A 72,089-nucleotide genomic window follows, 5' to 3' on the forward strand; every position below is an offset into this window, starting at 1 on the left:
CTAAAGACAAATTCATCCCTGTCACATGCCTATCAGCATAACCATCCCTACCTTATCAATGTTATGGCAACTACATCCTACCAACAAATAACCCGTGAATTAACCATGGTCAATGATAAACTGTAGTTAGTGATCATCAAAACGGTCAAATTGTCCCCCTTCTGTAATTTTTCTGAAGACTTCCCATGACCATCTCTCTCTCTCTCTTGCATTAAACAGAGACGTGCGTGGCACTGCCCATGAGAAAAGTGCAAGGGAGGGCACACGAATGGAGCAATCAAAGGTGAGTTATGACAAAGGGACACGTACAACCTTCTAGAGAGAGAGAGAGAGAGAGAGAGAGAGAGTCATTGAAGCTCGAGTGAAGATTGTATGGACTGGTTTTGAATGGGAATATAAATCATCAAGTTGTTTGAGGCTTTCTATTCATGAGAAGAAGGTTATTGAAGATGCATGGTCATCAGTCGGAAGGCTCCTGTTTTTTTTTTTATATATTAACAGGAAGAAACCGCCCCCATGATTAGAGATCTAGTCGCTTACGTTCACTGTCCTAGCAGCGTAACACTCTGTGGGTTCCTTTCCTTTTTTTTTTATTGTAAAATTATGATTACTTAATAAATTATGACAAAGCCATCCTAGTAACTTTTAAAACCAAAAAAATTCAGATTAATGGAATATCAAAACTTTGCTTCAATCAAAGTTTTCCTAATCTATCACAAACAAGGAGCCCTCGCGGGGTAAATTGATCATTTAACTGAAGGATGGAAGTTTCCGTCACATGCATTGACGTTTCTTAATCTTTTTGGTATGTTATTAAAAGGATGGGGATGATTATAGAAATGGAGGTAAGGCAGGGATGGAACTATCCTTGGCTAATAAGTCAGGAATCAATACGGGTTTTCTTTGGATAAAAAAAAAAAAAAAACAAGCTTTGACTGAAAATTTTACTATAATATGACATGAGTTTTTAGTTAATGTGAGATGCATACAAGCCGGATTCAAGCCCAGCTTGGGCTGACTCAACTCGTGAAGAAAATCTGGTTGTTCAAGCTTGACTAAACAACCTTTTTCCTGGATCAGCTCGTTTGAGCTGAACAGTTTTAATTTTATAAATATTTTTAAACTTTGTGAAATTTGTGTAAAATGTTCTCGACTCGAGCTGAACACTTTTAATTTAAAAACGTTTTTAAACTTTGTGTAAAATATTCTTTTGAAAGAGAGGGAAACTGTGGAATTTTCACTTTTAAAGATGACCAATAACTTACCTGTTAAGGTAAGACCTCTTTTTATAACCATGAAAAAAACACATACATATATAAAATCTATTTTTTATATAACTATGTGAACCGAGCTTAATTGGGCTTACTGAGCTTATCCGAGCTGGATTGCTTGTTTAAGCTCGGCTCATTTATTTTTTTGAACGAGTTCGAAACGAGCTTAAACGGGTCAACCTGAGCTAGTCATTGCACATCCCTAAATGTAGGTCAGGTCATTATCCCTCTTTTGTGGTTTACATTTTCGGCTTGGTTGATATCACAAATATATATCTACCCTATTTTGAAAATATCACAATTTATCATGATCTTCTCAACATTGATATGATCCCAAAAGAACGTGTCTTTGTTGACGCACCATCCACTTGTAGTGTTCACCATTTGGCCCCATTATTTGTTAAGATGTGGTTAAGTATATATCTAGGCCCTCTAGGACCAATTGTCAACAACTATGCCCTTCCCTTGTTGGGGTTAGAGTTGCACGCTTCTCCACAAGCTTCCATCAATGATATTTTCAAAATAATTCTGAAAATATTATAATACTGACATGATATTTATCTGATAAAAACTGATTTTTTTTTTTAATTTTAAGAGCTTTTAAATTAGCTTCACATCATTATATATATATAAGGTAATTGAAATATGTAAACCAGCAAAATATGCAATTTGGTATGCACTGAGATTTTCATATTTTTGTTTTGTATCTTTTTTAAACTTTCACCTTACAGATGCGATCTAGATGCTTGGTTTTATAGAAACAGACTCTTGAATCATCCGATGTAAAAGAAGGTTTTTTTAAGGTTTGAAAATCTACAGTCTAGGAATTTTGTAAATATTCAAGCATAAAAATTTATACTTCTTAATCCGATTATGGTGATTTAATAGTCAATTTCAAGCAAATGAACCACACCAAATGCACCTGCAGGGTCAGATTATGGACCACGCCAAATGCACCTGCAGGTTAAAATTGAAAAAAAAAAACTATGAAATCTCGGTTCATACAAGTTTACATATTTTGCTGATTTACATATTCCAGTTTATATATATATATATATATATATTACATGTTATATTTGTTTATATTCTCCCACATTTTTCATGAAAACATAAATTTTTTTATTTTTTGCAAGTTTTTTTTCTCACTGAGAAAAATCAGAAACTGAGATTTGTGACGTTTGATCGCATTATTGCCAGAAAAGTAGCTGTTTCAAATAATGTGGTTCAGATTCTAAGCGCTTACTGCACTGTTTCTGCTTCCCAGTTTTGGTCAAACATTTTCTAACATTTGAGGTGGTTTTAATTAGGTTATTGTTATTACTAGATATTTTACTGCGCGTCCATATGGCCAGGCCTAAGTAAATTCATGTTCACATTAATCCTTTTATGACAAATAAATAAATAAAAGACATACAAACTGTCACTAGCATAGAATTTAGTAGAGCTCCGCACTGCACATGCACCATTCTGAAGGCTGGGTCGGAGACACAAACATATATATGTTTAAAATACATTATAACTTATTTTTAGTACATATAAGTAAACAACTAAAAGAACATTGTTTTGCCACCGAGGTGGTATCCCATGTGGTAAACGGGGTTCTGTGCCATGCTGAACACCCAGATTCGGTAGGGGTCTTCCTTAACCCCAGCTTGCCTGTAACAAACAAAGTAAACAACTAAAAGAAATGAATACCCTTTTATATGGCTTAATATATTATTTAAATGAAAACATAATGGAGAGAGGTGGTAACTAAAGAGATTTTGAAAAATTACAAAATGCCATGTAAGTAAGACTTTTTTTTTAAAAACTACATAAAAAAAAGGGCAAACAAACTTTTAATAACAATAGAAAACATGACAAGGATGTCAATTTAGAAAAAAGTAACAAATCATCTAATTTTTGTCCTCTATTATCCTTCTTTTATAACATTTAGAATTATTATTATTATATTGGGTCCTGCTAGTGACCCATAAATGAGTGCAATCAACATTAATTTAGTATGGAAAACACAAGGATGGAAGGGGAGGTTTTGCCGCCTAGAGGATCAATAGTGTGGAAGCTACACATGTATATATATCTATTTAAAATCAATTTAAAAATATAAAAGGTGAAATAAAAAGCTTCTTTATAATTTGTCATGAGTTGGTGTTAGGATTTTCATGTTTTGCGAACTTATCATGATAAGATCACGATAATTCAAATTCTCAACAATGTTTGTGATTATAATCTTAGCTGGGGGCCTCATATCCTAATCCATATAGGGCTATTACTTCTTTTTCCAATCAAAAGTATACACAAAAAGAAAAAAGAAAAAAAAACTATATATGTTCATACTCGACAGGTACATAGGAAGTTTCATTTTCTGTATTTTTTTTTATGACGAGAAACCCTTGCCGAAGCAAGGTAAAATCTCGGGTGAGGCACAAGACCACCCTGCCTTGTGACCCATTTTTGAAAGCTACGGACACACCTGTGCGCCTGTGGGGTTTGATCCAGGGTCTTCAACTCAACACCTTCACAACCTGCTGGCCATGGACGACCCCGCGGTGGTTTAAACAATGCCAAACGCGGGAAAGTACGCATGTAGCAAAGGTGATGGCTCTGCTAATTTCCAGGCCTCTTCAAAACAGCAAAAACTAGCAGGATCCACCCTCGTTGCTGTGTTGCCTGTAAATGGTATTCTAGAATTAAGGAGGTTGGAAAGTACCATCTGGCTTGGATGTTGACACCGGAATGATTTTAAAGTTGCCTTGATTGTCAGGCGTCCAAACCCTACCCGCCTCCCACACTGTTGAAGCACACTGACTAAATCGTAGCATGTCTATACATATTCAATTATGCACAGGACCCATCTTAAAGAGAGAGAGAGAGAGAGAGAGAGAGAGAGAGAGATTTTCGTAAGGAGAGAAACTATCAATTTTTTAGGTCACCGAGAGGTGCAAAATATACTGTTGTGGTTGGGTACCCTTGGTGTAAAACGAGAGGGTTGTGTATGTTCGCCCCCGATGATTCACTGAATCCCACGTCTGTGTTCGGGGCTTTGAATATGCACCACGTATACAAGCACATGGGGCTCGTATTCCCGTGTATGTTGACATAACTTTGCATCGGACTCTGGTGTTGTTGCAAAGACTTAAGTACCCTTTATTGCTATTCTTCTCATAAAGTGATGGTTTGAGAAAATGACAAAAATGCCTTTCATTCAAAAAAGAAAAAACAAATAGTTCAAAAAAAGGACAAACATGTCCTCCATCCAGAAAGTCGAGGATGATGTTGACTCTTCAAAGTCTTCTTCTTTTTCTGTTCAAAAAAAGGACAAACATGTTTTCTTCTTCTTTCTCCGTAAAACACTGTAAAACCCTTTCTCTCTCTAGAGAAGAAATCAAGGGAAACAAAGAGTTCTTCCTGGAGAAGGCCATGAACATCAACCCTCTCACTCTCTCTCCCTTCTCTCTCTACTTCTGTGCACATCCAACAGACGATCCTACATTGCTGCATCGTCATCTTCTTCTTCTTCCTTCTTCGTAAAACACTGTAAAACCCTCTCTCTCTGTAGAGAAGAAATCAAGAGAGGTAAAGGGTTTCTCCTGGAGAAGGCCATGAACACCAACCCTCTCACTCTCTCTCACTCTCTCTCTACTTGTGTGCCTTATTTAGAGTTTTTGCCCTTACAGGAGGGGGGTCCGGGGGCTCCCCCCCGGCGCGGATCCCGCTGCGCGGTCAGCGGGCGGGGGTCCAGGGGGGGCCGCCCCTGGCGGGGGGCAGCGCCCTCCGGACCAAAATTTTTTTGGGCCTTCCAATAACGATTTGTAGTGTTATCGGGCTTTCCTACAACGATTTGTAGCATTTGTAGTATTATCGGGCTTTCCTAATTTGCGGAAGACACTACAAATCGCTATAGCGATTTGCGGAAGACACTACAAATCGCTATAGCGTTTCGCGATTTACGGAAGACACTACAAATACTACAAATTGCTGTAGGAAAGCCCGATAATACTACAAATCATTGTTGGAAGGCCCAAAAAAAAATTGGTCCGGAGGGCGCTGCCCCCCGAGCCCCCCGCCAGGGGCGGCCCCCCCTGGACCCCCCGCCCGCTGACCGCGCAGCGGGATCCGCGTCGGGGGGGAGCCCCCGGACCCCCCTCCTGTAAGGGCAAAAACTCTAAATCAGGCACACAAGTAGAGAGAGAAGGGAGAGAGAGTGAGAGGGTTGGTGTTCATGGCCTTCTCCAGGAGGAACCCTTTACCTCTCTTGATTTCTTCTCTACAGAGAGAGAGGGTTTTACAGTGTTTTACGAAGAAAGAAGAAGAAGAAGATGACGATGCAGCAATGTAGGATCGTCTGTTGGATGTGCACAGAAGTAGAGAGAGAAGGGAGAGAGAGTGAGAGGGTTGATGTTCATGGCCTTCTCCAGGAAGAACTCTTTGTTTCCCTTGATTTCTTCTCTAGAGAGAGAAAGGGTTTTACAGTGTTTTACGGAGAAAGAAGAAGAAAACATGTTTGTCCTTTTTTTGAACAGAAAAAGAAGAAGACTTTGAAGAGTCAACATCATCCTCGACTTTCTGGATGGAGGACATGTTTGTCCTTTTTTTGAACTATTTGTTTTTTCTTTTTTGAATGAAAGGCATTTTTGTCATTTTCTCAAACCATCACTTTATGAGAAGAATAGCAATAAAGGGTACTTAAGTCTTTGCAACAACACCAGAGTCCGATGCAAAGTTATGTCAACATACACGGGAATACGAGCCCCATGTGCTTGTATACGTGGTGCTCATTCAAAGCCCCGAACACAGACGTGGGATTCAGTGAATCATCGGGGGGGAACATATAACCTGCTTTGGTGTAAAACTCCATGGTTACTCTCTTTCTACCCACCAGAAAAGTTGTCCCCAATGCTTCGGAGCCATGTTTGGAAGCATGAAAAAATTGCTGTAGGAAAAAAAAATTGCCTATGAGAAGCCTTGATGTGAACAATTTTTATTAAGAAAAATATTTTCTTCTCTGTGTGACATGAGAAAACCGAAATGGAAAAATGTTAGAATGTTTTAGTTTTGGTGAGGGCTGCCTTCAAAATTAAAAAAATTTAATAAGAAAAATTTCTCCATCTCTACCAGCGGGGGCTCTGCCTGTCCGCTAGGAGCAGTTAGTGCATCACCTTGTGCTGGGATGTCGCAAGTTCGAATCCCAATGGTATGGGTACAGGTCTGCCTAACCCCATCTTGCCTCTGAAAAACAAAAACTCTCCATCTCTTAAGATGGAGAATATTTTTCTATCAAAATCAGGGAAAAATAGAAAATGTTTCATTTCAAAAAAAATTCTATTGTTTGGAATCAAGAAGAGTTGTTACTTTTCCTTTCTGGCCTGCATTTTTTCTAGCATTTTACGGTTTCCACTTGTTTGGTAGAAGCTGTTAGTAAACGTCACCATGTGTTGGGACGTTGCAAGTTCAAAACCCAATATGGTATGTTGTGTAACTGGTGGGGGTCTGCCTAACCCCAGCTTGCCTATAAAAAAAAATGTGCAAAGGACAAATCAAGCTGACTCCAAGAAAAACCATCGTTTTGGGGGTCATCAAGAGGTGCAATGTTTAGTATGTCCTTTGTATGAAATTTTACGCCTACTCTCTCCCTGCCTACTGGAAAAGCTTCCTCTTATGCTTCAGCTTGCCCGCAGGATGAAACCCTTGACATGGAAACTCTCTTTGCTTATTGGAAAAGCTTTTCCTTATGTTTATAACTTGTGATTGTGATTGCTTGTTATAATTGCTTTTGCCTTTGTGAAAGTTGGTTAGTAATTGTGACCAACAATCACAAGCTTCTATTTTCTCAGCTGTGATTGTTCATCCCCGCCCACTTGTGACCCAAGGAAACATGCCTGACATTTTTTTTTTTGAAAAAGACAAACTGGGGTTAGGCAGACCCCGCCCAGTTACACAACTATAACATTGAGTTTTGAACCTGCAACGTCCCAACACAAGGTGACGTGCACTAGCTGCTCCTACCAGACAAGCGGAGCCCCCGTTGGTGAGAGACATGCTTGACATCTCAGGGCTAATAGAGCCGCTCCCTAGTCAAGCGTGTGCAGCCCACGTTATGGGAGGCAAAGTTTATAGAGTACTTTGTGCATGGGTACAGGTTTTCCATTGCAGCAGAAGTGACTAGTAAGATGAATAGCCCCACGCCCCAGAAGCATGGTAATTAAGGACTCATGTACCCTGCATCTTGCCAAGCCAAGTTATGTCTTTAACTTGTTGAAATGGCAGTGTGTCAATATTGCTAATTCTGCACATATTTGCATAAGACTATGCTTGCCAGCATGCATAGATTGACATATTTGTACGGTGTGGGAACCCTAATTAAGGTCATGTACTCTTGCATTTAATTGCAAAACTGTTGATCAAGAAGTCATTTGCCTCATTAGATGAGATGCACATCATCTCAATAATACATCTCATCTCATTTACTCATTAATCTCTCTCTCTCTCTCTCTCTCTCTTCAACGGCTTGGGCTCCGACGCTTCAAAAAGTGAAGCACAAATTGCTTTCGTGGCAGTCGTCTTATCTCTCTAGCGCTGGACGTCTAACCTTAGTCAGACATGTTCTTTCAACTATTCCAGAATTTTTCATGTCTCTGTTTGTGATGCCTGTGGGAGTAGAGAAGCAGCTGACGCGCTTGCTGGCAGACTTTCTTTGGTCTGGGTGTAAACTCACAGGTAAGCGTCACTTGATTGGTTGGCGTTCGGTGGTTCTACCTCGGCGTATGGGTGGTTTAGGCATCCCGGTGCCCAGACTGCGAAGCATTGTTCTTGTCGCCAAGCAATGTTGGTTGGCCCACCAACCGGATAACCCTTGTGCTAGTTTTCTTCTTGCTAAATATGGGGATCCAACTCTTATTCCGGTTCGTCTGGGAACCCGAGGTTTGGCGCTCTCGCACTTGCGTAAATCGTGGTTGAGGGCTTTAGCCTGCTTTAGAGACCATTTTGAGGTCTCCGGAAATTTTGGTCAGTGGTTGCAGTGGGCGTTGGCTCCAAGCGGAGAGTTTCTCACCAAGAAAGTCTATAGATCGTTGCTACCGCCAGGGGCTGATTGGTTGCCCGAGGATGTGCTTTGGGCGAAGGGTCCTTCCCCCCGTTCGCGAGTCCTGGCTTGGTTAATTTTGCACGATAGGATCCAGACCCACAGTAATTTAAAGAAGTGGGGCATTCAACTACCGAGTTGGTGCGTGCTTTGTCAAGCTGCAGAAGAATCTACGTTTCACTTGTTCTGGTCTTGCCCAATATTTATGGAAATCTTTAGTAGAACCTGGAGGCATCCGGAAGTATTTGTTAAGGAGGAGTCATTTGCGCTAGATCTGATATTGGGGCCGGTTTGTATTAGGCGCAGCAAGAGGTGGAGGTTCATCTGGCGGACGTGGTTGCTTACCTCTTGGTGGTTTGTTTGGATGGCGCGTAACGATGCTCATTTTCGTCATATTCGAGTTAACATTCAAAACCTGGTGCATAAAATTTTGGTAGATGTTTATGCGATCTTGCGTATGCATCTTAGTGATCTTCCACTCCCTCCTGCTGATGCTACCTATCCTTTGTCCCAATCTGGGCACGCGGCTATGGCGTGAGCCCATTTTATTTGTCTAATGTTCTTTTCTCTTGTGCTTTCTTTATTTGTTTTGGCTTTTGTTCTTGTTCAGTTCATGGGTTCAACATTTTGTTGATCTTCATGAGTGGTAATGTTGAATTACTTTCGGCTCTCTCTCTCTCTCTCTCTCTCTCTTGCCATGATGCAACCCCAATTAACACCTTCAATGCTACTGCTTTTTTTCATTGGTCAACAGCGGCTCAATAAAATGCGATAACTTGTTCCTAGAATTTCTGTGTACATCTTTATTCATGCATTAGGACATTGGCATAGATATAGTCTTTGTGCAACGTAACTGAAGCATTAAAACGCAAGTTGTTATATTCATCTTTCTGTAAGCATTTATTTCATTTCAACCATGATTGCAGTGCAAATGTGCAACCACAGTTTTATGATAAAAGACAAAGGACTTGGCTTTTGGGGATTGAAGGTTACAAGTCTTAGTGGTCAAATTTTGGGTGAATAGCTCCACATTTCACCCGAGATTAATGTAGTGCTGATGTAATGATACCTTTCCTGTATCAGGAATATGGTCATCTTTATTACCATCGTTATAATTATCAAGCCTTGTCTCATATAGATGCAGTCCCTTTTGTACGACATAAACACAATGAAATGTTACACAAAAGGACATGGAGATGCAGTGGCAAGGGTGTGGATTGGGTTCTTAAATTTAGCATCTAAACATTAACATAATGCTGATGTGTAGCTTAGCCAACTTTTTCTTGCTTTATATATATGTGGGTCTTCATTGTCATCTTTCTAGCTTTATATGTGGTTCAATGGTTCATTATCATCAATAGTTGTCCCACCAACATGGGTTCAGATTAACTGTATAAGATTCATATTAAAAACAATTATTAAATGCCCACGAGGGCTCAACTCATCTAGTAGGGGCGGCTTGTGAATGCCACCAACTTCACCAGACGTGACGAATCTTAAATCCAAGTGTGTGTCCTCTACCACTCACCAAGCCAAAACTGAGTTTTCTTCAAGTCCTGATCGGGTGCAATCACATGGCACAAAATTTGTGCATTAAGCACCTGATCGCCCTCCATCAGGCCTTGGGCTCCACAACTGACATGCCTGTCCTCAAGATGGAGGGTGATCAGGTGCTTAATGCTCAAATATTTGTGCAATCATATTGCACCTGATCTTTTCACGTTTTCTTCCTGGTGGGTAAGAGAAACTTATGCCCCGTTTGGATGACAGGAAGCAAAACTAAGTTTGCTAAAAACCAGAGTTTTTATGTGTTTGGTTGACAAAAGACTAGTTTTCGAAGCTTTTGGTTCACAAAAAAAAATTTAAAATATAAAAAGGAAAATTAGTGTTTTCCACTTGCCATTTTCCGGTGACCCACCAACCGGAAAATAGCTGGGATGGCACAGACCAGCACCAACCAACCATGCCAGCCAGTGCCTGCCTGGACGTTTTTTGGCCGGTAGATGGACGAAAAATGGCTTGGCATTAAATTAAAGCAAAAAGAAAAGAAAAAGAAAAATGCCAGGCCATTTTTCGATGATGTACCGGCCGAAAAATGGTCGGGCTCAATGTTATAAGTATCAGTGTGTATCGGCCGATACGCATCATATCCACAGAATTTTGATACACTGAAGTCCTGAATCGGCTATTTTTCAATAAATAAAAAATACCAATATATATATATATATATATATAGTGATTGGTTCCTCCTAACGGTAGGAGGGTGTGGACAGTCTTAATTTTGAATTTTGAGCTTTTTTTTTCAGAATCTAGCTTAATAGATGTGATCTACATGGTATGTTTAGTAGAAATAGGCTTTTAGACCATCTGATCTACATAGTTCTAACAGACCTAAATTGGACCCAAGCCTGGCTCAATGTGGTTTGAGTTTGGGTTTGGATCCTGTATGACTGAAATTGCAAACCGTATATGTTAATGGATTAAGGTGCAGGAGGGGACGGTATAAAAAAGTTGGGATTTAAACAAACCCGTCTTTTGATCAACTCGGGTATTATCTTTTTAACTGTAAAGCAAAAAAAAATTATGAATCACTATTCTAAACCTCAAGGGTTTTACCAACAGGAGGCCGCGAGCCAATGTGCGGTCACTGATGGGGTTTTCCCCTTGGGGCTATAAAAAAATGCCAAGATTTAGAGAAAATTACTTAAAAACTAATAATTATATCAATTTAAAATGAAAAGTACATTAATATTGGATAATATTCAAAGCGAAGCAAAATCCATAAATTCTTGAATAATTATTCCTTTTTTGCAATCAGTACTTCATGAAGGCGTGTAGAAAAGGCTAGTTACTATCCAATAGAGATCTCGGCGCATATGTAACATCAGTTTGGCTATAGATAAGACTTTCACAAAATGTAGTAATATAGCTCCAAGCATGTTTACCTCATTCATTTTGCATTATTTTTCAAAAATGCGCAAAATAAATTATACACATAAATGGGATAAATAATATGAATAGACTGATATGGACTTAGATACCAACACATATGCTAAATCTTCCCAACCTATATTACTGACCTAGACCTGCATACCCACCTTTCTTAGATGATGTTGAAGGGCCAACCTCAAACCAACCATACCAGCATGCTTTCAACCGAACGTTCAACTAGGATGGAAACCCTTTTGTCCTACAACCATCACCATCCACGCTTGGTATAAAAAATGCAATGCAATGTTCTTTTTTTCGAGAGAAAAATGCAATGAAATGTTCGACCTGGTCAATTTAAAATAAGATCCCCATGACCAAACTTCACAGTTGTGTGGGTGGTAAAAATGTAGGAAGTGAGCCATTATACTCTCATACTATATTGTCTATGGCTCATCGGTGGTTTGCTCTTTTGCATTGAACGGCATGTGGATCTTACAAAATTGATCGCCATAATATTTTAATGAAATATATGTATTAAAATCAACATATTTGATGATCTTACAGGCTTTTTAAAATAACATGAACTCAATAGTTCATAATACATTAAAATCTTATAAAGAAAGATAAAGTTACACAGCAAATTAATTATTAAATGGATATATTTTTTCTAATAAACAGACCATAGTAAATACGTCTGATATTCTGATTGAAAATGTAAGGGAAAAGACCATTTAGAGTCCCACCTTTACTCCAATACTCCAAAAGGAGCCCCGTGTTTTCTGAAAAGACATTTCAAGACCCAATTTTTCACTTAAACTGTCAAGTAGAGACCTCAAGTTAATTCCATGGTTAAAATTTTGAAAAGTTATGTTTTGCCTATTTTATTTCGCAATAAGGGTAGTTTAATAATTTTATTAAGCGAACTAACTGGAGTTACCCTAACTGTGGTCTTTATTTGACAGTTTCAGTGAAAAGTTGGATCCTGGAATGTTTTCTCGTGGGACTTTTTAGAATATCATAAGAGGGTGGGACTCTAGAGGGAATTTTCTCTACGTGATACCTGCAATTTGGTTTTTCTACTGAGTCGCATGGCACTACCCATGGTATGGTAACAAAGGTAAACCCCATGTATTTCCTGTTACAGTGCCCAAGTGTAAAGAAAGAGGAAGCTGAAGACTACTTGTGTTTGAAGATAATGAGCTGGAACTGCCACATGAAGTTAAAATAAAATATACTTGATCCAAAAGAACAATGAGTTCTATGCGTGACAAACACCCATTTGCATAAACTATAGGTAATACGTCTATTATATATATGCCCCACCACTCAAATGTCCAGATGTTAAATAAGACAATCTAAATTAAAGGCAGCATGGAGATGCCTGCAAGCAGGTACTTAGCAAGTTGCAAGATGACAGAGATGCGTGTGGGGAGTGACAGAGACTCTCTCTCTCTCTCTCTCTCTCTCTCTCTCTCTCTCTCTCTCTCTCTCTCTCTCTCTACATTGAATATTCATCTGTGCATCTCACGCTTTGAATATGAGGTTGAGATTAGTGCATCATTGGTATGCTTATCTGAAATTCCTAGACCAATAAAGACACTCTGGCTTGCTAAAAAACAACTGAGTCTTGCACGTAGACAAAAAAAGCATAGCAATCAGACAGCTCATTTGGCTCCCTTACCTCACTACACCAACCATGCATGGCCGGCTACGTGAAACCATGTAGCCCACCAAAAACCAAAACAAGATCCAGCATTCCATACATGAGGCCCTAAAATATATAGGATTAGTATCCAGAGTTGTTGGGCATCAAATCTGACCATACGATAAGTCAACGCTTCTTAGAGCTCACATTGATAAAACAGTGACGGAATAATACAAGGTGACGTTTATAACTTGGCTGAAGATGGTTCTGGAGCAATAAAAAGTGTGTGCTGAAATTCTTCCCATCAAAATTGAAGAGTTTGGTATCTTCAATTGATATTGCTTAACAAGCTCAACTGCTCTGAAACATTCACGGACCCAATAGTCCATGAGAACTAGGGCTGGTAAACGAGCCGAACGAACCGAACACTGCTTGTTTGGGCTTCACAGACTTGTAAAGAAAAAGTACCTCGATAGTGGAATTCACAGACTTGTCCAGTTCAAGTGAAATTTGAGATTGGCTTGGACCAGTCAACAAGTCAGCGGCTCCAGTGATCAATGGAATCAATTCACAGAACCCTAACTTGAGGAAATTAAAAGTGTCTGACCAACTTGCAAATTGATTCAATACCTTGCATACCAACCATGCTCATACTTCACTTAATTACAGGTCTTGAATAACTAGACATTTCCCACTCTGAGTCCAAAGTTTTATAACTCGTACAATGAGGAAATCACAGTTAATGCAATCACGACTAAATCCAACTATCCAAGCCATTCCGTACCTGTGCTACTTCTGCACAATGACACCATGATGACAATCACCAATGTGCATGGCAAACAGAAACTCAAAGTTAAATTGGCCCCTACATTCAAATCAAATATTTTATTTTAACAGTGACCGTGTGGGTTTACTTCGTGACTTAAAAGTAGGGATGCAAACGGATCGGATTTTGGATCCCAAAATACATTAGGAGGTTGGATCGGTCACAGCCAAATTTTGCAAATTTGGTTTCCTGAATCTGACCCATTTGCAACCCTACCTAAAAGTGCCTTTTGCCCACTGGAAAGCGAATCTCAGGAATATTAAAAGGAAAAAAACAGTAGTTTTGTCCATTAAATTTGCATTCTAGTAATTTCCTAAACATCGGTATGATTACAATATGGACAATTTATAGCATATACATTGTGAGCTGTCACAGGGACTCTTCAACGTGCCCTCGTGTTGTGTCCCCTTGTATACTATTCTTAACACACTAAAATGGCATGTCTCGTGTCCTTTTAGCCGTGTCCTTGTGCCAGATTGTGAGACTAGGCTCCTTTTTTTCAGCCCCAATCGCTCTTATTAACATTTGAAAAATCTCAAAGGAGTTTGTTTTAGGGGTGGCATCCAAAAGTACGAGAGGGATTTCGGAATCAAGGACTCCCAAAATCATTTCGATTCTTTGGCGCAAAATTGATGGAGGACATAGAAAGATGGATAGGAATTCACCCCTACCAATTCAGTTATTTCAATGTTTTGAATTCCTTCACAAGAAAATAATTGTCAATTCCTTCTCGACAAAATATTCCAGTTCTCTTGAAAACCTTCGGACAGCTTATCTTGTTTTTGTATTTGTTCGAAATGTTCTTCTGCATCAACATTCACCTAAAGGGTGTGTGTGGATTAATTCACACAATCAGGTGAAGTAGGGATCTCAGGTAGTATTAAACTCTTAATTCTACACAAATTTAATTAGAAAATCACAGAATCTCCCCAAAAAAACTTTCATGGCAATGACAAGCAGGAGTTTTTGGAAAACGGATGTGCGCCTGGTGGATTTTTCGGACACATGACAATGACAAGCAGGCCCAGAAACAGGTGTAAGATCAGAGCATGATACCGTCGACGGCAAACTGTCCGGGGCACTTGGATGGTGTTCATCCATATCGGCAAATGGCATCAAATCACCATGGGCGCACTCACTGTTTTTAATGTAACAATAGCATGACAAGGGACGTGCACCTGGTGGAGTTTTTGGACACGTGACGATGAAAAGTAGGCCCCCAAACAGGAAGTCATGGTACCCTCGACAGGACTGTCAGGTGTCCCTTGGATGCTGTTCTTCATCCATATCGGCAAATGGCATTAAACCACCATGGCTGGATTCATAATGGTCTCAACTGGCGACAAATTTTCAGAGCCATTGATGCTCTAGGTGAGAAGCATGGAGAGCGTCAGCTCTAGTTATCGCTCAAAGCAAAGACTTCGGTCATGGGGGTTGGGTAGCATTCATCTAGTAGATGAACAACATCCAAGATACTCCAGGTTACCCCTGACCTGATCCACTCCCACAAACAGCAACAAAATCAGAGCTCTTTCTGTAGAATTTATACATGCTCTTTGTAATGAAATGGTAGTCTTCCACGAATACACTTGAATCTATCAAAAGGAAGTATTTAAAAGATACTTTGAACAAAACCCATAAAAAGGTATAAATGAAAAAACATAAAATAAATAACACACTTTATTTATGAGAACAAATGCTTAATAAGCATTGAAGAGAAGTAGTTTACATTAAGTGATGCACATAAGGAGCTCTCCCTCTCTAGTCGTTGGACTAGTCCAACTGCTAAAGAGTGGTCAAGTTCCAAACAAGGTGTATCTAGTTCTAATATAACTAGATAACAAAAAAGAAAGGAAAAATAAAAAAAATTCATACAAAAATATATATTATTATTATTATATATGTATATTTTACATTTTAACACTCCCCTCTCAAACTTATGGTACAATGAGCAAAAGTTTGTCTAAGAGGAAGTGAAATCTGAGAGTCGCGAGAGGTTTGGTGAAGAAGTATGCTAATTGATATTCTGACGTAACATATGGCAGATCAATGGTTCTATGTAAGTACTCCTCCCTGACATAGTGACAATCTATCTCAATGTGTTTGGTGCATTCATAGAATGTCCAGTTGCTTGCAATGTAGATTGCACTCTTATTGTCACAACACATTCGTGAGGCTTGTGTTGTTTTAACTCCCATATCAACAAGCAGTCGCCTAAGACAAACGAATTCTATCATGGTGGTTGTCATGGCTCTATATTCAGCTTCAATGGAGGAAAGAGAAACCTTCTGCTGCTTTTTGCACCTCCACGATATTAAATATTCACCTAAAAACACACAAAATTCAATAATTGAGTGCCTATTATTAGGATCACCTTCTCAGTCAACATCAGTATAAGCAATTAAATCTAATGATGATGATGCAGACAAAAAGAGTTCTTATGAGAGAGCACTTTAACTATCTAATAATATGTAAAATCGCTCTCATGTAAAGAAAAGTTAGAGCATGTTGAAATTGGCTAACTATGTGTACAACATGTGCTATGTCTGGCCGAGTAATAGAGAGATATGAAAGTGCTTCAATAAGCTGTCTGAACGGAGTAGAGTCATCGAGACGCTCTCCATCATCAATTTTCATTTTAACATTAACAACTTCTGGAGTGTTAGTCTTCTTATCGTCTGTTATGCTAGACCTGAAAACAACATCAAAAGCAAATTTAGATTGAGACATCAAATACCCACGAGGAGAATAAAAAACTTCAATTCTTAAGAAATATCTTAATGACCTTAAGTAAGACATTTCAAAATGAGTTTTAAGAAGAGTTTTGATATTTGCAACTCCCTATTTGTCGCCTTCGGTGATGATTATATCATCCATATAAAGAAGAAGAATGATGATACTTGTATCAGATTTCTTAATAAACAAGGCAGTGTCAGTAAAACAAGAATAAAATCAATATCAGTTATAACATAACTAAATTTATCATACCATGCTTCAGATGCCTAATTGAGGTCACAAAGGGCCTTCTCAAGACGCAAAGTTTTACCCTTAGGGATACTAATTCTAGGCGGAGCATCCATGTAGACTTCTTCAACAAGACTCTCATTTAAGAAAATATTTTTGACATCCATTTGAAATATAGGTTATTTTTTTATAGAAGCCAAAGAAATTAAAGTTCTAACAGTGGTCATACGAGCTACATGGGCAAAGGTTTCTTCGTAGTCAATGTCACCCTCTTAAGCATAACATTTGGCTATGGGTTGTGCATTATATCTTTTCAGGGTCCCATCACTTTTAGTTTTGACTTTATAAACCCATCTACAGCTTATAGGTTTCTTTTCTAGGAAAATGTCTTGAATAGACCAAGTGTTAGCCTTTTCTAATGCATCCAATTCTGTTTTCATAGTTTCAATCCACTCTTCATGATTTTTAGCTTCATAATAGGATGAAGATTCAACATAGGATTGGATTAATGCAATGGCTGCCCTATATGAGAGTGAAAAAGATTCGTAAGAGACTAATTTTTCAGGAGATCTAGAAATTCTAGAAGTTCTTCAAGGAGGGGGCTTAAAAAAACTTTTCTAATGCACATGGAGGATGTTGCTCGCCATCTCTTCGTCTTGAATATTGCAGACCAGCATCCCTATTGGTTCGATCTTTGCTATTATTTTCAAGGATGATAGGACTTTGATCATTGTTAAAGTTATATTCAAAATCCCCTTCATCGAATTTTGAAGTTAAATCTATTAAAAAAGAATATTCAATAATATCCTTGGATTTTTTACTTTCAAAAGAACTTTCTTTTCTAGAAAAGACACATTTCTTGATACATATAATGTCATTTTGAAGATCATAGCACTTATAGCCTTTTTTATTTTCAACGTATCCTAAGAAGGCACATAGGATTGCACGAGAAGAGAATTTATCATTTTTGTTTATAAATACAAAACATTTGCAACAGAAGACTCTTAGTTTAAAATAATCTGGGGCTAACTCATAAAGTTTTCTGATTTGTGAGATATTTTTCAATGAGAATGATGACATTCTATTAATAAGATAGGTGGCAGTTAAAGTCGCATCAACCTAAAACCCTTTTAGAACTTGACTTGCAATCAACAAAGTCTGAATAGTTTCCATAATGTGACGATGCCTGCGTTCTGCAAGACCATTCTGTTGTGGAGTGTGTGGGCATAATCGTTGATGAGTAATGCCATATAAATTACGATAGTCTTTGAATTCTCTAGGCATAAATTCTCCCCTTGAATCAGTACAAAAAATGACAATATTACTTTGAAATTTGTTTGTAATCATCTTATAAAATATTTGAAAGTGAGCAAAAACTTTGGATTTATTATTTAAGAAAATAAATCCAAGTATGTCTAGAAAAGTCATCAACAAAGATGACATAATATGCATAACCCCCTTTAGAGATAACTAGTGTGGGTCCCCAAACATCTGAATGTATTAATTCAAGAGGCTTTGTAGAGACAAAATTTCTACTAGAAAAAGGTAATCTTTTCATCTTACCCAGAATGCAGTCTTTACAAGCAAAAATTTCAGGTTTACAAATTTTTTTCAAACTTGATAAGTATTGAATTTTAGACATATAAGGATGACCAAGTCTTTTGTGTCATAACTCTGTTTCAATTTTTTGAACATTTAAACAAAATACATTTTTTGGTAGTTCCAAAAAGTCTATGTTATAGTCCTCCTTCTCTATGGCAATCATGTATCCAGCAACCATCAGAAGAGAAAGATATATTACATCCACAATCAAAAATTTGTGAAACAAATAAGATATTCAAATTCAATTTTAGGATGTATTTAACTCCCAAAATAAATAAATAAATGATTTTTTGAAAACTTTCAAAACATCCTACTCCTTTTATTTCAAGGGATGTTTCATCTGTTGTAAAAACCTTTGATATACCTGAGTTTTTTTTAAGACATACGGATAAACATTTAATATTTGGGGTCATATGAAATGAGGCACCAGAATCTAAAAGCCAAGAAAAGTAATCTAGACCGAAAACAGATGCAATTGCCACTCCAATTGAGGCTTCAGTCGAAGAGGATACCCCTTTGAGAAGAGGTTGAAGAATCTTCATTAGTTGAGCCATGAAAACATGTGCATCTTGATCTTTTGGCTCAGTTTCAACGAATGCAACCCTCTTTTCGTCTCTCATTTTTAGCTTTAGGCATTGAGGCCTATAATGTCTCGGTTCGTGACAGTGGTGACAAATAACTTTTCTTTTATCAAACTCATCATTTTATCTTTCAAAATGAGGTGGACTATAAGTGCGAGTATGATTCTCTGGTCTAGATATAGCCAGAATAAAATCATCATCAAATTTTGTACTCTTTCTAAGTCTATTTTCCTCCATTGTTAACTCTTTAATAGTATCCACAATAGTAGAAATTTAACCACGATGAAGAAAGGCCGATTTGGTGGTTTCAAACTCTGACCTTAACCCATTTACAAACTGATAAAAGTATTTCATATCCAGTTGTTTTTATCGAAGCTCGATATCCTCGACACAATGTCATTTTGGCTCTAAAAGAGCCAATTCTTTTCAAAGTTTAGACAACTCATTATAATATTCATGAATAGATTTGTCACTTTGAGTCATTGTTCAAACTTTCTCAAAATTGTATACATTTACAATATCTTTAAGAAAATATATTTTTAAGGTATTCCCATGCCTTATAGGCATGTTCAAATTTAGCGAAGCTAGAACATTTTTTAATGTCTACACTATTAATAAGCCATAACATTATTTTAGAATGTCTCATCCTTCACTCTTTCTATTTCTTTTCATACGAGGCTAGAGCTTTGATTTTCTCCTCTTTCATTGGAGAAACTTCATTGTCACCCTCTTTCTTGGTGAGGGATAGTTTGAGTTCCAAATCACCTTTTTTCTATATGTGGTACTTCATAATTGAAGCTCACATCACATAATTAGTATCATTCAATTTCACGGGTACGATGGTAACTTTATCATTGTCATCCATCTTTTAGAAAGGTATGACGTAGAAAAATAAAAGAGAAACAAAAGAAAAAAATAGAGGAAAAAAAGAAAAAATACAATACAATGTTGTTCAAGTCCTTCTCTTCCAAAGGAATGCTCTTGTAACCGATAGTGAAGTACTAAAAACACTCTTTCTACAAGTGATAAAACACTTCTTCCTAAGTGACAAAACACTTTTTGTAATAACAAGGTGATAACAAACCTTAGCACAAGAAGCACAAAAATAGAAGCGAAAGCTTTTCAAGATTTAATAATTTCATAGCTCTAATACCATGTAATGAAATGGTAGTGTTCTATTAATGCACTTGAATCTCTCAAAAGAAAATATCTAAAATATATTTTAGACAAGACCCATAAAAAAATATAAATAAAAAACATAAAATAAATAACACTATTTATGAGAACAAATGCTTAATAAGTGGTTTACATTAAGGGATGCATCCCTTATTTATACAAAGAGATTGAGGAGAGCGAGCTCTCCCTCTCTTCGAGTTCTAATAGAACAAGATAACAAAAAGAAAGGAAAAATAAAAAATACAAAAATATATAATAATAATATTTTTATATATTTTTATTATTATATATGTATATTTTACATTTTACCACGGCCTAAATTCTTCAGTTAGATACCAAAATGATTACAAATTCAATTTAAATTACTTTTCAGACTTGATTGACATGACGATTGTAGCAAATTAAGAGCACATTTTGCACCATGTTCCACGTGCCATCCTTCAGAATATTGAGGAACTATAATGGTACAGTTCACAAAATCGGTGAAACAAACACTAAAGTGGTACATAGGAAAAGTCCATGGTTGCTCAAGTGGGTTTCCCACCTCCAAACCTATTCACATGAAAAGTCCTTCAAAACTCCGTGACTAATATGAAAGTACTTTCATGGGAAGGCCATGCTGGCAGGACTTTCTAGGAAGTCAGTGCCACTTCCCACGAAAGGGTGTTTCCCTCCATGAGAATGAAACAAAAACCTATCAAAAGTTAAAATAGCTATCTGATTTTTACACAACATAAATATGCCCAGCTTCTTTTATCAGTTTCCTTCCTGTTTGTGAGCAATTAAATCTGTCCTTGGTAAGATTTCTTCCATCCTAGGTCACACTCAGTGTTACCTGCAAAATGATTCCTAAACGTTTCTGTTGACATGCATGAGGTTTGGTAACATGCAATTGCAGCTCCATCTCCCGTCCCTACATCATAAACTTTTATATGACAAAGGTTAGACATGGCAATGTCTGTGCATATAACAATGGAAGGAAAAAGATTTCAAATAATAGGGCGACCTCCTTTGATACCTACAACAACAAAAAGATGGCTCGAACTTGTTCATAAGCTGTATAGTCATTCATTAATATTACATATGGAGACCTCAGGCAGCCAGCCGGGATGGCAGGGGAGATATTAACGGATGGTCTCCGAAAGACGAGAAAATGTGTGAAACTTTGGCCATCTTGATCATGCGATATGCATATTTCAGTTGCGACAATGTGGAAAGCGCGCAGAGTGCATGTGGCAGTGATGGCAATCCAAAAAGAAATTGAAGAGAATTCAGACTGGAAGAGCACAACCCAGCTGCTTGGCAGCAGCAGCAAGCAGGGTGAGGGCCAGTCCAGTTGCACGCCTGCTGTGAGCCTCCCACGCTATGCATTTCTCAAGGTCAGCATGCCAGCTGATGGTACAAATAGCTAATGTACGATAGGGAGGCACAGGAATTCCCCTTACATCCTCCTGTACAGTATTGGACTTGAGGGAATCAATATGCAAGATGTCCCGCAGAAGTGATGTGCTCAGTGCACGCACGTGTGCACTAGGGTGAGACAAGCAGCGAACAGTTGCAGAAAGACGGCACTGCATTATCATGACACTAAGAATATCATCTAACCCGTTAAAAGATCACAATTCACATAGCATTAGAGGCAGAGAGCCAACTGCAATCACCTTCAACAAATTTGATAGACCATCAGCAACAGCAGATCCCGACTCTCCCCAATCAAAAACAGGTTCAATCGCTCTGGCTGTTGCTTCCAAGAGCTGCTCATTTTTTAATAGATTAGAGAATTGTTCTCAGAAATAAAAGTCATGTAATCAGTTCAGTAAGAAATCAGAGTGAAGGAATAAAAGTAATAAATCTAGGAAACATCTCTGTCTAACCAAAAGAACTTAATGGTAGAAAGAAAGAGGTAGCAGAAACATGCTATTTCTTAAATGACAATACTTTTTAGAGTGACTAGATCAATGCGATCCACTTGCCATGAACAAAAGTATGGGCTTCTATGCATCTATTGTATAGTCAAAATTGCCACAAAATATAATCAACATTAAAATCACCTCTAATTGTGGTAATGTGCATGCTTCACCATCAACAAGCATTCCATCAGTGGCACGGAGAAGAAGATCAGAGGCACTGGCAATAATCACCAAGGATTCTGGGGTATCGTGGTTTCTTAAAAGTTCTGCGAGTAAATTAACAATCCTTTGGTTGATTCTCCACATTTTCTGGCTTTGCTCATCGTCTCTTGCAATCCAAGGCTGCAAATCCCTGTCTGCCTGCAGAAGGACAAAGTAACACGAGTCACCCGACTCAATAAAAGAGAAAAAACGCATGCCAAAAGTGAAGGAATTTGAAAGAATAAAAATAATCTTGACGGCAAACAAACACAACAAAAAGTTTGGAAAAGCTTAGCACCTGAAGAATGATGGCTGTTGATGCTTTTGTTGGTGAGGCTAATACAACATTGCACAAGGCATCAACCACCTAACAGCGTGATGGAATGATTAGTTCATTGCCCAAACACATTAAGAGAAAAATGTGAGAAGCAGGTAAATGGGCATTGTGTAACCCTAATAACTATGCACATCAACCACAGGAAAAAAAGAACTACAAGACGTTATTGACATCACCAACATCCATATAAAAATTAAATAGCTAATCAATAGTAATGCCTTTGTTCCTGCCACATGATTACAACACAGTTGTAAGAACAGAATGCTGAGTATTGATTCATAAACCTAACGTTGTAGGATATTTGTAATTTTTCCAGTTGTATGATGGAATGAGAACCTTTTCACTTTTTTACACCTATCACTTAATTCCTCTTGGGACTTCTTTTCATGATATCAGTGCTACAAAAGCTTTCTATCATCAAAGAAAGATCACTCAACATGCATAGGCTGCCTATGTTTCCCATTTTCCTAGACTTTCTCCTCTTCTAACTCATATCGCTGTTTTTGCTACCCCTGAACTTCTGTACTTCAATTGCGGCACATCTTTTTTCTCTTTCCATTTTGGCACAAAGAAAACCCTTCCCCTCTTCTCTCTACGCGAGCTCAGAAACGCATAGATGCAGCCGTAGCAAAGAAGCACAAAATGAGAGGAGAAACTAGAAACTTCATTGGCCGAAAATGGAAGGGATTACAAAAGATATAGGAGCCAACCCCACTTCATAACTTCCTAACTTTGAAAGAACTAAAATGAGCTTCTTACTTTGACTCCTACACCCTTATTGTATTTTTGTACAAGAATGCCCTTATAAATACAACAATATACATGAGTGAATATGACCCAACAATAGTAATATACTAATATTCCATTTCTTAACATTCTCCCTCAAAATTGGGATGATGCAAGAAGGATTATTTAAAGTTTGGAAAGGAATGTTTTAAAGTGAGGAGCAAGACTTGCGGTAAACACATCAGCAACTTGCTCTTTAGAACTCACATGAAGTGAAACTATTCCATTTTCATATGCGCTCCTTATCAAGTGACAAATTATTTCACTATGCTTTCCATTTTCCTAGACTTTCTCCTCTTCTAACTCATATCGCTGTTTTTGCTACACCTGAACTTCTGTACTTCTTCAATTGTGGCACATCTTTTTTTTTCTTTCCATTTTAGCACAAAGAAAGCTCTTCCCCCCTTCTCTCTATGTGAGCTCAGAAACTCATAGATGCAGCCATTGCAAAGAAGCACAAAATGAGAGGAGAAACTAGAAACTTCATTGGCCAAAAATGGAAGGGATTACAAAAGACATAGGGGCCAACCCCCTTCTCTAACTTCCTAACTTTGAAAGAACTAAAATGAGCCTCTTACTTTGACTTCTACACCCTTATTGTATTTTTGTACAAGAATGCCCTTATAAATACAACAATATACATGAGTAAATATGACCCAACAATAGTAATATACTAATATAACATTTCTTAGCGTTCTCCCTCAAACTTGGGATGATGCAAGAAGGATTATTTCAAGTTTGGAAAGGAATGTTTTATGAGGAGCAAGGCTTGCGGTAAACACATCAGCAACTTGCTCTTTAGAACCAAAATGAAGTGAAATTATTCCATCTTCATATGCGCTCCTTATCAAGTGACAATTTATTTCAATATGCTTTATCCTTTAATGAAATTATAATTTCTTTGCAACGTGTATGGCACTCATGTTGTCACAATACAAGGAGGTTCTTTCAACGACCTTTTTAACTATATGATCTCAACTGTAACTTGAGTCATAATTTTATATATTAAGCTTAGATAAGGCTAGGCTCTAAGCTTTGTGGAAGTCGACAATGAGAATAACATAACAAAATGCACAGTTTTTTTACTTTTTTGGACTACATACATACTTGTAATAGAGAGGTGAGAGGTCTATATAAGAAAGCCGTTTTTGTTCCACTTTGTGACTAAAAATAAAGGGAAATAAAATGGGAGAGGGCACGATAGGGCCCTTATCCTTTTCTTTTTCCCTCTTTCTTTCATAATCTCCTTCCATTTTCGCTCTTCCTTTCCTTACTACAGATCTACAGCGTTAACATGCCTACACAAGGGACTTGACACCAATAAGATGAAATAAAAGTAGGCACTCTGTCACATGGGTATGGGTACGGAGGGTGCGACACGAGAGAGAGATCGAAGAAACGAAGGAGGACGAAGCGAGAGAGAGAGGTGTACTTGGGCTTCCTCCTCCTGTGGAAGGTGCAGAGAGAGAGGCAACAACCACCCCCCTCCATTTTAAAAAAATTTCCTCCACCCCCAATCTTTCAAAAATATCATCCTCTTAATTCTTATATATATAGAGTAATGCTCGGGTGCTCCGGGAGAACCTACTCCCACGTACTAGAAATCATGGTTGTAGATTGTATCTTCTCAATTAAACCTTATGGATGTACTCAACATAGTTTATTTGATAGGAATCATGCTTTGGATCATGTTTTAAGACATAAAAGTAGAATTTTTTAAGTCATGAAATTTTGATACATTGTGAGCCATTGATTTTTAGAGGTCATAAAAAACATACATATAGGATATAATCACATGATCCAAAACTTGCTTTCTACCAAATATATTAGTAATGATAAGGTGCTCCCAGAGTACCTACTCCCACATAATAGAAGCTTTAGATTGTCAAATTTCTTAAACTTTTTTAGTTGATCAGACCCTACAGATATGATCTATAAGCATTATTTAGTAGAAAGCAAGTTTTGGATCATGTGATTATAGCATATATGTATGTTTTTTATGACATTTAAAAATCAATGGTTCACAAAGTCTCAAAATTTCATGAGTTAAAAAATCCTACTTTTATGTCCAAAAAACATTATCCAAAGCATGATTCCTATCAAATAAACTATGTTGAGTACATCCATAAGGTTTAATTGAGAAGATGCAACCTACAACCATGATTTCTAGTGCGTGGGAGTAGGTACTCCCGGAGCACCGGAGCATTCCTCTCTATATATATTATATATAAGAATAGGACTAGGCTCTAAGCTTTGTGGAAGTCGACAATGAGAATAACATAACAAAGTGCACAGTTTTTTTTTACTTTTTTGGACTATATACATACTTGTAATAGAGAGGTGAGAGGTCTATATAAGAAAGTCGTTTTTGTTCCACTTTGTAACTTAAAAATAAAGGGAAATAAAAGGGGAGAGGGCACAATAGGGCCCTTATCCCTTTCTTTTTCCCTCTCGCTTTCTTCTTCTCCTTCCATTTTCTCTCTTTATTCTTCCTTTCCCTACTACAGGATCCACAGTGCTAACATGCCTACACAAGGGACTTGATACCACTAAGATGGCATAAAAGTAGGTGGTATGTTGCATGGGTACGGGTACGAAGGGTGCGACACGAGAGAGAGAGAGAGAGAGAGAGAGAGAGAGAGAGAGGTGTACATGGGCCTCCTCCTATGGAAGGTGGAGAGAGAGAGAGAAACAACAACCACCCCCCTCCCTTTTAAAAAAATTTCCTCCACCTCCAATCTTTCAAAAATATCATCCTCTTAATTCTTATATATAGGGAGAGTAATGCTCCGGTGCTCCGAGAGTATCTACTCCCACGTAATCATGGTTGTAGACTCTATCTTCTCAATTAAACCTTATGGATGTACTCAACATAGTTTATTTGATAGGAATCATGCTTTGGATCATGTTTTCAAGACATAAAAGTAGGATTTTTCAATTCATGAAATTTTGATACATTGTGAGCCGTTGATTTTTTGAGATCATAAAAAACATACATATAGGATATAATCTCATAATCCAAAACTTGCTTTCTACCAAATATATTAGTAATGATAGGGTGATCCCGGAGTACCTACTCCCACATAATAGAAGCTTTAGATTGTCAAATTTCTTAAACTTTTTTAGTTGATCAGACCCTATAGATATGATCTATAAGCATTATTTAGTAAAAAGCATGTTTTGGACTATGTCACACGGGTGCAGGTGCGGGTACGGGTACGAGCAATTTAAAAAAAAATTGGACACGGGGACACAGCTATATATATATATATATATATATATATATATATATATATATATATATATATATATATATATATATATATATATATATATATATATATATATATATATATAACAATAATAAGATCCGACCCCGATATCATCTTGGATCCGGACCAAACCCGAGTCCAAATTAATTTTAATAAATGGACAAAAATGGACTCGATCAATGTTGACCGAGTTCAAAATGTGGACGGACTCGGCCCCGATGCGTTGATCGAGTCTGACACTTAGTTGACCATGTCTGACCCGTGTCTGAAGCCGCACCCGTGTCCGAGCGTGTCGACGCGGGTGTGCCGGCCTTTTAGCAGAGTTCGTGTGACTTAGGTTTTGGATCATGTGATTATAGCATATATGTATGTTTTTTATGACCTTTAAAAATCAACGGCTCACAATGTCTCAAAATTTTATGAGTTAAAAAATCCTACTTTTATGTCCAAAAAACATTATCCAAAGCATGATTCCTATCAAATAAACTATGTTGAGTACATCCACAAGGTTTAATTGAGAAGATGCAACCTACAACCATGATTTCTAGTACGTGGGAGTAGGTACTCCCGGAGCACCGTAGCATTCCTCTATATATATTATATATAAGAATTAAGAGGATGATATTTTTGAAAGATTGGGGGTGGAGGAAAAACTTCTAAAAGGGAGGGGGTGGTTCTCTCTCTCTCTCTCTCTCTCTCTCTATGGGGTAGGGTTTGACCCCAATTTTTTGGGTCGGGTCAGGTTTGAACCTGACCCAACCAAGGACGTACCCATAACGTGTCCAGCACCCATATCTGTGTCGGGCTGTGTCGACACGGGTATGGCTACTGGTTTGTCGTGTCTATGTAACATAGAGTAGGCAGACGACCTCAGCACCTAGGTTTGCAGTGAGTGTTTGAGGTTTGATAGAACTTAATTTTTGAAGATTTTTCATGTTTTTTTCACCACTTTTAGGTAAGTGCATAACTGAGTTTCTATGTAACAGGGACTCTTCTAATAGGGCACCACATCTGCGTAGCACCCAGGAGGGTGCGACACTTGGACACAGCTTCCTTTGTGTTGGGTGAAGTCAACCACACTGAGGTCCATTTATATCCAAAAGTAGATTCAGTTAACCCTATGAAGTCCATTTATATATATATATATATATATATATATACACATATAAATTATACATATATATACACATATAAATTATATATATATACACATAAATTTTATATATATATATATATATATATACACACACACACACTCCCCGCACCCAAGTTTTTTTATAGTGCTGCATCACCGCATCCGCACCTGCACCTATGTGACATAGCTGAGTTTTTTATTTTTCAAGGTATTTTCTATCTTGAGCTATAGTAGTTTTTATTCAAATCTGAAAAGCATAGAGGAGCTCGGGTATTTTCAATGGTTGGAATAAACTACAAAAGGGCTAAAGAGGTCATCCAGTTGGGTGATTCAATTTATGGTTATTGGTGAGATTTGTGAATTTTTATTGTTCTGTGGCAATGGTAGTATAAGGGTTGCATGACTGAGATAGCTTCAAAACCCTAGGTCAGCAGTGAGAACAGGTTTTGTGTGTGTGTGTGTGTGTGTGGTTGCATGATTGCTCATGTAGAGAGCCTAGCATGTGTGGAGATGCACTTTTTCTTCGAATTGGATTACTAGCCATCTAATATAAGGTGTGTTAACATTGTTTAGGTGTGATTCTTCATTTTGTTAGTAGCACTCATTAACTAATAGAGGTGCTAGACTGAGTAAATGGACATTTGCAAGGAGAAACCAATAACTCCTACCATTAAAGGTCCAATTGGAGCCCAACCCATGAGTGGAGGAGGGTCAACTACTAGTGAAGTTTCAAGTTTCTAGATTACCAATGTTAAGTTCAACGTGAAACATTATGAAGAATGGTCACGGTATGTTAAGATTTCGATAGGAGCTAGAATTCAGGGTACATCAATGGGAGTGTGAGAAGACCCAACGAAGGTAATCCAAATTACTCTGATTGGGAAAATAACTATCTTATCATGGCATGGATACTCCAATCAATGGAATCATCAATTGAAAAAACATTCTTCAATTGTGAGACCACCGAGGAAGTGTGAGATGCAGTCTCAGATGCATATTCTAAAAAAACCAATGTGGCTAAAAAGTGTCATATCTTGGACAAGGTGGATTGATGCAAGCAAAATAGGGTGGTTCCTAAGTGATTATTACAATCAACTTTGGATACTATGGAAATAACTAAAACACTATGACAAAAGAAAGTGTTCACAATGCATGAAGTGTGACCATGAGGAAAACAGAAACTATAAATCTTCTAAGAGCATACTTAATATTTTCATCAATCAAGACTGATGTTGTTCATTCCACAATATCGCAAGCAAAACAGATATAAGTGAAAATAAATAAAAATAAAATTAATGTGATTATGAAAATAAAGACTATGTAATGACAATGGATGAAAGAGATGTGGGGAAAATAAGAAGGAAATCCAAAGAATATAGTAGAAGAAGCAGATCTAAGGAAGAGTCTATGATGTGTCAAAAATATGGGAACCAGAGGGATGTTCTACCTGCCTCCACCCTTGTTGGGCAGATGTACCTTCGACATTCATTTGCAATTCAGGTTCACCAATCAACTTGTGCCAGAGCAAAGATACAACAGAAAAGCATAATTCTTGTTTTTCTGCAAGCACAGATCTTAAAAGAATCTGTGCATTACAGTTAAATCCAACATATCCATCCATAGTTAGAAAATTAGCAAGATCTAAAGCGTCGACAGGAAGATTTGTCACACTTTTCCCAGATGCATTTAGCATGACATCAGTCAGGAGCTTTGCCTTCTCACATTTTAAGAATGTCCCTGTTGCATTATCTCCTTCCCTCTGGGAGGAAGATCCCTCATCTGTTTTAAAACTGTGGATATTTGATGATTTCAACTGTTTTCTGACTTTGTAGCAAACATCAGATTCATTCCTTTCAGGCATGCGCAGTACATGTGCCTCCAATGGTTCTAACTTGTCAACAATCGAGGCAACAGTTTTCCCATGAATGTCAATAAGGTGATAGAGAGAAGAGGCTCTATTGCATATCTCAGTGTCCCATTTACATCTCATTAGAACAGCTAATGCATGCATGCAAGGCTTTGATCTTCTAAACAGCCCAGAAACATGAGCGGCAACCATAGCAGCTGCAACTATCTCGTTTGAACTGTAACTCCATGACGTGCCAACAGAGGATGGCTTTAATGAAAATAGTGCCTCTAAAATTCCCAAGAACCTTCGTGCATGACAAACTGCTGGGCACATGCCATTTCTTAAGCCAGGGGTCCCATTGATATTTGAGACTTTGGCAATGACTGAGCCTCTAGAACTGGAGGGTCTGTCATTTTGTAAAATAAGAGGAAACAACTGCAGCTCACATGCAAGAGCACAAACAGCTGCGAGAACGTAAGAATCAAATGCAGCCACTGGTCCTTTCCTTTTGTTAATTTGGTTTCTAACATTTGTTCGTTTCTCATTAACTGTCTGTTGATCCTCAGAAACTGAATCCTCAGAATGGGCATCATCACTCTCAGACAGACTGTCACTTCCTTTTGGCAGAGCTTCATGACTAACACAAACTGCCAACACTACAAACAATAGACGGGAGGCAAGATCTGCTGAAGCACTCGACTCAACAAATAAAGAATGAATCAATGTACGAAACTCTGCCACAGCAAGGTTTTTAGAATTTGTCCCTATGCCATAATTAGAGAATCTTGACTTTTTTGTATGCTCTTTTGAGGGCTGTAGAGGAAATGTCCTTCTTAGAATTGCTTCAACAGTAGCTACAAAGATCCTCATTAAGCATGCTTCAGCAGGGCCCCCTCTAGGCAAATACTCCAACACTTTGAGAAGTGGAAGATACAGATTCCATGACAGAACCGGTGGCTGCAACGGGGTGGCAATTACAATTTCGGGCAAATCAACAGTTGAAGAACTCAAAGAAATTAAGCCATATGCAGCTTCCCAAATTGTACAAATTCTCCATTCAACCTCAGGGCCATGGGCACACAAGAGTGATGCAATTCCTTGAGCTGTAGCTTCTACAGTAGCTTCTAGGGCAGGAACTTCAGCCTGGTTAGGCATTCAGAGGCACAAGCAGCAGGAAAGTGATCAGTCACTAATTAATAAATGCATTAGTTTTAACTCTATATACATATAAATGTATGGATCTGTGTGTATGAAACTAATGCATTCGTATATAAGTTAAAAAAGATGCCAAAACCTCATCACACCTGTTTTCTGTGGTAGAAGGGCAGGCTTCCAAGAGCTCCATGCTGGACATCAACACCTTCAGCATGTCGAAGAGGAGGAAAAAGTAATGAAGGCTGAGAAAGTATTCGGAAAAGCAAAGCTGCTGCAGCGTCTGCAGCAATGCCTGCTCTCATGGACATTGCTGTCCCAATGGCACGAAGGAAGTGCAAATGCATCCAGTTTCTGGGAAGCTACAACAGAAGAACAAGGAGAAGTCAGGAGTATCACAGTATCACCAATTGATGCTAAAAATGAGGAACATTCTGAGCAGTAAATTGCAATTCTAAAAATTGTCGACAATATAATGTCAAACAATGAAAAGAAATAAAAGAGCATTTAGAAGCTAAGATGAAAATATAACTGAGATGATGCAGCATCTTCAACCATGTGATCCTAATAAAAGATAACAGTTTGTATGCATAAAACCACCAATCCAGACAATTAAGATGCATGTAGAAGCTGATAGCTCATGAAGAACTAAACTACCATAGACAATCATGCTTGGAAAAAGGATTGAAATTTATACAATGGTTACTGGACAATTTGCACAACAAAAATTGCCAAAATAATTAGAACTTTCAAGGATCACTTCAAAAAGTAATGAAAATATGGAAAGTTAAATGACTGACAAAGAATCAGAGAAAATGCACTGCTAGGAATTAAGATAATGAGTAAATAGGAGTGTGAGAAAGAATGTACTCATTGGTTGTAGAGTATGAAGCTATCAAGGACAACATTTTGGGAAGGGAGATCCTCCTTCCATTGGGAACAATGTACTCATAGTTTTCGAGGGAAGAGGATAGAAGAAAATTAGAAGATAGTGAGGTGAATACTGAGGGATCATCCCTCCTTGGGGGCAAGTGTCCTAAAACCTCATTTGAGCGAGGTAGAGGGGGAGACTCTACTTGAGGACAAGGAAGAGACCAATGGATGAAAGACGAGAAAGATAAGTTAAAATGTAGACATTGTGGGAAAACAAGGCACACCAAAGATCAATGTTGGGTCATTATTGAAAAATCCAATTTCTTTAAGAACAAGGCATTTCATTCTATAAGTGTACACACTTCATCACAGAAAGGCCACGGTAGCAAAGAATGATGCAATAGCCATTTTGAGAAAGGAGATAGAACTGAAAATGAAGGTTGGAGAAGGATCGATACACTCTTCATCTCTCACCATAGCATCTCATGCCTCTCATTCTACCCAAGGTAATAGTGTCACATCCGACTCTTCACCTAAGGAATGGATCATTGACTAAGGAGCCACTGATCACATGGCAGGAAAACAGGACATGTTTATTGATTATTTTCCTAATGCTTCCAAAAACCCCATTAAACTTGCATATGGTTCCACTAACCCCATGTTGGGAAGGGGTAGTATCAAGACTCCTTGGCAGTGTTATAAAAAAACATGCCTTGAGGCGCAAAAGGCGCACCTCGCCTTGAGGCGCGGCCCTCTGTAACTCAAGGCGCAAGCCTGAGTCACAAAAAAAAAATTTACAAGACTTCTGAGACATAATCAAAAAGATTTTTGTAGGTTAATCTCATATATTTTCCAGTTATTTCAGTTATGTAATAAGTTTCTTAGTATATTACTATATTTTAACTTTTGTTGGTTAATCTCGTATATTTTTCAGTTATTTCAGTCATGTAATTAGTTTCTTAATATATTTTAACTTTTGTTGGTTAATTTCATATATTTTTCAGTTATGTAATCAGTTTTTTAGTTACTTTTACATGTTAATCTCATATTTTTTAGAATAATCTCATATATTTTAACTTTTGTAGGTTAATCTCATATACTTTTCAGTTATTTCAGTTATGTAATCAGTTTCTTAGTATATTTTAACTTTTGTTGGTTAATCTCATATATTTTCCAGTTATATAATCAATTTTTAGTTACTTTTATATGTTTATCTCATATTTTTTAGAATAATCTCATATATTTTAACTTTTGTAGGTTAATCTCATATATTTTCCAGTTATTTCAGTTATGTAATCAGTTTCTTAGTATATTTTAACTTTTGTTGGTTAATCTCATATATTTTCCAGTTATGTAATCAGTTTTTTAGTTACTTTTATATGTTAATCTCATATTTTTTAGAATAATCTCATATATTTTAACTTTTGTTGGTTAATCTCATATATTTTCCAGTTATGTAAATGGTTTCTTAGTATATTTTTTCTTTTATTGGTTAATCTCATATATTTTAACTTTTGTAGGTTAATCTCATATATTTTCCAGTTATTTCAGTTATGTAACAAGTTTCTTAGTATATTTTAACTTTTTTTGGTTAATCTCATATATTTTCCAATTATATAATCAGTTTTTAGTTACTTTTATATGTTAATCTCATTTTTTAGTACTTATTTGAGATTTTCTATTTTGTATTGGTTGTTATTTCATCAATAAAGCATTTCTTTATTTATTTAGATTTTTAGATTTTTTTTATAATCTTTTAAAAGTTTTCAAAAAAAAATTGAGGCTTATGCTTTACGCCTCGCCTCGGTTTTTGGTGGAGCGCTTCGCTACGCCTCAACGCTTCTCACAACACTGCTCCTTGGTTTACTTTGTCATCAACCTTACAGGTTCCATCCTTCCCTACAAATCTTCTTTCAGTTAGTTCTCTTACAAAAAAAAATTAAAATGTTGTATACCCTTTTTCACTGATTATTGCTTGTTTCAGGACCTAAAGACCCAAGGCCTTGGGTCGTAGTAGTGAAAGCAAAGGATTATACATTTTGGAGGACCCCAAGTCTCTAGCTTCCATGAATGAACCAAGTTTGGCCCTATTTTGGGTATTCTTGTGTATAGTTGTATTATTATTGAATTGAATGAACAGTGCATCCCAATAGAGTTGGGCTCCTCTCATTCTCTCAATCTCTTGATACTAGGCAGCCTAGAAAGGCTTGGGAACATCCCTTTATGATTATATATTAAGAGAGAAACAAATTATATAAATACTATTAATCCTTAATGTTGCTCAGCAAACTAGGCACTCCAACATGTTTGCAGAGCACTTCATATATTATAATTGTTCCCAAAGATACTCTCACTATGAACACCAAGGACAGGTACCCTAAATATTTCAATTCCTCCCAAAGATACTCTCACTATGAAACCCAAAGCCAGCTACCCTTTGTTTTAGGTTTTGTCCACACCACCAAGTTTGGCTTTTTTTTTCTTTATTTATGCATTATAAAACATGGTCACAAATCTCATTATTAGATTTTTCTTGGCAAAGGAGAATTTCACAATAAATTAAAAATTGTTTTCTCAAGAAAATCTAAAAAAATCAGGATGTTTAAATTTTGACATACAAAATATTTATAAAGGTATAATAAAGACATCAAAAACATTTAAAAAGTTAAAATATAAATATCACATTAACAACACAGTAATGTTGCGATAAAAACATGATATTTTCAAAATAGGCAATATTTACAAGAATGTAGTCAAGCCATATTTCCATTACTTAAACGAGGAAGTAGGCTTCTTAAGAGGAGAGAACTCTAGCCCCAAATTGTTTTTCCTTTGATGGAGGCTGCACGTTCTTTCTTTTATTAAAGAGAGAAGTCCTAATTGGAGCAGTACAAAAATGTGAACATGAGAAAAGATTACAACAATGTCGTACTAACTAGCATAATATAAGCTATGTAAACTAAAGAGAATAAAATCAAATAATACAATGTGACAAACTAAAAGATATAGTGAGATACAAAAACACCATAGTGCATGATCCAAGGCCCATCATATTGCTGCAGAATAATGATAATGCCCTTCTATTACTCGGCGTCAAGTTGTGCATCTAGTTGCAACATGCACAACTTTCAAGAAATCTAAAGATGTTCTTAGAGAACTTTTATGAAGATGTTAGCTAATTGCACTTCCAATTTAACATATTCTGTTTTGATTTTTCCATTTTCAACTTTCTCACATACAAAATGATAGTCTATCTTAATATGTTTTGATCTATCATGAAAGATTTCATTTGTAGCTAATATTAATGAACTTTTATTGTTACAATAAATGATAGATCAACCTACATGAATTGTCATACAAAGATTGTTAGCCCATGCAACTTCTTATACTACGGCTGCTAGGGATTGATATTCAGGCCCACGCAACTTCTTATACTACGGCTGCTATGAAGATTTCAGCTACTTGCGTTTCTATCTTTTCACTTATGACATCTATCCATTTCTTGTCTGACTGCATATTGATAAGATACTGATTCAGCACCAAGGTTGAGTGTGGAGCTACAGCCACAACAACGGCAGAAATTTCATGGCTGCGCTACTTATTAACCATCCTGGGACAGCCCATCACTTGGTTGATCATATACAATGACAATAAAACTACAGTGGCAACATCAGTCAGTCCAGTCCACAATAAAACTAAGCATGTGGAGTTGCACAAGCACTTTGTTCATGACAAAATATATCAAGAACTTGAAACAAAGTTTATTTATAGAGAGAATCGGGTTGTAGATTTGTTTTCTAAGGCCTTGTCCACATCCCAACATTGGAAGTTAAAGAACAACCTGTTTGTGGTTATAGACCACAGACAACTTCAGGCAGGCTGTTAGAATGACATCATATTTGGGTGTGTTTGATTGGCTGGACAAGCGCCATCTAGACAGACCTGGTGGCGTTTGTCCAAAATGCAGAGTCACAACCACAGGGTTGTGACTTTCATGTTCTATGAAGTTAGATTAAAACGGGCACCACAGGATGCACTTTATTCCACGAGAGCACATTTTTTCTGCATATCAAATGTTGGACAATGACGCATGGGGACCGTGGTGTCAATGTTTGTGATACACACCCTTTATGACTTAAGGTGGCCTGTGATATAACTTTCAGTATTGATCGTAAAACAGAATCATATGTACTGTTGTGGCAAATCTATAATTTCTGGACAAATCAGGAGTATTTCTAGAAATTTTGCCCCGAACCCTAAGTATATTAAAATAGTAACACAGAGAGGCCAATTGAATCAATCTATATTTCAGAACACTTCATGCCCCGCCCCCCTCTTTCTCTCCTCTTTTTCATCACTGCTGAAATTCACACTAAGTTTGAATAATATATCCTAAATGATCTACAAGTAGTTGGGCAACGATAAACTTGAATGACCCCAAAGAAGGTGTAGAAGCAATAGTGTAAAAAGAAATAATATTTGCACGTTTCTTTTATGCACAAGAGGATTCTGTTCACTGCATTAAGATGCATGGTCCTAGAATCATAATAATATTATTATAAAATATCTTTCTGTTTTCAGGGCTTCCCTATGACCAAAAATGCAGGGACTTAATGGATGGAGTGCTACTCTTAATTGGTTGACTGTCCAAGTATGTTTTGTTTCTTTTTTCATTTTTCATTTTTCATTTTTCATTTTTCATTTTTCATTATTTTACATTTTTGTTGTAATAAATTCCTTTTTTTTGGCTATTTATTCCTTTTTGACATTACTATATGCCAATGTTATTAAAATCGATTCAATAGGTGAATCATTTTCCTCAGTGTCGTAAAAAATGTGCCTCAAAGTGCACCTCGCCTCAAGGCACGAAAAGCATGCCTTGCCCCAAGGTGAGGCGCCTTGTGCCTTGAGGTGCAAGAAAAAAACATTGAATGTTTGAGGCGTATGCCTCAGGGTGAGGTGTGCCCCCTTTATTATCGAATCAAATGGGGGTCGGAGCCCCCATTTGACACAATTTTGGGGACAAAGACAGGGAGGCCTCGACCCTAATTAGGGTTAGGGCCTCCCTCCCTCTCTCTCTCTCTCTCTCTCTCTCTCTCTCTCTCTCTCTCTCTCTCTCTCTCTCTCTCTCTTCTGTCTCCCTCCACCAAAAGGAGGAAGAAGGTTGTTCTCACCCTCACCCTCTCTCTTTCTCTGCTGACAGGTAGTCTCTGTTTTTTGTTTTGTTTTTTAATATTAGCCACTGTTTTTTTTTATTTCTGCCAAGTGCCAACACAAGGAGTAAGAAGAAGACTGTTCTCTCTCTCTCTCTCTCTCTCTCTCTCTCTCTCTCTCTCTCTCTCTCTCTCTGCCGAGAGGTAATGTCTTTTTGTCTCTTGGTTTGTTTGTTTTTTGCATTTTGTTTTTATGTTAGTCATTATTTTTTTTAATGTTAGTCCTTTTCTATTTCTGCCAAGTACAAACATTGATTTTGTACTCTCTTTTGTTTAGATAAGAATGAATTTTTTTGTCCCTACATGCACATTTATACGAAGGCAATAATTCGGGAATACAAATTACATTAAAGATAAGAATCAAGAAATAATAGATTTTATAATTTTTTGTTGAAAAAAATATAAACAATTTAAAAAGAAATTATTAGTTGTTGAATTGTTAGTACTTATATGCATTTTCTGATGATGACATGATGTTAAGAAATTTTATTGTTGGCAGATTTTATTACTTAATTTTTTATTGAATGCTCATATTTTATTTCTTAGATACTTCCATAGATAAAGTTGTTGCATTAATGTTACTTTTACATGTTAATCTCACATTTTTTAATATTTATTTGAGATTTTCTATTTATTATTGGTTGTTGCTTCATCAATAAAGCATTTCTTTTATTTAATTATATTTTTAGATATTTTTTTAAAGTTTTTTAAGTTAAAGAAGATAACAAATTTTGAGACTTATGCTTTATGCCTTGAGGCTTACGCCTCGCTTTGGTTTTCGGTGGAGCGCCTCACTATGCCTCAACGCTTTTCACAACATTGATTTTCCTAAAAAATAACCCTGAATTGAATCAATTGTGAACAGCAACTTTTTACCATAAGATGATGTGTTATTAAACAATAAAAAAATATTAAACCATTATTTTAACCCTTCAAAGAATGTTTAAAAAATTGTGTTTAAAACAGAATCAGCCCGTTTTGAATCAGCTAGGGGCTGATTCTGACAACATTGCGGCTATACGCAGTTTGTTAAGTGTTCATTACATATGAATCATTATACTCTTGCATGTTTCTTTTTTCATTCTATACATCGTTTCCAAAAAAGCTCCCAAAATAAAGAATTTTATCAATTTTCACCTCTCTTCTTAGTTTGGTGCAACGCACCAGCAGAATTCTAGTATATTGCAAGTCAAAACCAGGCATGACAAGAACTTGTGTGCATGTGCCTGTGCACAGTGGACAAGCATGCACACAAGAAAGAGAGAAGGCTTTTTTACTATTTCATGCATGTGAAAGGAATTCTTGAATATAGTTAGAAGAAAAAATAAGGTTTAGAAAAGCTCAAATGAGAGATATAAGACTCATGTCAGATATGGAGTTCTAGATCAGATATAAAAGTGTGTAGCCAAGATATGAATAAGCATCTACAATAATGGCAAAGAAGGAAAAGGTTATATATTTCACAAATAAGAGACAAGAAGCCAATTATGAGTCTGTTCCATGAGAAAAACAGAAACAGGAAGAAATTGTGATGACAAAAGCAGACATCCCATTCTCATAGTTCCTGTCAGAGCTATTAGAATTCTATCAGATTCTAGTCAATGATAACAGCTACAATGAGAAGGTAAATTTTAAGTGAAAATAGCACTACAATTACGATAACCTGAAAATGATACATGCATCCACTAACCTTCATTCCAGATGCATAATCTTCAGCTGCTCTAAGAAGCTCTACAAGCTGGACAGCAGCATCAAGTGCATCTGGTGCCCAAGATGGAGGTGCTTCCAAAAGTCCAAGCAGAAGTCTCTGTGTTGCACTTGGAGTAGCAATAGCATAGTACCTAAATGAAATGATAACACACTAAGAATTGCATCTAAAGTTACACTTTAGTATAACTTCAAGAATTGCATATGAAGCTACAAATAAATTGATATTTACCTATGAAATAAGCGTGCATACGGCTCAAGGGCAGGCAACCCTGCAACCAGATGTTCATCTAAATCTGTTGTTGGAGGAGGGAGTAAGAGGGCAGGGACTGCAGCAGCAGTTAAATTTGCAGTTTCATATCGCGCAACCTCCTCATCACAAACACTTAAAATGACACCAGCACCATTTGCAACAGCCCATCTAGGAGTTGATGGCATAAGTTGAGGGTGTTTTCCAGATCCATGGCTGACAGCTAAAAGGAAGTAACAAGAATAGATTTTTAAATCTTCATGATCTAAATGAGAAAATTTATCAACTACATAAATGAAAAAGATAATAAGGCATTTAGTTCAAAACAAAATCCACAAGGATATACACATGTTAAAGATGTTATATTCAGAAAACATATGAAAACACGTAAGTCCATATTTTATAGATTCATAGAGATGGTAACAATGTGGCACAACTATGAGAAGCATAGTTGTTGCCTTTTTCAATAGATAAAGCATAGTTTGAGGTGGAGCAATTTGATGGCAAAGGGAACTTTGAGTTATGGCAAGGAAGAGTTAAGGATTTGTTTATTCAACAATGTTTGCACAAGGCGTTAGCCGGTACACCGAGTAAACCCACTATGGGTAAAAGGAGCAAAACAATGAAAGGAGTAAAGTTCAGGGCTTGGCTAAACTTGGTTCATATTATGAGTTAGATAGCTCCGACTCCAAGAAGAGGGTGTATTGATTGAGTTGTTTGATGAGCGTTCAAGCCAAGGTGGAGAATGTTGTATTTGTGGCTTGAACAGATCCCATGTGAGACTTAATTGCCACATTTGAGGAAACCCAATGTGAGTGGCTTCCAAAACAAGTAAACCTTATGATTCCTTGGGTGTTAAGAAAGAAATTATATATAGAAAGAGAGTGGACTGCTCTCTTTTGGAGAGGACATGGGTTTCTTTGGGCTTTGGTGATCGAGAGAGAAAGAAAGAAAGGTTGTGCTATCTTGGATGGCCTTTCTAGGATTTGTGCTTTCGTGAGTGTTGAGAGAGTGTGGGAGAGTATAAGGGTATGAGATGGTGTTCCTCCATTAAAGGTTGTCAACAAGGTGGTCTTGGGATGCACATCTTGGTGATTGAGGAGGACTTGGCTGCATGAGTCAATCTTCATGAAGGACCGAAGGATTGGTGTGATTGTTCTCATTTGTGGCTTTTGCGTATTCTCTCTTGTATCGGTGGTTGATTTGTTATTAATAAAGGTTGTTGATGTTGTCTCGTAGATGTAGGCATATTGCCGAACCACATAAAATACTTGTTCTTGTGCATGGTTTATTTATTTGCTGGTTATATTGTGCTTGTGTATATTCACTAACTGCATCGATATTGAATTCCATTTACCTTGATACTGGGCACAGGTCCCGAAATCTCAACAAGTATCAAAGCAATAGAGTTCCAAATATGAGAGATAACAAAGAAGATGAGAACAGAAACTTCATTAGCAAAAGAATGAGAGAGGTTTACAACACATATGGGACATCCCCTTTTGGTTACACAAAAAGACAAAAACCGTTGCCTTCTAACTTCTTGGCTAAACACAAAAATTCCCTTCTAAAATAATTATATGTACAAGACTAGAAGGGTAGCACCAACACAGTAATACATGCATTACACTATTCAATACAAATACCTTAGGATATTCAGGTATGTCAGAGATATTATGCACTATGGGATGTTCTTCTCTTCTTCCACTACATGTGAGCTAAGAGCCTATTGTGATGCTGATTTTGTGAGGCTCTACTAAAGATAGACTATCTACAACTAGATTCTATGTATTTTTCTGGGAGCTCATTGATTTCTTCGAAGAGTAAATGTGGATCTATCTCCAGCAGAGGCAGAGTATAGGGCTACGGCTCAAGTCATAGAAGAACTCATTTGGATTAGATGGCTATTGAGAGATCTTGATTTTCTTATTCGTGAGAAGATTCCTCTATATTGTGATAACATGAGTGCAATTCATATTGTCAAGAATCCTGAATCAATTGACCGAGAGGGGGGGGGGGGCACCACCCTTCCCCTTTTTATACCACTCTTTTGGAAAAAGGTTGACCAAGTGGTCAACCAAATTAAAAAAAGGTCAAAAAAGGCTTTGCATCCTATGCAGCGACTAGGAGGTAAAAGAGGACTCCACCGCCCCAACCCAAAAGCCCAGGCGGTGGGGCTGCACCTAGGCCACCTAGGCACCGCCTTTGACAACTAAGGGTGCCACTAATAAGTGATGCCATAACAGAATATGTAATCACAAACCATTATCAAGCAGCGACAAAACTGATAATTTACAAAACCGCCACTGGACATGAGAAGATATTCTAATAAAATCTTCCAAATTTTCTATTCTTTTCTAAAGAAATGCAAGGTATCTTGATCAGTAGATCTCATAGTTTAAAAACTCGTCGGGTCAACCCGGTGACTCGGTTGACTCAGCCCGGATTGCCCAGTCACTGGGTTAAAAACGAGTACAAACTCATTTTGAACAAAACTCGGCCGAGTTGACCCGACCGAGTTAGCCGAGTCATGGGCAAGTCATGCATGTATATACATATATAATATATTTTATATATAATTACCTATGTCACACGGACTCGGCTCCAAGGTCGCCGCACCCGCGTCGACACGCACCGACACGGGTGCGGACACGGGTGCGGCTCGGACTCGGTCAACCCGACCCTGGGTGTGGTCAACGCACCCAGGGTCATTTTGGTCCATTTTTTGGAAAAAAAATTTGAATTTTTTTTTAAAATTTTCTGGGCTACAGCTGTAAGGAAAAAAACCCATCACAACTAAAAAACCTGTACACTTTCAAGTTTTAAGTACAGAATGGGCACAACTCAAGTTTTTGTGGTTTTTTCCTGTACGAAGAAAGTGAATTATTACAGTGTATGAAGAAAGTGCCCAAAAGTGAATTATTCCTGTATGAAGAAAGTGTACAGAATGCCTTCACAACTCATCACCTGTCCCCTAATGGGCACAACTTTGACCGAGTCTTATATATATATATATATATATATATATATATATATATATATATATATATATATATATATATATATATATATATATATATATATATAGCCGAGTCCCCGTGTCCAAAATTTTTGAAATTGCGCCGCACCCGTGTCGCACCCGCACCCGCACCCATGTGACATAGATAATTACATATATTATATAAAATTAAATATAAATATTATGTATATTATATATAAAAATATGGTTATACATATATTAATAAAATTATACATTAAATATATGATAAAATATATCATATAATGCATATTATATATAAAATATTATAAAATATATAGAGTATATACATATATTTATATATTTTATATAAAATATAAAGTTAACATGACCTGGCTGCATCACCGAGTTGACCGGGGTGAGTCACGGGTCATTCAAGGCCGAGCTGAGTGATGAGTCAACGAGTTTTAAAACTATGGTAGATCTACAACTTCACTCTTCTCGACTGCCAAAACTAGGTGATTAGAGATATGCCTTTTTTCCTTTCTGGTCTAGAAACCATGTTCAAAAATTGTTTTTGTGTGTGCTGTGGTTCTTCTGCAGTGAAAACATTTAGCTTGTTCTCGCCATCTTCACCAATACTTTCACCGCTTTGCTACTTGTGCTTTATCCCATGTGTTGCCTATAGGTTCAATTTTCACCCTAGATTGTTGCTATAAGCAACGATCTTAGTTGTCAAGGCAATGCCTAGGCGCAGTCCCACCGCCTGGGCTACCAGGTTTGGGCAGTAGGGCCCTATATTGCCGCATGTGCTGCATAGGCTTGGACTTCCTAGGTTTAAGCCCAGGACGATCCACCTTTTGTTTTTTTAGTTTACTTAAATCAACTTATAAAAAGGGGACCTTTTCCCCCTGTTCACCCCTCTCATGTCTCCTCTCTCTCGATAGGGCAGAAGAAGAAAATGAAGCATACAGGTACCTCTCTCTCTCTCTCTTGGGATTTATCATAGATAAAGTCTTGTTATGGGTTTTCTTATTTGGTTTTGGGGATGTATGTTGATGCTTTCTTTCTTGGTAGTTTTTGAATTTTTAGGAAAAAAGCCCATTTGAGTTTTATGGATTGCTTCTCTAGATCTTGCAAAACCCATAATCTTATTTGGTTTCCCTTTTGATTTATGTTGGTAAGTATTTCTTGCAAGGTTATGGGTAGGATTATTTTTTAGGGTACTGCTTATTTCTTAGTTGATTCCATGGATATGATTCTCTTTTTATTTATGGGGTTTTCATCTTTATTAGTAATGATGCTCTTTTTTAAGTTTTTTGTCTCTCTAAATATTGGTTTTTCTTTGTTGATCTATTTATTAGACACATAACCATGTCGTAGGGACTCAACATAGAGGCCGCCACACCCGCATCAATGCGACGTGATGCGGGTGTGAGTGCGGCACCCGGTGTGGTCAATGTGACCCTAGGTGTGGTCAAGCAGCACCCAAGGTTATTTTTGTCCAAAATGGACTCGATCAACTTTGATAGAGTCCATTTTAGTACATTAAAAAAGAAATTTAAAAATATTTAAAGTTTTGTCCCATCTACAAAGCTTTGAAAGTTTGAAACATTGTGCATTAAATGTTTTAAGCCACGTACATTCTTTTATTGTTTTTAAAAAACTTTCTCATAAAAAGCTGAGCCATGCTCATTCTTTTATACGTTTTACATAGTTGTTGTAAATTAATTAATAAAAAAAGTGAAAACTGCATTGGAAGGGATTTCTATATTAAATGGAGAGAACCGAGTAGGTCGGATTCTGTATTAAATATACTTTTGTATTAAATTAGGAGAACCAAGTAGATCAGATTTCTGTATTAAATGTATTAATAAAAAAAATGAAAGATGCATTGGAATGAACTTTTGTATTAAATGTATATAAATCCAAATCTGATTAAGCAATACCCGATTAAAATCTGATTAAGAGGAGAAATAGGCCCCGCCCCTCCTCACCCCCGTTTGGACCGGGGATGGAGGACATAAAACGAGGATGGAGGTTAAAATCCATCCCCGTGCGGGGATGGAGGTTCGGATTTTGAGATGGAGCGGGGGTGGAGACCTTGTCCCCCACCCCCGCCCCGGTCCATTGCCATCCCTAGGTGCGGGTGCGGCGATGTGGCACTTTAAAAAAGCTTGGGTACGGGGTTTAGGAGGGTATATATATAATTATATATAATTTTTAACAGATATACACTTGTATCACCACCTTTCGTATTTTTTTGGGTCCAAAAAGGACAGTTATGACCCTGGGTGCGTTGACCGCACCCAAGGTCGGCTTGACTGCACCGGGTGCCACACCCGAGTCGACGCGACGCGGTTGCGGCACCCTGTTGGCTTAATACCTGTAACATAGCTGGCTGCCATTTTATCTATATGATTGGTTGTCTACTTTTTCTATCAAATGTATAGTTTCTTCTTGGTAATTTGATTTTGGGAAGGGGTTTATCCCTTGGTCATTATGTTGCTTTTTCTGTTTTCCTGAGGTAGATCCTTTCATTGTGTTGCCACATTTTCACATTTCAAATATGAAGACACTGTAAAGCAAGGCGTAGGCTTGGGCAGTCCAATTCCGCCTCAAAAATACAGCACCAGCAAAGTCCAATTGCACCCTCAATCCCTGGTCCTCGACAGATCTGAAAAGGGTCTGCAACAAATAGTTAGACACATTCAGCTTTCAGGATCAAACTAACATCATGAACTGATTTGAGCTTTTCGAGTTCATACCTCAAGTCCAAAGAGCAAAGTGCTCGACGACATATTTTGTTTTGTATATTGCTTATTGTTGATTGATTTTATGTTGTATACATGTTTGTTATTAATTTTAGCAGTTTGTTTACATATTTGTATGTTTTTTATTTATTTATTTTGGGTAGGCTTTTTAGGGGCTCACTGCCTAGGGTCCGCCTAGCCGCCTATGACAACAAAGGCAACGACATCTTCAATTTCAGCTGGCTGAAAACCGTTATGTCATATAAGCATGGTAGTTTCCTCCTATGGTTTCAAATGTAAATGTTCACAATGAAGAACACCAACAGAAAACCATCCCATACCAAATTTCCACACTCCATATTTTTGCATCCTCATCCGTAAGACAGTTGGACATGCTTGGAAAAATTCAAATATCAAAAAATAAAGGAGTTACTCACTTTCCATTCAACAATTTGGGTTTCCATCCCCCCTTGTGCAATTTCTCCATGACCCATAACACATCTAGATATTAATGAATTCAGCTCAATCTCAATATTTGTAGAGTCCTTACTCTTAAAGGGGGAATGTTAATTAATCAATCCTTAACTTGATTTTCTTACTCTTCTAGCATGACTAAACTGTAACTCTGAAATAAAATAAAGAATTGAGTTCTTGAGAATGATTTACTATTTTGAAATATGTTACTTCAGTTAGGCAACTTGCACATCCTTCGTCATCTCAATAGTTGTTAAATTGTGTTCCATAAGACAAATGTAACAGCTACAGTGGCCAACATTGCACTTTCTAACCCAACAGATCCCACTAGGGGTTGCATACTTGCCAGGGAAAATCAAATTCATGTTCTATTATTCCCATGAATATAACACTTTTACATAATATCCAATCATATTTCAAATAATTTAGCAACTAGAACCACAAGGGGCAGGAAATAACTTCTCTTTGAGGAATTCCTTGTGAAGGAAAAATATTTGCAACATGAGACTAGCCACCAAGTAATAAACAAAAAAAGGCTTCAAATCAACAATTACACCTTTTTACGTTTAAAAGAATTTACATAGCACATATCAGAACTCTCATATTTCAAGGAGGTAAAAATATACCAGGTGGATTACACCCATTTACCTAATCATTATAGTGATAAAAGAATGCTATTGAGTATTGACAATAATCAAGAAGCTATACACGACTAATCTACACTAAATTAAAGCAAACTCAGGCACATAGAAAAAAGCATAATGATGATGATGACTATGACTATACTAAATAAAATCAAATTACAATTAGAAAACAAAAAACTAAGGCAAATTCCTGCTTAATGAAAAAAGAACAATGCTATCCAAAACCATACTTGAAAATGAAGCTACATAAATATGGATTTCACTAACCAGTTGTAGGTGGCTTGAGCTCTCCACCAGCAGCATACTTGCCCTTAACTCCCCCACACCTAATTAGTCCAAAAAAACAGAGAGAGAGTGAGTGAGTGAGTGAAAGGACACTAAGATGGACAAAAAATAGAAATCATTTATCCAAACCAAATACACGGAGAAGAGAAAATGAGATATCAGAGTCTTCAGACAATATCACAGCTGTTGAAAAACACAAAGCAAGATATACACTGAAAATAGAATCAATCGACTTTACTGCTCAAAAAAACAAACCCATATGAATATTTAAGGGATCTCCAACTAGAGAATCACATAGTAAAAACGATAAATTGGCAGAATAACTAAACCAAATGTTTACAGATTAAGCAAATTAGAATGTGTCAAGCAGTATACAGAGGTTGATGAAATGGCTTTGGGTGTAACAGGCCTTATGTTTCTTTATAAGTTATTTTACATCTCGTAATTACATGTTATAAGCTTAATGAAGAATAAATAATTTGAATGGCGCCCTAATGAAAATGTAGTCTGCTCAACATGGCACTGGAGCTTATAGTTTGCTTCAAGAAAGGAGGAATTTACATCCCAATCCTTTATTGCATATGTGTGCATGTGTGTGAATGCATGTGTATGTGTGTTTGTGTGTGCCTGTGAACTAGCATTAGCAAGGAGAGGCACAATCCAGAAAGAATCAAATGTGGCTACATTCGAGTGTTCCTGTTATAAAATACCTGTTGTGACCATGCTAATGCATTGAAGAATAGGTATCATGAAATGATATCACAGTATCAAAAACTGCAAAAACATTCTTACAAAAACTATAAAGTGACATCACAGGAAATAGTTAACATACATCTTCTTAGCAAACCAGCAAACCCACCTAATAAATTAACTAAGTAGAATTTAGACACATCTGATAAGTAAACACCAAAACAAGGTGAAGAATTAACAGTCCACTTACCATCGAAAATAATCACTTCGTATGCCCAATGGTGCAGCAAGCAAGATATCAGTAATCCATGGTGATAAAGGCCTTAGTGGCTTCCTCTCATGATCAAGCAAAAGTGGATGAATGGCTTCTTTTTCCCATCTATTACTGGTTGATGCATGATTGCCACTGCTGCTCCTTTCAGTTTCACCATTTTGATTTTCAACCTTGTAAATTGGGCGATTGTAGTGGGTCAAAACCCTTAAGATTTCCCCACATGCCAGAGCCCACTGTTCAGAATAATCCTTCTGAAAAATAGGAAGAACAGTCATTGATGAATATCATGCCCTCCAGGGATATTACACAATTAAACATATACAAAAACATTTGTATTTCAAAAATAAAGCATGAATAAAAATTCATCAGATTATGTTGAGAATGACTGAGCTGAAATGTCCACTATAAAGTGAGAGAACTGACATTTCCATACCAGAAAAAGCTACAGCAAGCTATGTAACTATGTCTATTTTAGAGCTCATACCTCACTTCCTGGGCTGAACAATGAAATGAAAGAACTAAAGGGTGGATCATTCTTATCATACAGCAATGTGCCATCAATTATACAAGAAAGTATTGGATGAATAACAGCATGTCCATGCTCTGGATGATGAAGCACAAAGGTTGCTGGAAAGGAAATTCAAGATTTAGTCCACTGAACAACTAAAATCAAATAAAGAGATAGCCTTATGGCATTTACTAACTATAAACTCAAATAAGACCAAAGATATCATGGTGAAGTTTTTTTCACTGCATTACCCAATACATCATCTAGAAGGCAAACTTCTTTGCTAGGGTAACGCTTCCGAATTATCTGTGAAAAAGCCAACACAAACAGGTCAAAGTTGAGCCAAGTTATAAAAAAAATGTAAGCAGGTCCTCCATACGCATAATATAAGAACATACTAAGGAACATCCACCACATTTTTCAACTCAAAACAGGGGGGGTACCTCATCAACATCTTCTGGAAATCGCTCTGAAGTAAACTGACCAAAATATTCAACATAGGCCATAACTTGTGCCTGAAAGGCAAAAACATGATATGCTTAGAAGAGGAATTTAAAACTTAGCTAGCACGAGAAATATCAAGAATTTATTAAGCTACTTGAGCCTTATTTAAAGTTTACATAGCCTTGTCAACCCTCCAAATACTAAAATGAGAAATATCTGGAATGTAATTTACAAATCAAAGAATGCTAACATAATCTATAAGATAAACTGAATATATATATATATATATATATATATATATATGCATACATATTAGGAAAGAATTTCATCTTCATAATGAAAATTGAGAGAGAGAGAGAGAACAAATCTCTAGGTACTGATAGTAGCCTTCATTAACTTGTAAAAAAACCAAGTATTGAGCTCAAATGTTGCAAGGAAGGGAAAATGGAAAATGGGAAGCATAAGCAGGAAACAAGCACATTTCAAGGTCAACTACACAAGTAGAAAACTAATCAAGAAATGTTTGGAAAGAAAAAAATGTTTTTTTAATGTTAAGATGTTAAAAAAACTCAAAGGAATAATAGACAGCCCTATGATGATGTCTTCTAACTTGTCACACAATATCACATGAAACCATGGAATTTATCATAGTATTTTACCACCATATGGAATGATATTTCACATACTATCGCAACATAAAGTGTATTAAGCTGGATCGGCATACTGTAACATACTGCTTCATATTGTACTGCATTGGAAATTGTTTGACTTTTTCTTTGCCTCCAAAACAAAGGACCTAACATAGTCCTAAAAACAATCACACACACATATGTAATATAGATATGTATATATGCACATGGGTATCATAGATGCATATACATATGCATTCACACATACATACATACATATATATATATAAGTAGGGGTGGCTGCATATGATCCGTGCCTACTGGGGCTTCTGATGGGTTTTTTCATGTTTTTCTCAAATCTGACCGTACAGATGTATTCTGCATCACTGCATGCTTGATTTTATAGGAATAGACTCTTGGATCGTCCAATTCCAACACATAGGTAGGGTCTATAATTTTCATAAATATTCAAGCTGAAAAATTCATGTTTTTTAAAACATGATCCAATTGTCATTTTCTAGCAAATCAACTATACTGAATGCATCTGCTGGATCAGATTTGGAAAAATGCTTCGAAAATCCCATTTGCTCATGGTAGGCTCCTAAGTCCTAACTTTAGTAGGCACCTACTCCTCTCTCTCTCTCTCTCTCTCTGAGAGAGAGAGAGAGTAATGTTCTGGTTCAGAGTTACCAGAAGCTTCTTAGATAGGTAGGAAGCTCGCTTCGGAAGCGCGATACTCCTCGCTTCCGAAACTTGATGAGAAGCTCGATTCTCCCACGCTTCTCATATGCTTTCCACACACTTTATCTATTCTTCTTATATGTTCTCTTACTCAACTTTTCTTGTTTTTTATGTGTTTTCTCTCACTTTTCTCACTCACTTCCATGTGTTTTCTCTAAATTGGTAGTCATTAATTTTAGATTTTGTTAAAAAATTAATTTTTACACTAAAAACATGAAATTTAATATTTTTCACTTTTATTTTAGTTTTTTTATGTTTTATTTTGATTCCAATTCAATTCTTATATTTATTTATTTTTCATTCCTCGCTTCCTGCTTCCTATACATTTTTAAATGCATCGCTTCTCGCTTCCGCTTCCCATATCGTTTCCTGCTTCCGCTTCCTAATCTGGCAACCTTGGCTGGTTCTGCCCCACTTTCTCGTTCTGCCCGTTAGGCCCCTTCGAAAATCGTAGTTTTTTGTGTTTTTTCTCACATCTAACACCATAGATGTGATCTATAGGTTTTGGTTAGTGGGAACCGGCTTTTGGATCACCGGAATCTGACCTGTATATAGGTTTTTCCGGTGATCGAAAATTGATGGCTATGAAGGTATCAGTTTTTCCCAGCTCATAAAAATGTTTTTTTCATCAAAAAAACATGATCCAAGAGTTGATTCCCACTAAATCGAGCATGTTAAACACATCTAACGGTTCAGATCTATCATAAAACACTTCAAACTATGGGGCCTAACGGGGCAGAACGAGAAAAGTGGACCTAATATGTTCAGTTCTCATATATATATATAGGACACTTGGTTCCTCCTAACCGTCCATAAAATGTGGACAGTGCTGGATTTTTTATGTTTCAGGCCATGTTTGGTTAATCTGAACTTACAGCTGTGTTCAGCATGTTCCATTTGCTAGGGAGCAATTGTTGGAACATGTTTTTCAATGATAAATATGATTTTATGAGTCTTTAAATACCTGCTCATGTGTCATAATCAGATTATCCAAAATCCTATTTCTAGTAAACAGAGCATATAGAACACATCTATAAGGTTGGATTCTAAAAAAAGAACAAAAATGTTGAAAATTAAGGCTGTGTGCACCCTCCTACTTTTAGGAGGAACCTCTCTCTCTCTCTCTCTCTCTCTCTCTCTCTCTCTCTCTCTCTCTCTCTCTCTCTCTCTCTCTCTCTCACACACACACACACACATATATATATATGTATGTATAAGCTTGAGTTTCTCATCTAGATACAGGCTTTAGCTAGTTGGTTCCTATTGAAAGAAATTGGACTCAGGCCAAGCCAGATTATTTGAAAGACTGCATGTCAACCAGTTTCATTCCCAGAAAAGTGGGTCCAGGTCAAATTTTAAATTTTTAAAAACATTAGTTGTAGACATTTCTAGAAGGAAGCATCATGCACAAGCAAATTCAATAGAACAGTGATAACGACTATTGAAACCTAAAGTTTAAATTACAATTCAAAAAGAATATGCCATTCATTTTTCTTGTTTCTGTAGTAAGGAAAACTAAATGCAGAACATAGAGCTTTTGTATTTCTTTTTTTTTCTTGAGAAGTTGAGGGTGGTGGAGTTGTGGATTTAAAGTTAGAAAAACATAGCCATGTTTTGCGGTCACAAAATCATTCCCATACCCATCATTGTTCCAATCCACACATCAAGGGTACGTTCGGGTACCTCAACTGGACGGAATTTAGAATCAGAATGATTTAGGGCAACACATGAGATTTGATTTCGAATCAGAATGATTAGAAATCACGGGTTGCCTGAAATCTCATGTTCAGTTGAACATGAGATTTCAGGCTATTAGAATTACTTTCTCAGGTTCCCCTGAGAAAGCGATTCTGAATGATCCAACCAATCATCCCCCAAATCTGAATTTCAGAAGCACAAGAAGAAATTCAAGAGGAAAACTAATCCATCACCAAAAAGTCAGAATAGGCGTGCTTACCAGACGTTGTTGCTCATCTGCGGGAGGAGGCCAGAAGAGGGATGAGAACTGGAGGCCATCTATCCACTTTTTTGGTGAAGCAGACATTGCACACTCCTAAAACCAAAACTTTTCAAACAGGAAAATCAAACAACAAACCAACCCTGAACCGCCACTCTATGTTTCAGATCAGCCGTTGTCGTAATAAGTCCAAAATTTGACATTTTGAGTTAGGCCCTCACCTCCTCATGAGAAAAACTAATTAAAACTAATTACCCCAAATGTATTCCTTCACCGTTCTTCTTAAACCCGATAAATTATTAGTTGTTAAGCTTCAAATTCCTCATTTTTCTGCTTCATCATACCAATCGACAAAATTAACTTTGGACTTCAAAGTTCTCCAATATCTATGTCACATGGACACGCCCAAATGGACATGGGATACACCACTTTTGCTCTGTTTCCGATTAAGAATAATATATAAGGAGACATGACACCGGCGCAAATTGAAGTGTCCCTGCGTCATAGTCCAATTTTTAAGACTTTTGAGCAATTTTACACTATCACAAAAAAAAGAACAGTATCAAAAGAATCGAATGGAAAATCCCAGTTCTGCTGTTAGGACAGCAAAAGAAGAATCAAAATCCAAGCTTTTTCAGATTTTCAATGTCCTCAGACTGACGTTAAAATTGACAACATAGTCAGAAGAAAACAAAACATCGCAAAAGCAACAATATTTAGAAAGATCACAGTTTCCAATAGTTCGCTAGAAAAAGGCATCAGATCTTGAGCGAGCATGGAAACAGATAAACAAAGCTAATTTCTCCAAAAAGAAAATCAAGGCGAAGAAAGGAAAATAAAAATAGGAAAAAAGTCTAATGTTTTGTAGAAAATCCTTTTTTTCTGCCTCATAAGAAAAAGGTATCCCTTTTTTCTCAACTTCAACAATCATTGATGTTTGCGGTTTAACCAAAACCTTAAAAACTTAGAATGTACACAAGTGATTGCATATGTATCGATATTGCCTCAAAAAATGAAAAACAACTTCCAGAACTCAAAAGAATGAAAGAACGTACCAGAGCTCACATGGACACGACAAAATGGACAAGGGATATGCCACTTTTGTTCTGTTTCCGAATAAGAATAATATATAAGTGTCCCTGTGACATAGTCCAATCTTTAAGAATTTTGAGCAAGTTTACACTATCACCAAAAAATAGAACAGTATCAAAAGGATAGAATGGAAAATCCCAGTTCTGCTGTTAGGACAGCAAAAGAAGAATCAAAATCCAAGCTTTTTTCAGATTTTCGGTGTCCTCAGATCGACATTAAAATCCACAACATAGTCAGAAGAAAACAAAACATCGCAAAACCAACAATACTTAGAAAGATCACAGTTACCAATAGTTGGCGAGAAAAAGGCATCAGAGCTTGATTGAGCACCGAAACAGATAAACATAGCTAATTTCTCCAAAAAAGAAAAGCGATGTGAAGAAAGGAAAATAAAAATAGGAAAAAAGTTTAATTTTTGTAGAAAACCCATTTTTTCTGCCTCATTAGAAAAAGAGATCTCTTTTTTCTCAACTTCAACAATCATTGATGTTTGTTGTTTAACAAAAACCTTAAAAAGAGAGAAAAAACAGGAATACGATCCATAGAAATGTGCTTTTCTTCACTCTCATCAAGAAAAAAAATAGGTAAAAAATATTGAATAGATTCCAAAACTCTTCATGGAACTCAAAATGAAGGAAGATGAAAATCTACAGAGAATAAACTCAAAAACCCACGGAAATTCTAAAAATACCATCAAGGCACTAAATCTCGCTCTATTTCTCTCCAACAAAAAAGAGAAAAGTCAAAAAAATAAATAAGATCAAGATAATGCAAGATTTTCTTTATTCGCTTCAAGAAAACCAAGATCACCAAAATTCTTCACACAAAAAAGCAATAAAATCACAGAAAAACACTCCTACCTCTGATGAAACTCGCTTCTTTCTCTCCTTCCTTCCTTTCCTTCCTCCGGAAGATACCACGCTAGGGTTTCAGAGCTCCTTCCTTTCTTATCTCGTTCCTTTTGTTCTCGCCTTTCTCTCTGGTGAGGCGAGTAAATAGAAACAAAGAAAAGAAATTATGGACTTGTGTATGATTTATTTTATCGTTTCCGTAGGTATTTATTTATTTCCGCCCCTCTCTCTCTTCGCATCGCTTTGCTTTTGATTCGGTTCTGGGGTTGGAAATCATTTGGCAGCACGGCGTTCACCCATGCTGGCGCGCCCCGAGCTGACGTGGCGTTGATATTTTCTCCGCGATGATGGATGGCGTCTTGTTGACATGCCATGATGCCATGGTCGGATGACCATGATGCATGTACGGGTTCACGCACCTGGACGCCCCCACGTGGCCTCATATAATGGCGAGGCGTGGTCGCGAATGGAGTCAGGCTTTTGGCATTAGGTCCTATTGGAACCGGGCTTAAACTCAACTCGAAAAAATTACGGGTCGGGTCGGGGCAGCCTATGGCTAACGGGCTACTCGCAGCCTTATATATATATATATATATATATATATATATATATATATAAGGCTGCGAGTAAATCGAGTCAAGTATGTGATTTTTAAAAAAGGATCCATCTTGAGATCCCATCTATTTTTTTATATTTTCTAAATTTTCTTAAAAGAGCTTATAAATTAAAAGAAACAAATGAGAATTGTTGTTAACATAAGAAGCTTTTAACCCGGGTCTAAATTAAGCCCATCGGCCTAATGAGCGGGTTGTGCATTTGTATTAGACCCGAGCCCAACCCGATTGGTCAAGTCAGGCTTGACCAGGCCCGGCCCTGCAATAGCCCAGCACCTGTCGCATTATTAGAGGCTTTTGTATTTTATCCCCACATTTGCAGATTTTCTTTTACTATTTTATTGCCAGAAGTTTTTTTCATGAAGGATGGGAAAAACACCCTTTAATCAAAGACTTGGCACACTGGCTCAACCTGTCCTACCTACGATCACCTTATAAACCCGTGGTGCATCCCTTGCCCTAGGTAGTTGCCTGTAACTTGACCTATATCTCAGTAAAATTCATATATTTTATATCAAAGTGGTTGGAGACCATGCAAACCTTTTTTCTTTCTCTTTTTTGGAACTCTCAATTAAATGTATATTCACACTTTAGCTTTTTAACAATCGTTACGAAGCATGAAAATACAACTTATGTGAACTTACATTAATCGTAACTTCACAAATAACACAATAAAATTATATATTTTATAAGAAGATCGTATATCTAATTGTGTGTGGAGAACTTGTCTCTCAAGCTAGAGCGACAGATGAACTCTTTTATTCTTTTCTTATTGTAAAAACACAAATATATTTTATATGATTGCATATATATATATATATATATATATATATATATATATATATATATATATATATATATATATATATATTCATTTCATTCATTAAAAAATAAATATGCTTATACATATATATTTATCAGAGTCATTGAAAAATAAACGTACTCGTACATATATTCATTTCATTCATTAAAAAAATGAACATGTTACAAGCATTCATAGTATATAGCTCAACATTGGAAGGTTTAATCTTTGGCTTCTTAATGCTAGTCAAGTTTTTGTTTTTGTTTTTGTCTATAAACTCTTACTTATCACGAGTAAATGATTGAGACGAAACTGACTCCTCTGCAATCCGACTCTTAAGTCTGCAAATCCTGTAATTTGACTTAGGGCATGCACTTGTTCCTCCAATAACTCATTTTTAATCAAACATAGCTCCACATCGCATTTTAGGTTCGGTCTTTAGCTTCTTTAACAATGACAGAGAGAAGTGGCTTTAAAGAACGAGTAAAAAATAGAAAAACATTGTGTATGGGTTTAATTCAGTTTTAATTTTACAAAATAAGGCTTGGACAAAAATTTTGGGTATGGTATCGTGTCTACATCCAGGTCTAATCAGGTCTACAATAAGAGAAATCACACTCAAACCCAAGAAAAACTACATGAACGAGACCCAAACAATCATCGATAAAGTAATATTTTTTATCATTTTTATATTAAAAAATTGCAAGTCTTAATCGAAACTCGGGTCGGGTCTGAGTCTGGTATAAAATTTTATAAACTATACCCAGGTCCATGTATTAGTCAGACCTTCAGGTCCGGACCCGAGTCTTAATCAGGTCTTCTTATTTGTCATCATACTCGAACCCTATCGGGTTCGAGTAAACCCGACTTGTTGACACTAGGGATGCACACCGAACTGAGCTGGCTCAGGTTCGGCTCAGGCTCGTCTGCTTCGTAAATAAGCCGAACTTGAATTGGTGTATGAAGCTCGAACAAGCTATCAAGCCAAGCTTGAATGACCTGGAAAGCCCAATAAAGCTCGACAGACTTGATAAGGCTCAATTCATTACAAACCCCATATATATAATATCTTTGCAAAAAAAATTCAGAATTGCATTGTTACTATAATGAGTAGGGCATTAGTCTTTATTAAAAACATGTTGGGTTTGAATCTCGCCTTTTATACTTTTTTCGTTAAGGAGCTTGGGGAATCAAATCCCTCCTTTGCAAAAACTTTTTTTAATAAATCTTGTTTAAGCTTAGAACCGAGCCGAGTTCAGAAAACCACTTACAATCTCGGCTCCGAGCTTGAATAAAATGATTTTGAAGCGAGTCGAGTTCGAACAGCCAGGCTCGACTCATGTGCATCCCTAATTGACACCTCTAAATGGAACCCTCACCACCTCTGTCTAGTGGCCAAGCCCCCATCCCTCTACTGAATCTATAAATTTTAACATGTGATATTGTTGTCTGTTTGATTTCGATTCCGAGCTGAATCAAACTGAATCGAGCATTTTTTAGCAGAAAATGACACAAGTAATGAACTTATTAAAATAATTTGAAAAAATATTTAAATTTGGCCTATTCAGTTCAGTTGAGACAGTCTTCTAAGTTGTTCTACAAATAAGGTCCATGAGCTCATCTAACGAGAAAGGGTCATTTTTTATTTACAAAAGTGTAACGATAGTATCGTGCCCTCAAAATAAAAAGTGGTCTCAGTGGGGCTGAAACAGAGTTATATATAGGAGTATGATGACATGAGGTACAAACCCTTCTAGATCACATTCGTGTAGTGATCCGAACTTATGATGTTTTTGCAATACCACTTATTTTTAGAATATCAAAAGTTTAATGTGATATTATCATGATATTGTCATTTGTTAAAGTTTTTTATAAATTTTTTGTGTACATGTCTTAATTTTTAAATTATATTTCCAAAGATATTTTAAAAACTGTTATTTTTTCGTACTGGGATGTATGTGTTAGATCCAGATAATGGATCCAATGTGACCATAACAATCTCACAACTGGAATCCAATAGGCACACATATAGTGGGCTCATAATTTACAAGAAACCCAAAACATGTGCATTGAAAATGCATTAAATATATTAAATTTGAGATATAAACAACTACACCAAAGGAGGTTAAATTTTATTCTTGCACATACGCTTAGTCACTAAGACATAGTATGATCGATCTCTATTGACACAAGTCGTTTACGAGCTCCCTCTCTGTACACACCTTAATCTTAAATTTCCTACATTGGTATCAATGTTACGATTTCGATATGCGCAAAAACTTATGATGACCATGGCTCGAAGATCGGTGCAAACACAACCCTCATCGAAAACCCAGGAATTGTCATGCTCGGTCAATGATGCTACCTGAGGAAGAGGCAGAGGCAAGGAAGTCATCTCCACCCGGATCAACCCGTGGGCTACCCCTGCCAAAAAGTTTGGGTTGCAAAAGGGAAAAAAAGTTTGTCTGATCCCCGATCGCTGCAAGCAGCTAGTGGTGCAAGGGAGGCAGAGGAGTCTCCTCTATTGGCTGGTACTGCACAACTCTTGCCGGTTGGCCGTGTCGTGCAATCTTTTGGTAGAAGTCGGCCTCCGTCAATAGATCAGATTGTCGAAAAATGCAACAAAAAAAAACAGAAAAAAGGAGGAAAACGTAGAGGAAGATATGTGGATGTTCGAGAACTATGGTCGGGTGTGGCTCCTCACCCTGACTGGAGACAACGTGCATCGACTGAGCCTAGACATCTTTGACTAGATCTAGTCCACTCTTGATTGGGTTCGGTCTGAGTTCTCATCGACTGAGTTGTCTTGCAGCTTCACTTCCTTCTTTGCAGAAGGATCAGATTTAAATGTCTTCTCACACTTTAAGATGTGAACCATTTCCCGTAATGAGATTATCGGACGGAAACTTCACCATCATGGCATTATTCCCGTCGATTTTCAAAGTAGGATAAAAGGAGAGTTGCTGAAGGGCAGCAATGTCGTCGGTGTCAAGGCGAAGGAGAACCCCCCATTGTGGCGTTAGGAGCGCCATTGGACAAATGGTTGCTACCAGCATCAGGGGTGGAGGAGAATCCCTCCCCCCTTGGGTTGTCTCTACCTAAAATGAGAGGTTGTGGAGACCCCGCCACCCCCAACCGTTCCCTTCTTCTCTCTTAAGTTTTTCCTTTTGTAAAAGGGAGAAACCCTAATCAGGCCCCCTTTTATGAGTAAGAGTGAAACCATGAAAGGAAAAAGAAAGAAAAGGGAAAACAAGGAAAAGGAAAAAGAAAAGAAAAAAGGAGGAAAAGAAATGAAAGAAGCAAGGGTTTGAGAACGATCGAGAAACCCCTTTGAATCATTTTTTGAGTAATTTTATAGTATTGCCCTTTGTCTTTTTGTTAATTCCTTTTAGTAGAAAACTAGTTGATTACCCTTGCTCTTTCTAGCTAATTACTTTTGTGACCTTTTATTTTTCGAAACAGAGGCTCTATTTTCGAGAAATTTCATAAACTAACCTATTCTTTGAAAAATATCTGGGATAGGGGTTTAGTATGTGGTTTTATCAAAAATAGACTCCTGAACTTTCTAAAATTTCATAAAACCATGTTATTTTTTCTATTTAACTTAGTGAGTTTTGAAAATTCTGTTTTAATGTTCCAGTTTGTTGTTTTTGCCCAGAACAATCTAACTTTTTTTTATTTTACAAAAAAGGGTTTTGATTTGTTGAAAACCTCCCAGAGTTTTATTTTGACACAAAAATTGGTTTGAATCTAGTTATGATCCTAATTGAGTCTTCTTGAGAAAAGAAAGTTTTGATCAAGATTAGCATGATGGGATCCAAAATTTGTTAATATTGATATAATTGATTTATATATGTCTAATGCATGTGTATTTTTCTTGTGGTCCCTCTTTTGGATCTTCGAATAGTATTGATCCAGGCTTGATCCAGATTTTATGTTAGATCAAACTGGATGTTTGAACCTAATAATATGTATTTTTGGTATGGTTCTAGTTTCGATCTAGCTTTATGATTGATTTTGATAGTAGTATGCTAGATACATATTAGATCTAAGTATGGATAATATTTTGCTTTTATGACATGGATCTTATTTTGGTCTTATTTATATGGATTCAGTATGACCTATTATTGATCTAGTTTTTTTATGATGGATCAAGTTGGATTGGATCTGATTATATTGGATTTGATGCATGAATCAATAAAACTAATATGAGAGCCGATTGGATCAAGTTAGAACAAGTAGAATTCTGATAGACTTGGTTGGATCCTGTAAAGTAATATTGGATATGGTTGAACTTAAAGGGATTTGAATATATCTAGTTAATAAGTTTTGGATCCAGGCGACACCATTGGATTCAGTTGAACTTATTGGACCCACGTGATACAAGTGAGTTGGATCTATATGAGATATGAGAATGTTTTATATAATTGTATCTCATGGATATGCTTGTTCATTTTATTATATATGAATATATTGTGATTTCAAATTAGTATAATGGTATTCAAGTTTATTTAACTTAGTTATGTAAAACTATTTATGATTTCATGCATATACTTTGGGTAGATGGTTCTATGTAAGTATAATGATAGATATGTTTTATAGATCCGGATTTAATTTAGAGACAGATGTTGTATGTGTCTAAATTTGATTAAGGTTTTATGATGGATTTGGATAGTATTAAGTCCGATATTTTGACCTAATAATATATTTTATATGGTTATTGGTTTTGCCTAAATAAATCTAGATATGTATAATGTTGGATGTGTGATGTTGATCCATTTGAATTTAAAACATAAAGAGATGGATTTGGACTATAGTCAAATCCGAGTGAACCATGATTGTGCCTAAACTTGCATGAAATCCATTTTTTTATTATTGATCGTGTTGGGCTTGATGATAACATTTCAAGTCAGTTTTAAATTTGATGATAGATTTTTTTAGTGGATCCAATAATGGATCTAAACTTATATCTTGACATGCTTGTGGTTTTATTATTTATTATTGTATTTAATAAGATTAAAACCATGAAATATGAATGATCTTATCAGGTTTAACATATCCAAATGGTAAGGAGATAAAAATGATGACTTTGATTGGATATAGATTCGGTGGATATAAAAAATTGAATATGGTTATGAGAACTTATATTTTATTTCTAATGCACATTTCCTCTAGTTTGTAATGTCTTAATGCATATATTCTTAATTACAATGCATTGGAAAAGTAATAGTTGAATTATTAATTACATGTGCATTTGATGATAAATAATCATCATAAATTATGTTCCTTATGGTATGCTTATATAAATGAATATTATTTCATGTTTTAAAAGCTTTATGCAAGGTATATAACATGGTGGTATTTATGATTGTGTAGATCATAATATATCGATCTAAATCAAGTTGTGGTTAACCTGATGAGAGTTAAAGCATGTTGCATGTGATGATGATGCACATGGATAATGAATATTAAATATGGTGAAAGTTTTAATAAGTGAGAGTATTTGTTATGTTTGGCATATCATATTTTATCATGGATATATAAGTTATGAAAATTTATTATACTCCACTAGTGTGCAAGTGAACATGATGATGTCTGATGATATGGTCATGTAAGAATCATAAGAACCTCATGGCTAACTAAGAAAGTGAGACCCACAATATGATGTATTTATTTGAATATAGTATTCCACATTAAGTATTATAATTTTAAATTTTGACATGATAAGAAACTCATATAGATATACGAAATAAGTGCATAAAAAGATGATTTCATAGCTAAATTCATACTATATGTGAAAAAAATATGATTCATATGATGATAAAAATACAACATGATTATATAAGAAATAACTCATAGCATGTGTGAAAAATATCACACTTAAAAACAAAAAAAAGTGCACGTAACTATGTGGAAAATAACCCATAGCATGTGCAAAACCTCATACTTGAATATGAATGAAGAAAATATCAATATGACAGTGTGAAATAACCCATAGTATGTGTAAAAACCTCATACTTGAAAATGGATGATGAAAAACCCATGTAAAAAAATAATCCATAGCATATGATAAAAACATCATACTTTGATATTAATAAAACTCATGCAATTGTGCATAGTTTTTTTGGTGCATGTTTTGTTATAAAATGTTGTGTAATATAATACGATTGTTCATCCCGTATGGCTAAGTGAGAGATGTCGGATCCAGATAATGGATTCAGTGTGACCATAATGGTCTCACAACTGAAATCCAATAGCCACACGTATGGTAGACTCGTAACTCATGAGAAATCCAAAATGTATGCATTAAAAATGCATTAAATATATTAAATTCAGGATGTAAACATTTACACCAAGGGAGGTTAAATTTCATCCCTCCACATACGATCTTTCAATGAGATGTAGTACGATTGATCCCCTTGAGGCAGGGTGTTTATGAGCTCCCTCTATGCACACCCAATCCTAAATTTCCTATGTGATGTTGCAAAGATATGGAAACCTATTTTTTTATGATAAAATTTTGCATGACTTAAAATGGCAAATTGGATGGGCTTCCCACATGTAGTCAGATTTGGATGCTATCGGACCCTAATTCGGATCTAGAATTTCAAAACAAATTTGAACCATTTAGCTAATCAAATATGGAATGTGCTACGGAATCTGCCTAAACGTCGGTCAATTAGGTATCGGAACCAAACCTGAACCATTATCAACCCTACCTGGGTCTGCATGTCACATAGGAATTCTGATGACATGTGCATGGAAATGAGAATAGCATGCACACTAAACGCTCCTTTTGATCCTTAAATTCACCATGGGCGACATCGTCCTGGTTATTTTTCCGACGGTAGCTGGCTGAAAAATGGCTTTTTTTTTTACCACCCAAACAGGTTAAAAACTTGGTTTTTGGCAAACCAAGTTTTGCCCCGTGTCATCCAAATGGCCAATGTCTGACCTGATCCGGCCAACTCGATAGCTATATGTACTTTTAAGCAAATTAGATATTCTTTAGATTACGTGGGTCAGGATTGGCATTCCAATTTCTCAACCCAGAATAATCCAAACCCGAACTCAAACTTCAAGTTGTTGCCGCGGGTTTGGCTATATTTTGATGGGTCAGATACCCGACCCGTTGACAGTCTTACTGAATGCTAGATGCTTGCGATCCTTCAGCAAGGTCAGGCCTAGACTGTCTAAACCTCGATTTGACCTGTTATTATGAGGTGTTGGGCATGCAAAAATAGGTTTTTTATTAGTAGGACAAACCAAGAATTCTTTAAAAGTTCATGAGTGGGAGTTGAATCCAAACCAAAGATCTGATTATCAACCATAGTGAAACTTTTTTTTGGGCAAAATCTCGTTTGTCAAAAGCTCATGAGAAATTAAAAAAAATCATAAATCTCATGTTTTTTTTGGCAAAATCTGGATAATAAAAAATTAAATTAAAAAATATTTTTTTATAAGAAAATATTAATATAAATTATTTAAAAATAAAAATATATGATTTTTTCATGATAAATAGCCGTTTAAAACGTAAATATCGTGTTTAAATCATGGTATTTATGTTTTTTTCATAAATCTTGCAAGAAATTGGCGTTTTAATCTTTCAGGCAAATTCTTGCTAGATTTTTCATAAATCTCGCAATATTTGTTACAGAGTTATCAACAAAACAATGGGTTCTGTGACTGGTTCTTACACAACTTCAGCTCCGGCCTAATTCCAGATCTCCTTGAACCAGTTATGAATCGATCCAGACCTAAACTGGATTATTTTATTTTCTGAGAAATCTGGGAAATCTGGGACAAAGACACTTAGACAGGAATCAGTAGTTTATTTTCATTTCTGCGACCAAACATATGGCCTTTACAAACAAACAAAGCATCGTCAGCAAAAAAAAAAAAGGACAAATGCATTCCGAGAACAGTTGGTAAAGTGAGGGATGAGGATACCACCAAAATAGGACATTGGATTCAATTTGGATGTGGCCTATACTGACATACTGACGTGAGCACATCAAAGGACATACATAGGAGAGGCTTTTGGGTTTTGGGGTATTACAGGACAGGACCATTCATGTGCATTAGGTACTTCACTAGTGCTCATTATGGACACATTATGGATTCATCATGGGCCTCTCCCAGATCTCTCTATAAACAGAAGAGATATGAGAACTACCATAAGAGCATATAGTTGTGGAGTACAATATTCATGTGTGATTTATATCTCTGGGTTCAAGGGTCGTGTTCATCATTTGACATTTGGGCCAGCCATTTGGTTGGATGTTCGTTGGTGACTGCTGAGGCGGACTTTAGTGTACATCCTTAAATTTTGATCATATCCGACAGAGGATCGATGATTCGCCTGTAGATCTGAGTTCACTAACGTGTGAAGATCTTATCTAAGTAATTTTAGCATCATCATAGTTGTGTGGAGGGATTCTGGTGTATTTTTTGATGACTATAGAATTTTGGTAGAACTTTGTCCAAGCGCTGGTGCCTTGATTTATATTTTTTGGTGAATCAACATAGAATTTGATAACTACGTAAAAACAAAAGTTGTTCACAATTAAATTCTAAGTAACTTTCGTTGAGACCTAGACCCCTTAGGGTTCCAGGTGGACTGGTTTGAGTCTAACTCGATCGAACCAGGTTTGAGACGTGGATCATTGGGGGTTCTAGGTGGACCAAGTTTGAGTTCGACCCTGTCGTTGGGAGTTTTGGGTGGACCAAGTCTGAGTTCGACCCAGTCCAGGACCCAGACCCATGGGGGTTTTGGGTGGACCGGGTCTGAGCCTGACCCAGTCTGAAACTCAGACCCGTTAGGGTTCTAGTGGACTGGGTCTAAGTTTGACCCAATCTGAGACCCGGACCCATTATGGGTTATGGGTGGACTGGGTCTAAGTTTGACTCAGTTTGAGACCCAGACCCGTTGGGGCTCTAGATAGACCGACTCTAAGTCTGACCCGATCAGACCAAGTTCAGGACCCAAACCTGTTGGGGTGTCAGGTGGACTGGGTCTGAGTCCGACCCGATCTAAGGCGCGAGCCTGTTGGGGGTTCCAGGTGGACCGGGTCTGAGTCTGACCCTATCTAGTCTGAGAGCTGAACCCGTTGGGGGTTTGGGTGGATCAGGTTTGGTCCTGACCTGTTGATACCCGGTCTAAGGCCCATTCCTTTTCGAGGATAGATCAGGTCAGTAACCATGGGTCAGATTAGGTCCAAAACATGACTTTTTAACCAATTAATGACAAAACTAGTCCAGAAACCGATATGTTCCTTCTGAGACCGTTTCAGAGGTTACTTAAATCGGTTATGGGGTTTCTGAAATCGATTCAAGCACCCTTAAAACCATATAAGTGGTTTCTGAGACCGGTTTATGCATTTTAGGACCAGTTCTAGCTTTTTAGAGACCAATTCCATCCTTTTGATATCAGTTCAAGGGTTTTCCTGACGAATTTAGTATTTTTATGTCTGGTTCAGAGCTTTTAGTGACTAGTTCAGGGTCTTTAAAGACCCGTTTAAGTAGTTTTAAGACCTCAATCCTGAATATGACCCGTAAATGCATTTCTTATCATTAATTTCATACTTTTTGGTAACTTTAACATGATATAAGGTGTCCTTCATGTTGTTTTTTGAATTATTCATGATTATTTAAACATGAGATTATCATTGTGTGCACTTTATTTGTATTATGGCATGCTTTACATGAACTTGCGGTAAAAGATTTTGATCAATTCACTCTTGTTATCACCAAAGTGATTCAAGTTTTGCTGATTGAGGATTTCTTAGACCGGGTTGAGATTGAAATTCAGTATTGAGATTGTGTATGATTTTATGAAAGAATGATTATATCAAAAAAGTAGGTCATTGTATTTCAAATTTACATAGGGTGTAATAGTAGGTGTGTACACCAGCCCATGACGCATGTTTGTACACAAAGGTATAGTGTTGAATTGCCTCATGGTTACATGATCTACTAGTTTCACTAATTAAAGTTAATTTTTTTAGTATTAAGGAGGCAAAGTAACTCAAAATTTTATTGTTTTCACTAAAGTAGAACAATAATAACTCTATTATGTTTGCCTTAGAAAAGGTGAATAATAAAGAGTCACACATTTACCTTTTTTATATGAATCTCGTATATAGCAATTAATCTGTCACTCATATAGAGAATAGAACAATCGCTCTCAAGATTGTTCATGAGAAGTGAGAGTGCTTAAATAATCTTAGCTTGTTACTTTTGCAATCACGAGTGACTAAGAATATTTGAGGTGTCGTCTCTCACTGCAGGATTGTGAAGAATTTTTTTTAAGCCATTGGGGTAGAAATTATTGATTTAAATGATATTTCATCTCAGGCCATATAGATTAGAAACTTCATTATGGGTCTTGGTATAATGAACTCTAGTAGTAGGTCATTAAAGATCTTATGTGATAATGAAGTTGACGTGTTCTTCTTGAATAACAATAACTCCATTGCGTATGGACATATGAAGTTAAAGTACTTTGTTGTTAAAGAAATGACAAATTTTTTTTTACTGCATATTGATACAATCGGTACGAAGGAAATGGCGGCGAATCCTCTTACTAAAATAATAGCATTAGGATTATATTCTCAACATGTAATGAGCTTGTGTCTATTTGATTCCTTCTAATGTATGACAATATATTATGGTTATATGCGATCACATTTATGAAATTAAATTCATTCTCTATGGTATTGTGCATTGTTGAATTTGTGTAAAGTACCTCTCATTTGGGCAGAGAGAATAACAAAATTAAAAATGACCAATAGAAGAGGTTAAAGATCAACTCATTCATAAAAGTAATCTAACATGCTAAAATACAGAAAATGAATAATATTGTAGTGCATGAGAATATGACATCTCGTATAGAGGTGTTTATCTTCATGACTCCTATGATTCATTCTTTTGATACAAAATAACATGTGAACCCACATGAAAATTAAATCAAGATAACGGTAAAAAACCTTAATTATGTATTTTTCCATGTCAATGGGTCAAGTGAGAGAATGTTGGATTTTAGAACAGTTTGGATCAGATCTAACCTGAATGTAACCCATATTGACATGGGCACATCAAGGAACATATATGAGAGAGACTTTTGGGTTTTGGGGTGTCACAAGGCAGTTATGAGGTCTCATAACTATTTATTCATGCTCATTATGGACCCATTATGAGCCACTCTCAGATCTCCCTATAAATAAAAGAGATCCATGGTATCTTGATGAGGACTACCATGAAGACATATGTGGTTGTTGAGTATCACATTAGTGTGTGATTTCTCTCTCTGGGTTCAAGGGTCCTACTCACTATTCGATATTCTAGACTGGGTTGATTGAGAGTATCAATTGGCTGAGGAGAATGCCAACCACCTGCACTCACCAATGTGTTGTTCGGATCGTTCATGGACGCATCCGGTAAGTAGCTCTTCAACAATTCATTTTATGATAACATGAAGAACTTTCATCATCACAACAAACATGTATGGGGAGAGTGGGTCCTTTGAACGAATCCCTCTCAAACTATGAAACCAATCTTCGATGACCCATTTAACAATACAAAGAAGGAAGTCAAAGAGACAATTAACATAATCAACTCAACACGATATTCGTGATCCATTTTTAAAACTTTGGTCATGTTGGCAACATAAAACTCCAAAGCTAAGACCTTTGCCCCTAGGGCTTATGCTACGTATTGGCTTGCGCAAAGGGGTGATGCCCATGAGAACCGAACCTTGACGGCCCATCTAGCAGTCAAGGCCTCACCCCACTACGCCAACCCCCCTTGGGGTTAGCAATACGGAGTTTAAAAAGATCCTCTCCATAGGACTACCATGCATGTGATGTTCCAAGCACTTTCCATAATTTGACAGACATTCTCGGTGAAAGAGTCATATTTTGAGAAATAAAAAAGGCTTATAATCCTAATGTGGGAGATTTCCTTATTTGAAAGACGAGTAGGCAGTGATCTGAAGTGGAACAAAATTTGCATTGAACCAAGTCCAATTTGCACAACATATTTTTATTCCTTGCAACTCCAACCAAGAGGATGTGATGAAGCACCAGTCCAATTTGCATTGAACCAAGTGAAACAAAAATTTTGGTTCATATGCTCAACAAGCTTACAATCCTGAATGAATTGCATGAAGTCACTGTAGGCCCTCAGAGTTTTATACACTGCTCACATGACAACCATAGGTATGGCAGGCTTGAGCCAGCACAATCAGGTCTTTTTGCTGAGTACAATTTCTTCAGGTTATAAATCAAAAAATGAAAAAGTCCATGCAAGCTGAAGTAGGGGGGGGGGGGCACTTTTGTCCTGGGGACCCACACTAACTTTCTAACTTGGGTCTATAGGTATGCAACATGATTTAAATAGTCATACATCTATTCGTATCTGTTTTCCAATCCAAATCGAATATGAGCAATTTTTATGTTTTACATGTAAAGTACATGTTCTCATCTAATTTGTATCGATACAAACACGACAGTATGGATTATCACTTACTTTAAAATTTAGATTAGAATTTGGACAAACCATGATTTGGCTCATATCCGATCCATTTGCTCCCCTAGCTTTTAGGTAGCAAGGTCCATTCCCACCAAATGGGTCTCCTTTTCCAAAGAACAAGCGCTTCACCAAGGACCGTTTTTGCCTTCGGTATTTTTCTTGCCACTATTCAAATACCAACCAAACCAATGTTATCAATATCGGTGAGGATCAACTGATACGCATAGTATCAATAGAAAATCGATACACTTCACCCCTTAATCATCTATTTTAAATAAATAAATAATACTAAAATTATTATTTATTATTATTTTAATGGTTTTAACATGTTCAGGGCCGATATCAATACTGACAACATTGAACCAAACAACAATTAGAAAAAGACCCATTAAAATAGGTTCAATAAGCTTTATGGGGACCACATGTTAGAAAACCGTGTGGGCCTACATACGTTGAACCACACATTGTAAGGTTGTCTTAGATTTAGGCCCGATTGTAAACACCCAAAATTTTCCCTTTCATTCACAAATCCCCTCCTTTTGCCACTAGGACCTACCCTCTGAAGCCTTCAGGGAACCAACTGGTCGACACCTGAGCCAGGGTCATCCAGAGCCTGAATTTTGCACTAAATTCCAATATTTCATCTTACAATCAAGATTCAATCTTTATTTTGGCTCATATTCAATCATCATTTTTTGCTTTCGAACAGAAATATTCAAATCTTTATCTCTGTCAGGGGTCTCAGACTTCAAATCACTTATCCAATGTTTGCCTTTTGCAATCATTACATAACATTTCATATCATTTCATATCATTTCATTGCATTGCATGGCATTTTCGAGATCAAGCACTCTAGTTTTTCAAAATCTTTATTCCAGATTCGAGTTTTAAAACCCAATTTTGAAATCAATTTCAAAAACCTGGGTTTTTAGATCAATATTTGCCTTTTGTCAACCCCCGGGATCTATTTTTTCAAAATGTTTTCCTTAGAAAAGCGATCTAGATTCATTTTTTTAAAACTCAATTTTAACTGATCTGAATTCTCAGATAAGACCCATCTAGGTGGTGTCACTTCTGGATCCCTTCTTTTATCTAAATTTCTTAAATTTTAGAGTCCTAGTTGGATCAGGACTCTGTCTTTTTACATTTTTAAACTTTTTTAAAATTCTATTTTGGTTTAAAATAAGAAGTAGGTCTATCCCTTGTCCAATCCTTTTATTTTTGCCAAAATCTTAGAATCTCAGTCGAATTAAGACTCTTTTCCAGTGTTTTTATCGGATCAGAACTCTACCTTTCACTTCTATTTTTATCTATTTTTGAAAAAACCTTTCAAAATCTTTCATTTTGGTCAAAATTCTAGAGTTTCAATCAGATTAGAACTCTATCTTTTACCTCTATTTTTACCTGTTTTTATGAAAATCTTTTAAAATCTTTCAAAAGAAGTAAAAAATTTAGAGTATTAGTCAGATTAGGACTCTGTTCTAGAGTTTCAGTTGGATTAGGACTCTAACCCTGACTTCATTTTTTATAAAATCTTTAAAAAACTTCTTTATTTATCTTTTGAACAATCAAATTTTAAATTTCAAATTTCAGGACTTTATTGTAGAGTTTCAATTTTTTAGGACTCTGTCCCAGAGTTCCTGTCGATCTGGAACTGTACTCTGATTTCCTCTTTTTACTTTTATTGCAATTATTTTTTAAAAACAGATTCAGTTCTAAGAGTTTTAAAATTCTGGGACTCTATCCTAGAGTCCCAGTTGATTAGGACTCTGACACTAGTCTCGTATTTTATTCATTTTTACTCATCTCTAAAAAGACCATTCAAAATCTCTTTATTTGTCTTTCAAAAACCAAAAACTTAAGACTTTCAAAATTTCAAGACTCTGATCCAGAGTTTCAATTAGTTTAGGACTCTGTTTTCAAAACTTTTAATTCTCATATGGTGATTTCAACTCCATTTCAAAACCCATTTCAGTCGTTATTTCAACTTTTTCAAAATCCTGGTGTGGGGGCCACACAGTTGGTGCCACATCTGGAAGAGTTTCAATCCATTTAGAACTCTAGTTGATTTAGAACTTCGGTTTTATTTTCAAACTTTCTTTCAAAAACTTTCCTTCTTAAAACCCTTTATTTCAAAAAACTTTATTTTCAAATCAGTTTTCAACTTTCTTTAAGCGGGGCCACCCTACAGGGGTGCAAAACCCTAATTTTCAATTTTATTTCATTTTCTATATCTCATATTTCAAAAATACAAAAAAATATATTAGTTAGTTTAGGCATCCTTTTAAAGTTTCTGAAAAAAAATCAATTTTAATCCCTTTAATTTTAAAGTTCTCAAATCGTTTTCTGAAAAACAAGTGGGGCCCATAGTAGGTGGCGCCACATTTGAAAAAGTTTTGGTTAGCTTGGGATCATTCAATGTCTTAACTAGGTTAGAAGTTTACAAGAGTCAAAATTGGTTTTTAAAAGTTCATTTTCACTCTGGTGTTTTAAATTGTTTTTTTTTAACTTTTAAAATGTAGGGTTTTAAAAACCAAATATGGGCCCATACATGTGGCCCCACATTTGAGACTCTTTAAAGATAATTAGGACTTAATTAGATTAGTAAGAGTTGGGTTAGGGTAGGACTCTTTAAAAAAATCACCCCCCTTGGTTGGATAGAGTTTTAGAAAAATCAAATTGCTCTTAATTAAACCTAATCTCAAGAGTTTTAAAAATTCTATAAAAAGGGGCATTAAAGGGGGTCGACCCAGCTGGTTCTCCTCTCTCTCCCTCTCTCAAAATTTGTGATCCTCTCCTCCATCAATCTTTCTCCATTACTGCAGCCCAAGGTGAGCTTCCTTTCTCTCCCTTTTTATGATTTTTTATGCATTTTCACCCTTGCCGCCTCTATGCATGAGCTTCTTCCTTATTTTTTTCATTTAGGGAGCTCTAAAGCGATTCAATATGATAATATACAGATCATCCATGGCTGTTTTCAATTTTTTGATCCACTGAAATCGTTGATGCTAAGCTTATTATGCTAAACGTCCGAAAATGATCAAGATTCGACCGTCCGATCGGTCGAATCCATCTTTTAATGGCTACATCAAATCCCAACGATGCTTTCTCTAAATTTGTTTATTTTATTCAACATATTAATGCTTATTTTACATATTCAAGCATCAAAATATGATTCATTGCATTATTTATATTTCTTTAATGGATTTTGCATGCTTAAATTAGGTTTATTCATGTGCTATTTAGATAATATGCATTTTTGATCCCGGGCATGCAAGAACGATGTTATTTTATGTTCAATTTTCTATCAAATAATGCAATTTTTTTAGGGTTGATCTAAGCGTTTGTCAGTGAGTCCTATAAAAAAATTGAATTATTTTGGGTTCTGTAACCTATCAAAAAAATCAAAAACCAAACTATGCTTTTTGAACCATGACAAAGCTATGTGAATTTGAGAATAGCTTGCTGCGACAATATCTTCCTCATCAAAAATTTGATCAACGAGCCGTAAGTTGCAGTATGTTTTTTTATCATGTATAGTATATCCTGTAAAAATTTTAGTTTTTTTATGGTTGATCTCTATTTTTCCTCTATCAGAAATTAGAACCTGCTTTACAGAGCCCATTATACCTTGTCTAAACCCTAGATTAACTTGTGTAGATTGTATCTCCCTAATCGGAGATACAATCGATGATACATAAAAATGAGAATTTTTATCTGTGTTAGCTGTCATCTACTAAAATTTTATATTTTTTTAATGCAGTTTGTTATATTTCTCTGCACCCGAAACCAGATCTATTTATCTCCATTTATTGCGTGTAAGCCAGAATCAAACGCATATTTTCGGAGCGATATCTCTCTAACCAAAGATGATTTTTCTGATATGTAAAAAGAATTTTTTTTGTTTATTTGTCTAGTATCTCTTTGTAAATTTTTATAAATTTCTATGGTGGTTTGATACCCGATTCGAGTCTGACATTGTAACAAATACGTGTCTGCGGGCAAAATTGTGTATTTTATGTTTTTATTTATCTTTCATATCAAAATAATGTCAAAATTTCTAATTTTCAATTTTATTTTAATTTTATGGTTATTATAAGTATCCATGTTAATTTTTATAGATTTTAGAATTTATTTGGTGGTTTATTTAGTTAAATCACAAAAATAGCATGTCCGCGGAGTCCCGATTCAACTGAAATATGTGCAAAATTTATTATTTTTGTGATATTTTGATTTTTTTATAAAAAATTTTATATTATTAGGGGTTGATCATGTTTATAATCATTCTAGGGTGATCCACACCAGATTTGGTATTGATTTGAATATGTTTGATCTTTAAATCAAAAGTTTTACAAAAATCTTTTCTGAAAACTCTGATTTCAAGACCATAGTCTTGTTTTTAGAGGCATTTTTATCATTTTCTCAAAATTCTAATTTTCAAAGTATTTATATTTATTATTTATTCAATTTTATATCATCCTTTATTATGTTTATCTCAGGAAAATATGAAAAAATGCTTATATTTGGATAAATCTAGCAATTTTCAGATATTATTGGATAAATCCAGAAAAGTTGACATATCTTCACTAACAAGTTTGCTAGTTTTGCAGGGACATTCAAGATTGTATTTCCCTTATTTTCTTTTTTCTTTATTTCAATTTATTATTGATGTAAATTGTAAAAAAAGCTGGAATAAGAATTTAATTTCCTGCTTAGCTTAGGCTGGATTGCATATAGTTTATTTTTATATAAATATCAATGTATGATGAATGATGATTCATATGCATATTCAAACTCACCATGGTCTACACGAATGACATGTGCACTAGCTTCTAAGGAGTTGATAAACTCGGTGGGTTTCATATTTGTGGCCATAGTCAGAATACGAACGAAACCCAGATTTATCATCTTTTTTTAAGTCACAACCGACCTACACTCTAAAGCTATTTTCAAAAAAACATTGCATATTTTAAGGTTTTCTAAATATTTTTCTCCTTTTAGAATCAAATGGGTTATATTCAATCCATATATGTGGCCATAGTCAGGGATATGAGGCGAATT

The 72,089-nt window shown here is 36.4% G+C and overlaps 1 protein-coding gene across 5 annotated transcripts; it reads right to left on the bottom strand.

Moving 5' to 3' along the window:
* Positions 1 to 21,052: 21,052 nt before the first annotated feature.
* LOC149815249 (protein GIGANTEA-like) lies at positions 21,053 to 53,326 on the bottom strand. Of its 5 annotated transcripts, none has more exons than XM_089989379.1 (16): positions 53,091 to 53,326; positions 52,194 to 52,277; positions 51,139 to 51,234; positions 47,811 to 47,882; positions 47,619 to 47,673; positions 47,344 to 47,486; positions 46,836 to 47,110; positions 45,878 to 45,936; positions 38,745 to 38,985; positions 38,496 to 38,646; positions 30,872 to 31,081; positions 29,166 to 30,710; positions 22,487 to 22,555; positions 22,129 to 22,347; positions 21,739 to 21,831; positions 21,053 to 21,648 (listed from the first exon to the last, which is right to left on the bottom strand). In XM_089989379.1, exons 3-16 carry the CDS (start codon positions 51,223 to 51,225, stop codon positions 21,349 to 21,351), a joined length of 3,519 nt encoding a protein of 1,172 aa, XP_089845505.1. In that variant the 5' UTR covers positions 51,226 to 51,234; positions 52,194 to 52,277; positions 53,091 to 53,326; the 3' UTR covers positions 21,053 to 21,348. The 5 variants fall into 5 exon arrangements, with proteins under 5 accessions (XP_089845505.1, XP_089845504.1, XP_089845507.1 ...); XM_089989378.1 differs by having other exon boundaries at positions 51,139 to 51,246; positions 53,091 to 53,305; XM_089989381.1 differs by having other exon boundaries at positions 51,139 to 51,246; positions 52,194 to 52,244; positions 53,091 to 53,261.
* Between the last annotated feature and the right edge of the window lie 18,763 nt (positions 53,327 to 72,089).

Source organism: Nuphar pumila, chromosome 15, assembly GCF_984573655.1.
Source record: "Nuphar pumila chromosome 15, dmNupPumi1.hap1.1, whole genome shotgun sequence".
Classification (NCBI taxonomy): Eukaryota; Viridiplantae; Streptophyta; class Magnoliopsida; order Nymphaeales; family Nymphaeaceae; genus Nuphar; species Nuphar pumila.

Coding starts and splice junctions, on each gene's coding strand:
- LOC149815249 (XM_089989379.1), bottom strand. CDS start 51,225: ATGTCTGCTTCACCAAAAAAGTGGATAGATGGCCTCCAGTTCTCATCC. Junction 31,082..38,495: donor ATTATGCATCTGGAATGAAG/GTTAGTGGATGC, acceptor CTTCTGTTGTAG/CTTCCCAGAAACTGGATGCA. Junction 21,832..22,128: donor GCACATTACCACAATTAGAG/GTGATTTTAATG, acceptor AAAAATGAGCAG/CTCTTGGAAGCAACAGCCAG.